Source organism: Salmo salar, chromosome ssa27 (assembly GCF_905237065.1).
Source record: "Salmo salar chromosome ssa27, Ssal_v3.1, whole genome shotgun sequence".
Taxonomy (NCBI): domain Eukaryota; kingdom Metazoa; phylum Chordata; class Actinopteri; order Salmoniformes; family Salmonidae; genus Salmo; species Salmo salar.
In genome coordinates, this window is record NC_059468.1 from 25,926,100 (window position 1) to 25,998,188 (window position 72,089).

The 72,089-nt window shown below is 43.8% G+C and overlaps 2 protein-coding genes across 4 annotated transcripts; one reads left to right on the forward strand and one right to left on the reverse strand.

Moving 5' to 3' along the window:
- Positions 1-652: 652 nt before the first annotated feature.
- Positions 653-13,963, reverse strand: LOC106588825 (zinc finger protein OZF). Its single transcript, XM_014178285.2, has 2 exons — positions 13,679-13,963; positions 653-3,925 (listed from the first exon to the last, which is right to left on the reverse strand). The coding sequence occupies exons 1-2, from the start codon at positions 13,851-13,853 to the stop codon at positions 2,610-2,612; spliced, it is 1,491 nt and encodes a 496-aa protein (XP_014033760.1). The 5' UTR covers positions 13,854-13,963; the 3' UTR covers positions 653-2,609.
- On the forward strand, positions 13,813-19,709 carry tppc3 (Trafficking protein particle complex subunit 3). 3 transcript variants are annotated; one of them, NM_001141439.1, is given in 6 exon segments: positions 13,992-14,157; positions 14,825-14,922; positions 16,065-16,164; positions 17,948-18,130; positions 18,785-18,922; positions 19,021-19,706. In NM_001141439.1, coding segments are annotated over 5 exon segments (543 nt in total). In that variant the 5' UTR covers positions 13,992-14,115; the 3' UTR covers positions 18,905-18,922; positions 19,021-19,706.
- Positions 19,710-72,089: the final 52,380 nt, after the last annotated feature.

Genomic DNA, 72,089 nt, shown 5'->3' on the forward strand with positions numbered 1-72,089 from the left:
TAATGCAACAAATTGGATGCTAACCGCTGTTAAACCTCAGAAGAAGAAGACACCATAGATCAGAGATGGGCAACTCCAGTCATTGGATGCCGGAGTGGTGTCACACTTTCCTCCATCCCTAGCTGATTAAACTAATTGTATTCTAAGCTGAAGACCATGATTAGTTGATTATTGGAGTCAGATGTGTTAGCTGGGACAAAAGTGTGACACTAGTCAGGCTCCCGAGGACTGGAGTTGCCCATTCCTGATGTAGATGCTGAAAGTAAACAGCAGCATAGTAGGTCAATTTCCTCAACAATAGCGTTTAAGCGCAACTTCTCCTCTGTTTTGGTCCCGTGCACATACTGTGTGAAAGTGAAGTTGTGCATCTCACTCACCCCAATATCTGCAGTGCTGCTCATGGCAACATTTCACTGAGTCTACCTTCAAAATGTTTTTGTGTCTGTGCATACTCCTATCTAATGGACTGTAAAAAAAATAACCGTACATCATATCTCAATAAAAGTTTCATTGTACTCTGTAGCACCCATATAATATGAAAACATTTACATCCCCCTGAACCCCTTTTTTTAATATAGAGAATGTACAGGGACAGTTTTGTAAGTAAAAAATGTGTTATCCTTCACAAAAATGAAAATAGTGTGCTCTCATGGGAATATATATAGAAGGCCTTTATTTAATAGTAAAAAGCAGATTAGTATTCACAACTCTGACTGAAGGCATAGCCTGACAGAGAGCATCTACTACATTGTTTTAAAGATTCTATTGTACAGTATGTTCTAAAGCACCACCAACCAAAAGACATTGTCTATTTTAAACGTAAAGGAGCAGTTCTCTTTTTTAGAACCAAATCTCTATTTTTGATGTTAATGGCATGTTATAGAAGGGTCCAGGCACCTTTTTTGTGATTTCACATGTTTGAGAAACTTACACTAAACAGCAAATCACTTCCCCGTTGTGTAGTATGGGGGCCATGAAAAAACATGAACAAAGGCTCCAAAACCCCCCAAATATGTCATTTTATTAATGGCAATGCTCTCAGTATAGTGATGCAGGTCTTTAGATATCATGACATTCAGAACTTTATCCACAACATTTTGTTGTGACTCCAGCAATACCTCTGTCCATTCTACATGTAACTGCCAAAATAAAGGAAAGTCTTGAGTAAACAAGAGATACAAAGTATATAGGGAGGAGGTGAGGGCCCTGGGAGAGTGGTGCCAGGAAAATAACCTCTCACTCGACGTCAACAAAACAAAGGAGCTGATTGTGGACTTCAGGAAACAGCAGACGGAGCACGCCCCTATCCACATCGACGGGACCGCAATGGAGAAGGTGGAAAGCTTCAAGTTCCTCGGCGTACACATCACTGATGTTCTGAAATGGTCCACCCACAAAGACAGTGTGGTGAAGGCGCAACAGCGCTTCTTCAACCTCAGGAGCCTGAAGAAATTTGGCTTGGCACCTAAAACCCTCACAAACTTTTACAGATGCACAATTGAGAGCATCCCGTCGGGCTGTATCAACGCCTGGTAAGGCAACTGCACCGCCCACAACCGCAGGGCTCACCAGAGGGTGGTGTGCTCTGCCCAACGCATCACCGGGGGCAAACTACCTGCCCTCCAGGACACCTACAGCACCCAATGTCACAGGAAGGCCAAAAAGATCTTCAAAGACGTCAACCACCTGAGCCACGGCCTGTTCACCTCGCTATCATCCAGAAGGCGAGGTCAGTACAGGTGCATCAAAGCTGGGACCGATATAAGCCATTCTTCAGTCCATCACTAGCCGGCTCCCACCCGGTTACGCAAGCCTTCACCTTAGAGCAGCAGCCTCTATCTACAGACTTGGAATCACTGGCCCCTTCAATAATGGAACACTTGTCATTTAAATAATGTTTACATACTGCTTTACTCTCTCATATGTATACTGTATTCTATTCTATTTTAGTCAATGCCATTCCGACATTGCTTGAGCTAATATTTATGCATTTTTAAATTCCACGATTTAACTTTTAGACGTATGTATTGTTGTGAATCATTTTTAGATATTACTGCACTGTTGGAGCTAGGAGCACAATCATTTTGCTACACCCGCAATAACATCTGCTAAATGTGTATGTGACCAGTAAAATTTGATTTGATATTGAAAGCATGGGGTGCTTCCACACAGGAAGTTCCAGACACTTGTAGAATCTATGCCAAGGAGCATAGAAGCTGTTCTGGTGGCTCGTGGTGGGCCAATGCCATATTAAGATGCTTTATGTTGGTTTTTCCTTTATTTTGGCAGTTATGTAGCAGCAGGCTACACAGAAAATGGAACAGCTGGATGAGGGAAATTACTTGCGCAAGGTTATATAACATTGTGGATAAAGTTCGAAATGAACTAAAAGTACACGTTTGGGTGTTTTTGGAGCCTTTGTTCCTGCTTTTTTAGGGACTGCATACTACACGAGGATGAGGAAGTGATTTGCCGTTTGTGTTAAGTTTCTCAAAAACATGCAAAATCACAAAAAGGTGTCTGTACTCTTCAAGAACATGCTATTTACATCAAAAATAGAGATTTGGTTGTAAAAAAGTTAACTTGTCCTTTAAGTAATCTTCTGAGAATCAGGCACTTTCATGAAATTTGTGACGATTCCTCAGGTGACTTTTAAGTAGTGGATTATTTCTAAAGCATCTGCCACAGAATTTGCACCGATACGGTTTCTCTCCAGAGTGAGTGGTCAGGTGTTGTGTCAGGTTGCCTGGGGTGGCAAAGCAATGTCCACATACAGTGCACTTGAAAGGTCTCTCTCCTGTGTGAACCGCTGTGTGTCTGGTCAGTTCTTCCTTACGCTTGAAGCTTTTGGGACACTGCTTGCAACCATGTGGTTTCTCACCTCTGTGAGTCCACATATGCGTTTCCAGTTGTGTCTTCTGGTCAAAGTCTTGCCCACAGTCCTTACACCGATATGATTTCTCCCCTGTGTGGAACTTCATATGTGCTTTCAAGTATCCATTACAAGTGAAACTTTCTCCACATTCTTTGCACTGAAATGGTTTCTCCCCAGTGTGCAGTCTCATATGCAATTTCATATATCCCTTAGTTTTGAAGCATTTCCCACATTCTTTGCATTGATACTGTTTCTCCCCTGTGTGAGACACCATGTGGGTTCTCAGATTAGCATCACTAGGGAAGCATTTGCCACAAACATTACAAGTACGTGTTGCTTTTATGTGGGTTTGCAGGTGATCTGTCAGACTTGCCATGGACTCAAAGACTTCTTCACACACACCGCACATTTTCGTATGCTTTGTGTGTACATTTTTCACATGGTTAACTAAAGGACCAATGTACACAAATGTACTTCCACACAATTTGCAACAATAAGGGGAAGTATTTGTGATTGCCCTGCCTCCAGCAACGGTATGGAAGCTTAGTTCTTTCTTTGCCCATTTTCTGGATGATTCCAGTGGCTTTGACCCTGACGGTTGTCCCCCACTCTCAACCTCGTTGTCACTTCCGCTGTTTTCACTCTGAGCTGCAGAACAGCCTAGATATCCTTCTGATAGGGACTGAGAGGCACTGGTTGCTTCCGATACTGTGTAGTCCTCTCCATCAGGCTCAGTTTTGATCTCTTTAGGAATGAGGATGCATAACACATCATCCTCTTTGCTTTCGAAAGTGTGGCTTGAGAAATCCATTTGATAGGGCGGATAAGGTGGGTTACTGTCTCTTTCCTCAAAGACAGTGAATATGGAGTCGTTGGTATCAGTTTCAAGCTGCTCTTCCTCCTGATTTGTACCGATTTCCTCTTGTTCATCTTTAATCTGTGTGGATTCTGGGTCCTTCTGCCCCAGATTGGGGCCCCACTTCTGCTCACCGTGCTGCCGCTCAGGGGGTTTCTCCTCTTCAGAGACTGGGAGCGTGAGCTGCTGGGGGTCTAGAAAAAAAAGTGGGGAAAGGGATAAATATGTGATCAATACACATTAGTATTTTATTTATTTACTTTTTACCACTTTTCTCCCCAATTTCGTGATATCCAAATTGGTAGCTACAGTCTTGTCCCATCGCTGCAACTCCCGTACGGATTCAGGAGAGGCGAAGGTCAAGAGCCATGCTTCCTCCGAAACACGACACTGCCAAGCCGTACAGCTTCTTGACACACTGCATGTGCCCGGCCCGCCACAAGAGTCGCTACTGCGCGATGGGACAAAGACATCCCGGCCGGACGATGCAGGGCCAATCGCCTCATGGGTCTCCTGGTTGTGGCCGGCTGCGACACAGCAGGGGATCGAACCCGGTTCTGTAGTTATGCCTCAAGCACTGCAATGCAGTGCCTTAGACCGCTGTGCCACTCAGGAGGCCTGATCAATACATATTTGACCAATTTTTATTTAAATAACATAGGCCTATCCAGTGTTGTAGTACTCAAGTCCAGAACACGATTTTCATGACTCAATTCGGACTTGAACAGTAGTGACTTTGTTGTCAGAAATTCTCTCTCCCTTGCATTATTCAACATGCTAGCTACAACAGCAAATGTCAAATAGCTACTTTATTTGCTGCTAGCCTTACCAATGTGCAAGACAGTAAAAGACAGTTCAATGTCCACGCACCAGTCCGTCTAAATCTGAACCAATCATAGACATCTGTGTTTCACAAGTTGACAGCACAGTACAACAGAGTACAATACAGTAGAGCACAGAGTACAGTAAAGTAGAGTATAATAGAGTACAATGTACTCTACTGAATTAAACTCTACTTTACTGTACTCTACTGGGCTGTACTGAACTGTGCTGCTGAAACGTGTGAAACGCATCTGAATGAATCAGACGTCTAGGCTTTGGTCTGATCCGGACCGACCAAATGTGTACTTGTTTAGGGTGGAGCTCATTAGAATAATACCCAGTTTTCTTCGTTTTTTAAAAACATTTTGGTCATTCAGCAGACGCTCTTATCCAGAGCGACTTAGTCAGTGCATTAAACTAAGGTAGATAAACAACATATCACAGTCATAGCAAGAAAAAAATGTATTTAACTGTTACTAAGAATGTTATTGTAGTTGAAGTGGTCTGTTGGTTTATTCTGTAGGTTGGATTCCTTTGAACATCATAGCGGCCATACTGCAGTCTTCAGTTTGGTCAGTTTTGCTATTTTAAGTGGAATTAAAAAAAACTATGTTGAATGTGAAATAATGCTTTCTTCATTGACATGTATACACCTCATTTTCTAATATTGCTATGGGAACAGCCAAACAAAGGAAGTGATGGATTCGACTTCCGCTTTACTTCCCTAAACTTGCCAGGGTAAATTATTTGAAAAAGAGTTAATTTACAGAGTATTAAAGCCAAGTAAACAAATATAAGTATAATTTTACTTCATTCAAGTTCGCTAACGTTAGCTAGACTTACCAGTAGGCTAGTTCTGTTGTGATAATAATGTAAGTTGTGTTGTGTCAGAGTTAAGGCCCGGGCCATCCACCAAGCCAATAACTATAACGATAAACTAACTATAGGCTACATAACTATAAAACGCTGGTGAGCAGCCACACTACACCTGTCAATCAACTGATCAAGGCACCCTACTGCACATTTACTATTAATAAGGTGGTAACAAGACCATTCATGAGGTCTCTATCGCACAAATACCTGTTCAGACCATTCTGTGATTTCAGGGTGTGTTCCTTGTCATAGTAACAACTGAAAATAATACTTCAATGTTAATGTAGGCCTAATGAAAATAATATAGTTACTTGTATTTAAATGTAGCAATTCAACAACAAATGCCGTTTAGCCTGTGCATCTTTTACAGCATGCCATTGTGGTTTGCAAGGGATTTCCATTTTGATCATGGTTGTCAATTCCTGTGGGTCTTATTTTTCACTGTGCTTATCTCTGTATGTCCTGTGCAACTATTTGTCATATTTCCAGCAATTAACAAAAGCAAGCATGCTTCTTTCCCCGAATAGGCTATTAGACCTAGTATTAAAAAGTCTCTAAATAAATGTCCTGTTGCTTTTGTAGCCTATAGCTTTTCCTGGGATTTCACCAGAAGAGGAATGGCCTTTTGCGGAGAGGCATGTGTAGCCTATAGTCTGTTGCGCATGGGAACAGCTGGAAGAGAGAGACTTGTGATGTGTAGTATGAAGCTAAATATTAGCTAGATATTAGGTATTTATTAGCTAAATATTAGGGTTATAGGCCAAATATTTACCTGACTAAGTGCAAGAAAAATAAATGAACAGATTTTGAAATGGCAGATCTGTAGTCCGTTCCCCCAGGTTGCGCTCTGTGGTCCCCAGGCATGCAAAGCTCCACTATTGATTAGGCCTAGCTTTTTAGAAAAAAAAAATATTATACCTGGGCTACAACAACAGTGCAATGAAGAATTTATTATTGTTATCAAATTAGTCATTATTGTCCATAGGATGTAAACTTCAATGATGTACCATAAAGTATGAAAATGTATGCACTCACTACATACCTACCTACCGTAAGTCGCTCTGGATAAGAGCATCTGTGAAATGACTCAAATGTAAAAAAAATATATATAATAATAATGTAGGCTAATTTGAATAACTGCTCACTCAAACCTAGTGTTTTGTTTCATGCTGAAATAACTGCATAGGCCAACAGCCTAGGCCTGATTATGCAACCATTTGGAGCAGTGTGGGTCTATTCCAGTGGAGGCTGCTGAGGGGAGGACGGTTCATAGTAATGGCTGGAATGGAGTCAATGGAATGGTATCAACCACCATATGTTTGATACCATTCCATGGACTCCATTCCAGCCATTATTATGAGCCTTCCTCCACTCAGAAGCCTCCACTGGTCTATTCTCAACAGTTTAGAAGGTCCAGAAAGGTACATTAGCAGGCCACTCATATGGTGTAGGCCGTTCTGATGGTGCCGGAGGGGATGCCTGCTGTTTTACTGGCTCTTAACAAACCATGCTATTTTGTTTGTTTTTTCACGTTGTTCGTAACTTATTTTGTACACAATGTTGCTGCTACCGTCTCTTATGACCGAAAAGAGCTTCTGGACATCAGAACAGCAATTACTCACCTCAAATTGGACGAAGAGTTTTTTTTTAATGAGTCGGACGGGAAGGATATACTCCAAACACCCGAACAGGCACACATCCCTGTCATTCGCTTGAGAAACTGATATTTCGAGGAAAGAGATAGCTAATCTGCCTTTTCCCTCCGTACTGCTAGCTAATGTTCAATCACTGGGAAAAAAATGGGACGAACTGAAAGCACGTATATCCTACCAACAGGACATTAAAAACTGTAATATCCTATGTTTCACCGAGTCGTGGCTGAACGACAACATGAATAACATACAGCTGGCGTGTTATACACTATCAGCAGGATAGAACAGCAGCCTCTGGTAAGACACGGGGGGGCTATGCATATTAGCTGTCTACATACTAGAGGTCGACCGATTATGATTTTTCAACGTCGATACCGATTATTGGAGGACCAAAAAAGCAGATGCCGATTAATCAGCCTATTTATTTATTCATTTATTTGTAATAATGACAATTACAACAATACTGAATGAACACGAATTTTTACTTAATATAATACATCAATAAAATAAATTTAGCCTCAAATAAATAATGAAACATGTTCAATTTGGTTTAAATAATGCAAAAACAAAGTGTTGGAGAAGAAAGTAAAAGTGCAATATGTGCCATGTAAAAAAAGCTAACGTTTAAGTTCCTTGCTCAGAACATGAGAACATATGAAAGCTGGTGGTTCCTTTTAACATGAGTCTTCAATATTCCCAGGTAAGAAGTTTTAGATTGTAGTTATTATAGGAATTATAGGACTATTTCTCTCTATACCATTTGTATTTGATATACCTTTGACTATTGGATGTTCTTATAGGCACTTCAGTATTGCCAGTGTAACAGTATAGCTTCCGTCCCTCTCCTCGCCCCTACCTGGGCTCGAACTAGGGACACAGACAACAGCCACCCTCGAAGCATCGTTACCCATGGCTCCACAAAAGCCGCGGCCCTTGCAGAGCAAGGGGAACAACTACTTCAAGGTCTCAGAGCGAGTGACGTCACCGATTGAAACGCTATTAGCGCGCACCCCGCTAACTAGCTAGCCATTTCACATCGGTTACACTAGCCTAATCTCGGGAGTTGATAGGCTTCAAGTCATAAACAGCTCAATGCTTGAAGCACAGCGAAGAGCTGCTGGTAAATGCACGAAAGTGCTGTTTGAATGAATGCTTACGAGCCTGCTGCTGCCTACCACCGCTCAGTCAGACTGTCTATCAAATCATAGACTTAATTATAATATAATAACACACAGAAATATGAGCCTTAGGTCATTAATATGGTCAAATCCGAAAACTATCATTTCGAAAACAAAACGTTTATTCTTTCAGTGAAATACGGAACCGTTACGTATTTTGTCTAACGGGTGGCATCCCTAAGTCTAAATATTGCTGTTACACTGCACAACCTTCAATGTTATGTCATAATTATGTACAATTCTGGCAAATGAATTACGGTCTTTGTTAGGAAGAAATGGTCTTCACACAGTTCGCAACGAGCCAGGCGGCCCAAACTGCTGCATATACCCTGACACTGCTTGTACGGAACGCAAGAGAAGTGACACAATTTCCCTAGTTAAAATAAATTAATGTTAGCAGGCAATATTAACTAACTATGCAGGTTTAAAAATATATACTTGTGTATTGATTTTAAAGAAAGGCATTGATGTTTATGGTTAGGTACACATTGGTGCAACGACAGTTCTTTTTTCGCGAATGCGCTTGTTAAATCACCACCAGTTTGGTGAAGTAGGCTGTGATTCGATGAGAAATTAACAGGCACCGCATCGATTATATGCAACGCAGGACAAGCTAGATAAACTAGTAATATTATCAACCATGTGTAGTTAACCTGTTAGGGCTAGGGGGCAGTATTGACACGGCTGGATAAAAAAACATACCCGATTTAATCTGGTTACCACTCCTACCCAGTAACTAGAATATGCATATACTTATTACATATGGATAGAAAACACCCTAAATTTTCTAAAACTGTTTGAATGGTGTCTGTGAGTATAACAGAACTCATTTGGCAGGCAAAACCCTGAGACATTTTCTGACAGGAAGTGGATACCTGATGTGTTGTATTGCCTTTAAACCTATCCCATTGAAAAACACAGGGGCTGAGGAATATTTTGGCACTTCCTATTGCTTCCACTAGATGTCACCAGCCTTTACAAAGTGTTTTGAGTCTTCTGGAGGGAGATCTGACCGAACAAGAGCCATGGAACGATGATGTCCCATTAGACACCTGGCGCGCGAGTTCATGTTGGGTACCCTCGTTCCAATACGTTATAAAAGAGTATGCATTCGTCCACCTTGAATATTATTCATGTTCTGGTTAAAAAGGCCCTAATGATTTATGCTATACAACGTTTGACATGTTTGAACGAACGTAAATATATTTTTTCCCCTCGTTCATGACGAGAAGTCCGGCTGGCTTAGATCATGTGCTAACAAGACGGAGATTTTTGGACATAAATGATGAGCTTTTTTGAACAAAACTACATTCGTTATGGACCTGTGATACCTGGAAGTGACATCTGATGAAGAGAATCAAAGGTAATGGATTATTTACATAGTATTTTCAATTTTAGATCTCCCCAACATGACGTCTAGTCTGTATCGCAACGCGTATTTTTCTGGGCGCAGTGCTCAGATTATTGCAAAGTGTGATTTCCCAGTAAGGTTATTTTTAAATCTGGCAAGTTGATTGCGTTCAAGAGATGTAAATCTATAATTCTTTAAATGACAATATAATATTTTACCAATGTTTTCTAATTTTAATTATTTAATTTGTGACGCTGACTTGACTGCCGGTTATTGGAGGGAAACGATTTCCTCAACATCAATGCCATAGTAAAACGCTGTTTTTGGATATAAATATGAACTTGATAGAACTAAAAATGCATGCATTGTCTAACATAATGTCCTAGGAGTGTCATCTGATGGAGATTGTAAAAGGTTAGTGCATCATTTTAGCTGGTTTTATGGTTTTGGTGACCCTGTCTTTGACTTGACAAAACATTACACACAACTCTTGTAAATGTACTGTCCTAACATACTCTAAATTTATGCTTTCGCCGTAAAACCTTTTTGAAATCGTAAAACGTGGTTAGATTAAGGAGATGTTTATCTTTCAAAGGGTGTAAAATAGTTGTATGTTTGAAAAATTTGAATTTTGACATTTATTTGGATTCAAATTTGCCGCTCTTGAAATGCACCTGCTGTTGATGGAGTGCACCACGGGTGGCACGCTAGCGTCCCACCTAGCCCAAAGAGGTTAACTAGTGATTATGTTAAGATTTTTATAAGATAAGTTTAATGCTAGCTAGCAACTTACCTTGGCTTCTTGCTGCACTCGCGTAACAGGTAGTCAGCCTGCCATGCAGTCTCCTCGTAGAGTGCAATGTAATCGGCCACAATCGGTGTCCAAAAATGCCGATTACCGATTGTTATGACAGCATGGAAATTGGCCCTAATTAAATCGGCCATTCCGATTAATCGGTCGACCTCTACTACATACTACAACAGACCGATGCTGGCACTAAAACCACACTCAATGAGCTGTATAAGGCCATAAGCAAACAGGAAAACGCTCATCCAGAGGCGGTGCTCCTAGTGGCCGGGGACTTTAATGCAGGGAAACTTAAATCAGTTTTACCTAATTTCTATCAGCATATTAAATGTGCAACCAGAGGGAAAAAAAACAACCTCTGGACCACCATTACTCCACACACAGAGACGAGTACAAAGCTCTCCCTCGCCCTCCATTTGGCAAATCTGACCAGAATTCTATCCTCCTGATTCCTGCCTACAAGCAGAAATTAAAGCAGGAAGCACCAGTGACTCGCTCAATACGAAAGTGGTTAGATGACGAGGATGCTACACTACAGGACTGTTTTGCTAGCACAGACTGCAATATGTTCCGGGATTCCTCCGATGGCATTGAGGAGTCACTGGCTACATCAATAAGTGAATCGATGACGTCGTCCCCACAGAGACTGTATGTACATACCCCAACCAGAAGTCATGGATTACAGGCAATATTCGCACTGAGCTAAAGGGTAGAGCTGCCGCTTTCAAGGAGCGGGACGCTTATAAAAAATCCCGCTAAGGTAACCTGCCTAAATGACTATTTATTATTTTATTTAACTAGGCAAGTCAGTTAAGAACAAATTCTTATTTACAATGACGGCCTAAGAACAGTGGTTTAACTGCCTTGTTCAGGGGTAGAACGTCAGATTCTTACCATGTCAGCTCGGGGATAAGATTTAGCAACCTTTTAGTTACTGGACCAACACTCTAACCACTAGGCTACCTGCCTGACTACTGACCCGTAGCACTCACGTCTGTAGCCATGTAATGGTTTGAAAGGCTGGTCATGGCTCACATCAACACCATTATCCCAGAAACTCTAGACCCACTCCAATTTGCATACCGCACCAACAGATCCACAGATGATGCAATCTCTATTGTACAGCACACTGCCCTTTCACACCTGGACAAAAGGAACACCTATGTGAGAATGCTATTCATTGACTACAGCTCAGCGTTCAACACCATAGTGCCCTCAAAGCTCATCACTAAGCTAAGGACCCTGGGACTAAACACCTCCCTCTGCAACTGGATCCTGAACTTCCTGACGGGCCGCCCACAGGTGGTAAGGGTAGGTAACAACACATCCGCCACGCTGATCGTCAACACAGGGGCCCCTCAGGGATGCATGCTCAGTCCCCTCCTGTACTCCCTGTTCACTCATGACTGCACGGCCAGGCACGACTCCAACACCATCATTAAGTTTGCAGATGACACAACAGTGGTAGTCCTGATCACCAACAACGACGAGACAGCCTATAGGGAGGTCAGAGACCTGGTGCAAGGACAACAACCTCTCCCTCAACGTGATCAAGACAAAGGAGATGATTGTGGACTACAGGAAAAGGAGGATCAAGCACGCCCTCATTCTCATCGACAGGGCTGCAGGTTGAGAGCTTCAAGTTCCTTGGTGTCCACATCACCAACAAACTAACATGGTCCAAGCACACCAAGACAGTCGTGAAGAGGGCACGACAAAACCTATTCCCCCTCAGGAAACTAAAAGATTTGGCATGGGTCCTGAGATCCTCAAAAGTTTCTACAGCTGCAACATTGAGAGCATCCTGACTGGTTGCATCACTGCCTGGTACGGCAATTGCTCTGCCTCTGACCGCAAGGCACTACAGAGGGTAGTGCGTACAGCCCAGTACATCACTGGGGCTAAGCTGCCTGCCATCCAGGACCTCTACACAAGGCAGTGTCAGAGGAAGGCCCTAAAAATTGTCAAAGACCCCAGCCACCCCAGTCATAGACTGTTCTCTCTACTACCGCATGGCAAGCGGTACCGGAGTGCCAAGTCTAGGACAAAAAGGCTCCTCAACAGTTTTTACCCCAAAGCCATAAGACTCCTGAACAGGTAATCAAATGGCTACCCGGACTATTTGCATTGTGTGCCCCCCAACCCCACTTTTACGCTGCTGCTACTCTCTGTTCATCATATATGCATAGTCACTTTAACCATATCTACATGTACATACTACCTCAATCAGCCTGACTAACCAGTGTCTGCATGTAGCCTTGCTCCTTTTATAGCCTCGCTACTGTATATATACTGTCTTTTTATTTCTTTACTTACCCATTGTTCACCTAATACCTTTTTTTGCACTATTGGTTAGAGCCTGTGAGTAAGCATTTCACTGTAAAGTCTACACCTGTTGTATTCGGCGCAAGTGACAAATAAACTTTGATTTAATCTTGCCTGCCTGATTGGGCAACCATTTGGATAAGTTATGGGGTTTTTCTAGGCAGTTTAGTCTACAAGGTCCAGCACATTAGCAGGACAGTAATATTATGTATTTTGTCATGATGTATCAGCTTACAGAAACATGCTAATGCAGATATTTCTAGCGGCGCGCATACTAATTATGATTATGCGCTAGCACAGATAAAGTTGTATAAATAGTTTCCATGTTTGGCTTCAGTGTTTTAAAAGCGTTAGAATTTTTTTTTGTGGATATAAGTGAATGCATGTACATTTAAAATGTGGCTATAGAAACAATTATCAAAAAAACAAGTATTTTCAACATCTGTAAGATACATATTTTCAACGTCTGTAAAATATGTATTTTCAACGTCTTTAAAATATGTGTTTTCAACGTCCGTAAATTACGCATTTTCAACGTCCGTAAATTAAGTCTTTCTCCAGGAAAATATGTGTTTTCAACATCCGGAAAATACATATTTTCAACTGTAATTCATAACAAAATGTTTACCTATTTCGGTGTATGGAAAATACGTATAAAATAAGCATTTCCAACATCATTTTGCTCACTGGGAAGGGACTCGATAATTAAAGGCCCTGGACTTGGTTGATAAGGTCTTGGGACTCGACTCGTTTACTACATTACTGGGCCTATCCATAGTCCTTTGAAACTCATGCAATAAAATGTGTTTTGTTTACAGTTGGATAAATCCCCAAATACTGCTGATTGAAGTTAGCGAATTCAAGTACAACTGAGTAAGCAGTGGGTCTTTACATCAGTAACTAACTACCCGATTCGTTTGATGTAAATCGAAACAAACCTGTTCTATGCAGTTTGAAATCCAGCAGACGTCGAAGACGTTCGTTCTCCTCCTTTGAACGAGAGATTTCTTCCTGGTATTCTGTTATTGTTCTCTCTACCACCCCGGCTATCTCCACAGCCACCGCTGTTAGCCGTTCGGTAATATACACATTGAACAATGCCAGTTTAGACATTTTGAGAGGTATGAACGTCGAGATTTCTTTGTGTTTTGCTAGCTACTTATTTTTTCACCAGAGTTAGAAAATGTATTCCAGATGATGATAATGGTGCTGCTATTTCCCATAATCCTACACTGCTTCCGGTTCCAATTTGTGTTCAGGAAGTTGGGTGTTTGACAGCTGATACAGAAAATAGATCACGGGGACGCTTTCAAAGAAACAAATAAATAAAGGATAAATACCCAGTCATCTTTACAAGCCTGTAACCCAATACACTATGTCAAGGCAATCCAACCGAACCACAGACAGCAAAAAGATGGTAAGGAGTCGCGTTCTGCTTAGCATTCGGCTACTCAATTAATGCTAGGTAGTTAGTAAACAAGCTAACGCTTGGTGGCTAATTTAGACGACAAGCTGCCTTTTATTAACCTCCAAAAAACGGTTTATTATGTTGATCTGATAATGCGTGTTTTGATAAGGTATTAAGGACATATTAGCTTAGCTGTAGTGCAATTTAGATATTAAGTGTGAAATCAACGAATGACAAATACAGGAAGCTACCCTGCTAACTAGTTAGCTAGTATTTCATTAGCTAGCTAGTGAGATGGCAGACACGCTCAGTCACTGCAAGTTAGCTAACTACCAAAATGACAGTAAGTGTTAAAAAAAAGACTATTCAGGCGTAACTACCTTTTGCATTTGCTAAGCATATTAACTATTACCCTGGCATGGATGGCAATTGGCAAGTCATAATATGCCGTATGATATTGGTACTTGTCTTTATGGTAGGTACCTGAACCAAGTCTACATAATTTAGTCAGGCTGGATTAATTTATGGAAGTGCTGCATCTGCAATACAATAAATGATTCACTGTCTTTGAATCAATAAAAGATGTCTGTTGTTTTGAGGTTGTTACACCAGGGGGTGCTGACAGTTAGGTTTTTATTTCTCCCTTTCTTTTCCTGTCTCTCTTCCTCTCTTGTAGAACGCAGAGCTGTTCACACTGACATACGGGGCCCTGGTAACCCAGCTGTGTAAGGACTATGAGAACGACGAGGAGGTCAACAAACAGCTGGATAAGATGTGAGTCTCTTCTTAATAAACTTTCTGCTTAGTCCTCTCACTTATACGTGATCAAGGAAAGGAAACAAGGAGAATAATTGAGGTGTGTGTGTGTGTGTGAGATGTGCACTGTTTTGCTCTTAACCTGTAAATTCTGCCACTCCTCTGTGTTTCATTTTCAGTTTATCCTTTACGCTGCAAATGGACAAAGTGGTGCTACTGCTTTCGGCCTCTGTTTCCCATCAACCTACACCACACTGGCAAATTTTCCATCCCTCTAAAACTTGTCACCAGTAGACTAGTGATTTAATGTGTGTGTGAGATGTAACAGGTGGTCCGTAACCAGGGCAGTAATCACCTTTCACACATCCATGTTAGGAGTCTTCTTCGCTTTCTAAACGTCTCCTGGAATTCACTGGCTCCATCCCCTTCTCTTTTGAGGAACAGAATTTGAAAGGGGGAAAGGGTGGTGTACCCATTGTGAATAATTTGGTGCTGTCAAGTAAAGGTCTATGCTGGCTTAGAAACCTTGAAGGTGTAGTTAACTTTTCCAAAGTAAAAAAATGGCAAAGTAATCTTTTAAGTCTGAGAGGCTGAGAGATGGGGCTTGTGTGATATGGCCTGTGAAGGTATTCTGCTCTTGGCTTAACTAATATACCTACTGTAGCATGGTCTGCCCCAAATATGGTTAATTCGGGTGATGATCTCATCTGACTCCTTTAGGGTCTAGATGCTTCTCTATTGCTCTCTATATTCCCCCCCCCTTTCTTTCAGCTCTGTGTTGAGGTCTGACTAAGCCAGTGTACATGTCTAAAATCTTTACAGGAGATGTGGAATTTCTGCTCTGAAGTGGTCACTTTAATAATGTTTACATATTTTTGCTTTACTCATCTCATGTGTGTGTATATACTGTATTTTAGTTTATTCCACTCTGACATTGCTCATCCTAATATTTATATATTCCTTAATTCCATTATTTTACCTTTAGGTTGTTTGAATTGTTATATATTACTGCACTGTTGGAGCTAGAAACAAACATTTCGCTTCACCCGCAATAACATCTGCTAAACATGTGTATGTGACAAATACATTTTGATTTGTCTAGCATTTAGCACTCATTCTCCTTTACTCACTCTTTTCCCACTCTTTTGTTTTTTTTCCAGGGGATACAATATCGGAGTGCGTCTCATCGAGGACTTCTTGGCACGCTCCAGCGTTGGGAGGTGTCAGGATTTCCGAGAAACGGCCGATGTCATTGCTAAGGTAGTGGGGACGTCCCGGAGCCAATCAGAGCGTGTCCTTGGAACGCTCCCAGAAAGGAGAGGAGAGGGGGAAGAGTGAGATGAAGAGAGAAAGGACAGGGAGAGAAAGAAAGAGGGGGACAAGGAAGAAGAGCGAGAGAGATTGAGATCTGGGAGAGGGAGAGAGCTGGTAAAAAGAGGGAGGGAGAGAAAGAGGTTGACTGTGAGTTAGAGAGTGAGAGTCGGCGTCTGGAATTTGTACTCCAACCTGCAGTAGTCTGCATAGTTTCTGAGCTTTCATAGCTCCTCTCTACTGCTTTTCATTTCTCTGCACTCACACAGGTAGGGAAGCATCCCAGCTATTTCACCGCAAAGCCAACTAGCCCCAGCCCCGTGTGTGTGTGTGAGCTCATGTTCCCCACTGCTTCTTGTCTTTGTTATACGGTAGTCTGGGCCGCACGGTCAACCAACACCTAGGGTGAAACACAACCCTTCGGCCAAATATATTAGTTCACACTGAAGGGATGGCACCACACACACACACACACACACACACACACACACACACACACACACACACACACACGCTTGTGCCTGTGACTATGTGGTCAGACAGTAGTCTGCTGTACGTTACATTGGTAAACTGTTGAACAGCAGGCCCAATACCAAACCACTGCAGACTTTGTTAAGCACAAAACCACTTCTCCTATCTTGTGGTTGAAATGAACCATGTAGAGCACTCTGTCTGTTCTAACAGTTCTGCTAAGTTGTTTTACAGGTGTAATCTTGCATTGTAGGCCTATGGTTCAGTTATATGGAAGGCAGTAGTATGGAATATTGGTCTAGATGATGATCTGTAAGCCGAGATAATCAGCAACCTAGCTATCAGTGACCAGACATGTTCATGGAGACACTCAGCAACTTAGCACTCTGGGCCCGGTTTCCCGATAGCAATGCAACTTAGGCTTAGAAGGGTTTTAACAATGCATCGTTCCTACCATGGCCGAAGATCCAAAATACTGACCACGGATCAGCTCGTAGAGAGATACAGCTTATAGCTGCAAATATTGAGGCGGCTTATTTTAATGATTATGTAGCCTATAGTCATCTCGGTTTTCATTTGAATCATCTTTTTATCCTTCGCTTGTTCAATATCAAAGACATTGGCAACTTTGTATTTGTAGTCAACTTCGTTACAAAGTTATCGGCGGTCACAGAGAAACAGATAAACAGCTTGATTCTATGTTTAGCAGAGATCTTCTGTGTTATAAAGTGGTGTGGAAGGGCAATAAAAGCATCTAACAATGCACTTAGCTGTTCTACGAGTGGTCTGAGGCAGTCGGTAAATAAAGACTGTTTTCAAGTGCAACTTTACTAACGATCGTTTTGATGTAACGATGCTCCCACAAAGGTTCTAACGAGGAACTTAACCTTAAGATTATTTTGGGACACCAGTCCCTGGATGACGGAGCTAGAGACCAGTTGAAAATGTTCCCAGTTAATTCAGATTTCAGCGACGCGACTGCACAACAGGGCAGCTCTTGCTAGCAAGCTTTGATATTGGCTAACAACTAGTGACTTGATCGCTGATTATCTTGACAAGGGGGAGTTCCTGGTAAGGAAAGATTTTACACACCCTGGCCTGTTCAACCCTCTCTCAATATAAAACATGATAATGTCTAAGTGTCGGCATTCAGTGATTAATCTTGTATGAGAGTGATGGTCTCTGTTCCATTATGAATACAGTACATGTAACACCATTGTAACATTAACAGCATCGTGTGATTGTATGTGTATTCCAACAGGTGGCGTTTAAGATGTACCTTGGCATCACCCCCAGTGTGACCAACTGGAGCCCGGCGGGAGACGAGTTCTCCCTCATCCTGGAGAGTAACCCCCTAGTGGACTTTGTAGAGCTGCCTGACAACCACACTTCCTTGGTCTACTCCAACCTGCTGTGTGGGGTGCTCCGAGGAGCTTTGGAGATGGTAAGGAAGGAAGGAGGGAGGGTGTGTGTGTGTCTGTGGTGTGTACGCCAACCTGCTGTGTGGGGTGCACCGAGGAGCTTTGGAGATGGTAAGGAGGGAGGGGGTGTGTGTGTGTGTATTGTGTGTACTCCAACCTTCTGTGTGGGGTACTCTGAGGAGCTTTGGAGATGATAAGAAGGGAGTGTGTGTGTGTATGGTGTGTACTCCAACCTGCTGTGTGGGGTGCTCCGAGGAGCTCTGGAGATGGTAAAGATAGAGCGAGCTTCTTTAGGCTTTTTCACACTATTGAGACAAGCCGAGCCTAACAAAGCTGCACTGTGCTGGTCTGGTTACGTATTCACCATAGAACTGTGCTGAAAAGGACCATGTGAAATTAAAATATCAGAGCATTGTAGTGTGAACATTTTATTTGTGTGATTTATGTTATGTTCATGTCTCATGAGAATAGTTCTCTATTTCCCCTTTCATTTTTAATATCTCCTCTCTCTCCCCAAGGTGCAGATGGCAGTGGATGTGAAGTTTTCTAATATCTCCTCTCTCCCCAAGGTGCAGATGGCAGTGGATGTGAAGTTTTCTAATATCTCCTCTCCTAAAAGGTGCAGATGGCAGTGGATGTGAAGTTTTCTAATATCTCCTCTCTCTTCCTCCTATAAGGTGCAGATGGCAGTGGATGTGAAGTTTTCTCAGGACACTCTGAGAGGAGACAATGTCACAGAGATCCGCATGAAGTTCATCAAGAGGATGGAAGAGAACCTACCGGCTGGGGATGAGTGAGAGAAACACACAGTGAGAGAGAGAAACCTCCACCTCTCCTCTTGCTCTCCAATCATCCATCCTGAATCTGATGTCACTCAGGGGGGTACGGAGAGAGAGAGAGAGAGAGAGGGAGGGAGAGAAAGAGGTATTGGGTAACCCTTCACTGAGAGACTAAAAGAATGGAGACAAGGAAATTAAGTCCTTGGGCGTGTCTCAAATGTATTCTATCTTCCTCTCCTTGTCTCCTTCCCTTCATCTGCACTGGTGTAAAGATAATGGATAGATAGATGGGAGTTAAACTCAGGGAAGGAGAGGACTTGGCCTTTGAGATGCACCGTTTGGTTTATGGAAGGACTTCTGCTGAACTATGATCCTTCACCTTTAATGTCTGCTCATATGACCCCTGACCTTTCCCCTTTAATCTCTGCTCCTGGGATGAGGAACTCCTTGGCCACTTCATCACATATGTTAATTTCTGAGAAAAACGTTGTCCCTTAGATATTGTCTAGTGAAAGTAGTCAGGAAAAGCTCCTGGCCTGTTACAAATGGAAATGTTTTTGATTTTAAATTCTGTTAATTTAATCAATTTCGCATCAATTTATATCACTGAATGGAATGGGATGGTTTCACTACCAAGTGATGTAATGGTTTCACTACCAAGTCAATTGTGTTGTACACGGTGGACCAGATTTTGACATGTTTTGTTTTGACATGTAGTCTTTTTTTTAATATAAGATCATTGAGGTTCTGTTAATGTCTGTGTATAAGATCTTTAATTGTTGTGTCATCTAAGCATTAAATAAATAAAAAAGATACAGCCACATGTATGGCAATGTTCATTTAAGTAGGCTGATACGTCAATCTGTTGAGTTTATTTATGACATATTACAGCTAAAGCTGGTAGAAAACACATGTTGGATGTGTGTGTCCATGAGGGTACATAGTAGGACCTGTGTTCCATGTTAACCTGTTGCAGGTCTCTTCACACACGTAATGAAGTGTCACACCCTTCCCCAGTGCACTGAGGCAGTTATTCCTCTGGAGCTGCTTAGTCCAGTCAAACAACAATTACACAGACCTAAAGGCTCAGATGTTTGTTCAGGCTTCATGGAAACAGTCAGGATGTGTGTGTGTGTGTGTGTGTGTGTCTGACAGCCATGTTTTAGGAACAGCCACTTTATAACAGGCTGTCTGGAACAGGGGTGTGTGTGTGAGTGAGTGGGTGGGGTGTTTGGACTGGGCTAGCAGGACAAGTTGTCATTAAAGACCAGAGGTCCATTCTGCCCGTAACTGACATCATCCAGGAGTCACCAACACAATCGCTTGTTGAGGCAAACCGCTCACCTCGTCAATCACAACAGAGCACACAGGGCTGGCTATACACACACACACACACACAAACGTATTGTTCTGTGGTGTTCCTACAGACAGTAACCACCAGAGGTCGCTGTGGGCATTGCATTCTCCAACACTCACTCCAAAAACATTTCCCTCTGCAGGTCACTCTCATTTTAAGAGTATGATGAAGTTTCCCCTTAGACACTGATCTAAGATCAATTTCTGTTAACCCCTTTAATGGTAAAGCTTATGATTTGTGGTGGGTTAGATGATCCTAGATCTTTGCCTAAAGGCAGCTTTTACCTATAGCTTTGATTCAGGTATTTTTGTTATTGAACGATAGGGATGAGGTTTGAATATGTAGGTTGCTCTGCACATAATGAGTATTAAATGTATGATAACAGTAAAACAACCTCCCCACAGACAGAAAGACCGATATTTCTTCTACAATATTCCAAAATACTGTAGATAGTTCAAAATAGGTTTGATACAATCAATGTGTGCTTTCCAACCTCCAGGGAAGGGGCAGTCCTTCATTACTAACTAAATAAATCCTATATCCACTCTCCCGCCTGGAATCGGAGACGTTAGAGAGGATAAACAGTGGAAAGTGGACACACTGTGAGGACTGTCAGTGTGAAGTAAGCCCCTCGTCCTCTAAAGAGCTCTTGCTCCAGTTTACACCCACATATATATACATTTTGTAGGTCTATAATGTGTATATTGGATGGCGAGCAGGGAGGAAATGGTTTTGTGCAGACGTTCCATGTAAATCATTTGGCAGAATTAGAGCCGTGTACCAGGGGGATTTACAGCTGGGATACTGTGGACTGTTGCTGTGAGAAAACCTGTATCACTCTTCCACATGCTCCCAGGAATTTAGGAGCGTGTACACACACACACACACACACACACACACACACACACACACACACACACACACACACACACACACACACACACACACACACACACACACACACACACACACACACACACACACACACACACACACACACACACACACACACACACACACACACACACACACACACACACGCAAGACACAGGAGCGTGTGCACAGACATGCACTCAGGACACAGGAGCGTACACACTGTCCTCACTCTCTGACCCGAGCAACAATCGGATGTGTTACATCACTTTATCTTTGGTCGTTAGGGTCTGTGAAGCTCAGGGTAAGAGCTGTGTATCCCCCCCCTGTCTCTCTGTCTGTATGTCTTATGCTTGTTAAACAGCACAGAGAAACACATGCAGGAGCGAGAGAGCCTCCCCATCATTCATATCCCACACACACAATTTGTTCACGTGTTACACACTTAATTCTTCACGTAGCTCACTATATTTTTTCAATAAACTTTACTAGGACAGCCCTGGACAAACAACTAGAAAATGTTGCAGACCTGAGACGATGCACCCCGATCTGCTTTAAACTGGCTAAACACTTCCATAGGGTCTTTATGGGAAACACATGGAGAACAACATGCTGTGACAGAAAAGGCCTAGCTAGCACATGGATGTCCCTGTGCTGGCCTATATTATTGAATATCCCATCCTTCCTCCACCACCTCTCTACCCCTCCATTCTATGTCTATCACGCCTTGTCTATCCCACCCTGTCTATACCGCCCTGTCTATCCTGCCCTATCTATTCCATCCTGTCTATCCTACCCTGTCTATACCGCCCTGTCTATCCTGCCCTATCTATTCCATCCTGTCTATCCCACCCTGTCTATCCCGTCCTGTCTATCCCGCCCTGTCGATCCCACCCTGTCTATCCTGCCCTGTCTATCCCACCCTGTCTATTCATCCTGTCTATCCCTCCCTGTCTATCCCGTCCTGTCTATCCTGCCCTGTCTGTCCCGCCCTGTCTATTCCGTCCTGTCTGTTCCGCCCTGTCAATCCCAGCCTGTCTATTCATCCTGTCTATCCCGCCCTGTCTATCACGCCCTGTCTATCCCACCCTGTCTATCCCGCCCTGTCTATCCCGTCCTCTCTATCCCGCCCTGTCTATCCCGCCCTGTCTATCCCATCCTGTCTATCCCGTCCTCTCTATCCCACCCTGTCTATCCCACCCTGTCTATCCCGCCCTGTCTATCCCGCCCTGTCTATCCCGTCCTGTCTATCCCATCCTGTCTATCCCGCCCTGTCGATCCCGCCCTGTCTATCCCGCCCTGTCTATCCCGCCCTGTCTATCCCGTCCTGTCTATTCCATCCTGTCTATCCCGCCCTGTCTATCCCGCCCTGTCTATCCCGCCCTGTCTATCCCGTCCTGTCTATCCCATCCTGTCTATCTCATCCTGTGTATCCCGCCCTGTCTATCTCGCCCTGTCTGTCCCGCCCTGTCTATCCCGTCCTGTCTATCCCACCATGTCTATCCCACTCTATCTATTTCATCCTGTCTATCCCGCCCTGTCGATCCCGCCCTGTTGATCCCGCCCTGTCTATCCCGCCCTGTCTATCCCGCCCTGTCTATCCCGTCCTGTCTATCCCATCCTGTCTATCTCATCCTGTGTATCCCGCCCTGTCTATCCCGCCCTGTCTATCTCGCCCTGTCTGTCCCGCCCTGTCTATCCCGTCCTGTCTATCCCACCATGTCTATCCCACTCTATCTATTTCATCCTGTCTATCACACCCTGTCTATCCTGCCTTGTCTATCCCACCCAGTCTATTCATCCTGTCTATACCACCCTGTCTATGTCACCCCGTCTATGCCACCCTGTCTATCCCATACTGTTATCCCACCCTGTCTATCCCGCCCTGTCTATCCCACCCTGTTTATTCATCCTGTCTATCCCACCCTGTCTATCTTGCCCTGTCTATCCCGCCCTGTCTATCCCGCCTTGTCTATCCTACCCTGTCTATCCTATCCTGTCTATCCCATCCTGTCTATCCGTCTAGAGATGGAGAAACATTATTTTAAAAGATCCCAGCTTTGGGAATATCGGAACACTGGGAATATCAGACAAGCTCTGGGAACGCTGCAGATGCTTGCATGACGAAAAGTGTTCTCTCATTCTCTCAAGTGAGGTAGGCTTGAAGCATCCCTGGTTTTCCTGACTTTTCCGCAGCGTGTCTCGTGTCTGGACAGTGGAGAGAGGTGGGAGATGACAAGTGTATGGACAGTATTCCGGAAGACGCTCTGTGTGTTTCAGGGAAGGAGAGGATGCACTAAGACAGGGAACAGCTTGTTTCCGTAAGGAATCCCAGACCCGGAATTTCAGACAGTTGGCAGGGAAGTGGAGGGAAGAGGCATGTCTGATGTCATCGTCTGAATTGACTGTTAGAGTACATAGGCAGAGGCCGACTGTCCAAATAGCAGTTCAGGCAAATTACAGATGGCCTTGGCCATCTTTAAGCCAGTAGGCCGGTCTAAATTGGGGGTTTTCCACACAATTATTGTTATTTGGCTAATAACTGGGCCTCAAGGAAACAAATGGGCCAGTGTGTTAGAAATGCCCAGGCCGATTTCTGGTCCCTGTCTGTCCCTGTACATTGGGGACATGATTTAAAAGAAGAATCGCCCCCTCTACATGGCTTTCTTTGTACACCAACTTCCTGCAGAGCTTTGCTAATAAACAGTGAGAGAGTTGCTCATCTCAACCACATGGTACAGAATTCACACCTTTATTTCTGTGAGAAATAAATCATTGCTGAGACTGTTTTCCAGTTTTCTTTGTCATATTTACTTATTAATATGTTATGAACAAGCGTTGCTTATTCGTACGCCTGTAGCTATGTTCTAAAAACCACAGAAATCTACACAGTTCCACCTGCAAGGCATTTTGGGAGATGAATCATCATCTTACTGTGGTGACTAAGGGTACGACCAGTCGGCTAGAGAGAGATTTTGTGTCTAAAAATGACCAATTGAGCCAATGGTTGGGAGACATTTGTTGACGGAGATGATTGTCCAGCAAAAAACACCAAATATGCTGACATTTGTGCAAATTTATTTTTGATGGAAAAAAGCAGATAATGATGAATGCATGTTTGATTTCCTCTGTATTCATGTGTCTCAGTGTTGGCCACAGTCTGATACAGACCCACTCCAAACCCACAGGCCTCAAAGCCTGGTGGACCTAATGTAGGGCCCTGAGTTTGTTCTGGTCAGGTCACACGATTAGGAACAACTCATTAGTGTTCAGTGTTTGAAGGGTATTTTGTGTGCTTCCAAAATGGCATCCTTTTTCGTATAGGGAATAGAGTGCACAGAGATCCTATTAAATTACACATTTTTAATGTTCTAATATGTAATTATATCATATGGTTCCATTTGAGAAGCTGCCTTTTTGTCTCCATATGTTAGAATAAAGAATATCGAAACTATGGATCTTATATGAAAAAGTATCACAAGCTATCATGCAGTGTCTGACTGTATCTAGTATGCGTCAGAGGTAAGATAAGGAGTGAGCTCCGGTACAGCCATGGTTTGGCTAGAGCTGCAGAGGCCAACCCGTCTGATACGTTGTTTCTATTTTTCCTCTTTCTCTTTCTTCCCAGCTTTTTGGATGCTCGCTGCTTAGCTTCCATCCCTCTGGTTCCAATTTCCTCCCAATCTTTTGTTCTTCCCCTTTCAATAGGACTGTATGAAAAGAAGAGAGCTTTCCTTTTGATGATCATACAGGTTTAAACCCATTATTTCTTTACCACTCTTATCCCTTTATTTCTCTATATATTTTATCCTCTCTCTCTCTCTCTCTCTCTCTCTCTCTCTCTCTTTCTCTCTCTCTCTCTCTCTCTCTCTCTCTCTCTCTCTCTCTCCTCTGACCTGTACGCTGATCTAGGTTGAGTTTATGTAACACAGGCAGAACTTTCCAACTTGGCACAGATTGCATGAAAACATTTAGGAAAGAAAGAGAGAGAGAAAGAGAAAGAGCAAGAGAGATAGATAAAGAGAGAGAGCGAATGAGAGAAAAGTGTCATGTTTAATTTTACACCAGTTGGCCTTGGGGCGAATGTACGGTACCTCACCTAAGACTTCATAATTCCAGGGTTTTGCCTCCAAAACGCACATATGTAAGCATACATTTATATCAATCATCCAGGCGATAACGAATATTGTAATTCCTATTGAAACGCAGGAATGCGAGAGAGAGTCCTGGATTGCCCTGGCCTCAAATCAAACCAGGCTTCCCTGAGAGAGAGAGACAGAGAGAGAGAGAGAGACAGAGAGAGAGAGAGAGAGAGAGAGAGAGAGAGAGAGAGAGAGAGAGAGAGAGAGAGAGAGAGAGAGAGAGAGAGAGAGAGAGAGAGAGAGAGAGAGAGAGAGAGAGAGAGAGAGAGAGCACAAGGCTGCCTGGAGGCTGGAGCTCAGCTGAACAGGACGGGATATCACGGCTCACAACTGCCAAACATGGATCGACACACCGTGTGCGTGAGTATCTAAGTGTATGTGTGAGTGTATGTCTGTTTGTGTGTGTATGTGTGTGTGAGTGAGTGTGTGTGTGTGTAGGTGTGTGTGTTTGTTTGTAATTAGGGGTGGAGTTAGTGTCTGTGTGTGTGGGGATCGCGTGGGGTGGGTTGGGGGTGTTAAGGTGCCATCGGCCTAACATCGACGCAACATGATTGTTTGCGAGCCTCAACACCACAGAAACCTACTTAGCTCAAGCAAGATAGGGAAGGCATTGTAGATCAGGGAATCGTCATATTGAAGTAGACTGCTAGTATCTGTGAGCATTCTCCATTCCAAATGGCACCCTATCCCCTATATAGTGCACTACTTTTGACCAGACCCTATACAGTGCACTACTTTTGACCAGAGCCCATAAAAGTAGTGCACTATGTTGGGAATAGGGTGCCATTTGGGACACAAACTAGATCTGTAAGTATGACTTTCCACATAAAACACCTCAAGCTGTCCAGCTGGAGAATGGAGGGAGACAGGGATATAACGGGTGAGCTGGGGATTTGAACAATCCTGAATGTGGGAGACATGTGTGACTGGAGACATAGAGGCCTCAATCTCTATTTTGTGTGTGTATGTGTGTTTGTGCGTGTGTGTTGATGTGTGTGTATGGGCTCTACTCCAGGCCATTGTGGGTTAGTGAGAGTCCATAAGCAATCATGATGCACTGTATCACAGTAACTCCCTTCACATATGAAAGGGGGTCCCTATTATGGAGTTGTTAAAGCTGCAAAGCTGGTTATATGGATGTGTAAAGAACTTCAATAAAAATACTTTCAAGTACTACTTAAGTCGTTTTTTGGGGTATTTGTACTTTACTATTTATATTTTTGACAACTTTTAATTTTACTTCACTACATTCCTAAATAAAATTATGTGCTTTCTCACTCCATACGTTTGCCCTGAAACCCAGAAGTACTCGTTACATTTTGAATGCTTAGCAGGACAGGAAAATGGTCCAATTCACACACAAGAGAACATCCCTGTCATCCCTACTGCCTCTGATCTGGAGGACTCACTTGCTTAGTTTGTAAATGATGTCTTGGTGTTGGAGCATGCCCCTGGCTATCCGTAAATTAAACAAAACAAGAAAATGAGAAATGCTTAAATATAAGGAATTTTAAATGATTTATAATTGTACTTTTACTTTTAATACTTTAGTATATTTGTCACATCGGTTGAAAGGAGAGGACCAAGGTGCAGTGTGGTGAGCGTACATATTATTAGAAAAGACGCCAAACAAAACAATAAACACTACCCAACAAACCGTGACGCTAAAGGCTATGTGCCATAAACAAAGTCAACTTCCCACAACACAAGGACGGAAAAGGGCTACCTAAGTATGGTTCCCAATCAGAGACAACGATAGACAGCTGTCCCTGATTGAGAACCATACCCGGCCAAAACATAGAAAATAAAGAACATAGAAAAAGGAACATAGAATGCCCACTCTAGTCACACCCTGGCCTAGCCAAAATAGAGAATAAAAAACCTCTCTATGGCCAGGGCGTGACAATATTTTAGCAATTACATTTACTTTTAATACTTAAGTATATTTAAAACCAAATACTATTAGACTTTTACTCAAGAAGGATTTTACTGGGTGACTTTCACTTTTACTTCAGCCGTTTTCTGTTAAGGTATCTTTACTTTTACTCAAGTATGACAGCTGGGTACTTTTTCCACCACTGCACATACATACACACACCTGTTCGAACCAACATGATCTGACGTTTTGGCCAATTTAACTTAAATTGCCGACTTTTGTCCACGTCAAATTTCGAAGTTGCTCCAAATGTCAAGTTACTGTAAGGAAGTGAAAACTGAAGTGGTAATGGAACACCAGTGGTCTGTTAGAGGTACTGGAACACCAGTGGTCTGTTAGAGGTACTGGAACACCAGTGGTCTGTTAGAGGTACTGGAACACCAGTGGTCTGTTAGAGGTACTGGAACACCAGTGGTCTGTTAGAGGTACTGGAACACCAGTGGTCTGTTCGAGGTACTGGAACACCAGTGGTCTGTTAGAGGTACTGGAACACCAGTGGTCTGTTAGAGGTATTGGAACACCAGTGGTCTGTTAGAGGTACTGGAACACCAGTGGTCTGTTCGAGGTACTGGAACACCAGTGGTCTGTTCGAGGTACTGGAACACCAGTGGTCTGTTAGAGGTACTGGAACACCAATGGTATGTTAGAGGTACTGGAACACCAGTGGTCTGTTAGAGGTACTGGAATACCAGTGGTCTGTTAGAGGTACTGGAACACCAGTGGTCTGTTAGAGGTACTGGAACACATGTGGTCTGTTAGAGGTACTGGAACACCAGTGGTCTGTTAGAGGTACTGGAACACCAGTGGTCTGTTAGAGGCTTCCTGGTGGTGCTAACCTAATGAGAGCCCAGGAACAACTGAATAACACAAATGTTGCAATAACAACAACTTCTGATTTCACCACCCCATTAACAAGAGAGGGAAATAGACTGTTCAGAACCAGAGGAGGAAAATAGTTTGCAGTGTGTGTGTGTGTGTGTGTGTGAGAGAGAGATAGAGTGTGTTGTTGTGTTGCTGATAACAGACTTATTTGTTCATCTGTGCATGTTGGTGTTTTTTTTTGTGTTCTCTGTTTGTACACACACTTTGTTTTTGCATAGAAACGTTTAGAAACATCTTCCTCACCTTTTGTTATTGATATGTCAAGTGCCGTGAAATACATTTGTTGTAACAAATGTGCTATATAAATAAAGTTTGGTTTGATTTGATGACTGAGGTTGAGTACTGTATGTGAGTAAGTAAAATCAAATCAAATCACATTTTATTTGTCACATGGGCCAAATACAACAGGTCGTAGACCTTACAGTGAAATGCTTACTTACAAGCCCTTAACAAACAATGCAGTTTTAAGAAAAATAAGTGTTAAGAAAGTATTTACTAAAATAAACTAAAGTAAAAAAAAAGATTTAAGAAAATAAGAAAATATAAAAATAACTAATAATTAAAGAGCAGCAGTAAAATAACAGTAGCGAGGCTATATATAGGGGGTACCGGTACAGAGTCAATGTGTGGGGTACAGGTTAGACGAGGTAATTGAGGTTATATGTACATGTAAGTAGAGGTAAAGTGACTATGCATAGATTATAAACAGCAGCAGTGTAAAAATAGTCCGGGTAGCCACTTAATTAGCTGTTTAGTCTTATGGCTTGGAGGTAGAAACTGTTAACTGTGCCTTGTGGTCGGAGGCCGAGTAGTTGCCATACCAGGTGGTGATGCAACCAGTCAGGATGCTCTCGATGGTGCAGCTGTAGAACTTTTTGAGGATCTGAGGACCCATGCCATTTCAGTCTCCTGAGAGGGAATAGGCTTTGTCGTGCCCTCTTCACGACTGTCTTGGTGTGTTTGGACCAGGATAGTTTGTGGTTGATGTGGACACCAAGGAACTTGAAGCTCTCAACCTGCTCCACTACAGGCCCGTCGATGAGAATGGGGGCGTGCTTGGCCCTCCTTTTTCTGTAGTCCTTTGTCTTGATCACGTTGAGGGAGAGAGTGTGTGTGTGTGTCTTCAGTGTTATGAAGAGTATGTGTATGCCTAACTATACGTGTGTGTTCAATGTTCCTATATGTGTTCACATTTGCAAGACTCCTCTGTGTTATTCATTTCCTGCTCCTGTCATTCAACATAGGAATAAGGAAAGCATTGTACTGAAAATCTGCTACATTTGTATTGCTCTGCACATTGGAAGAAGTGTGTGTGTGTGTGACGTGTGCGTGCGTTTCTCTCTGGCTTTGGCATATGTGTGTGTACACACATGGATGTGTGCGTCTGTTTTTTATGCATGTGCAGCAGAATAGGTGCAGAAAGCCATATCCACAGACTTCATAAAGCGCTGGGCCTTTTTCCTATTAACCATCCTGGTTGGGCATGCTGCTGTTCAGATCCACATCTCACCCAGACTACCTGTGTACCAGCCCTGTCACTGGACTGAGGGAGGAGGGAGAGAGAAATGGAAAGAGAGAGAGACCGAGAGAGAGAGAGAGAGAGAGAGAGAGAGAGAGAGAGAGAGAGAGAGAGAGAGAGAAAGAGAAAAAGAAAGCGAAATACAAATACTGACTGACTGACAGACAGGCAGGCAGGCAGGCAGACAGGCAGGCAGGCAGGCAGGCAGGCAGGCAGGCAGGCAGGCAGGCAGGCAGGCAGGCAGGCAGGCAGGCAGGCAGACCAGACACAAGGAGAGCAGCCCTGGTTCCATGAATCAGGTTACGGCCCAAGCCTGCTTGGCGCAGAGTTGGATGGTGGCCAGGCCTCTCGTGCTGAGGGTCATGGTGTCTGGTCCTCTGACTGTCGTCAGTCACAAATACGTCTGGGCTTTATTGGCTAGAGAGAGGTTGGGCTGCTGTTCCTCTCTCTCTCTGTCTTTCTCTCTCTCTCTCTCTGTCTTTCTCTTTCTCTTTCTCTCTGTCTTTCTCTCTCTCTCTCTGTCTTTCTCTCTCTTTCTCTCTCTGTCTTTCTCTCTCTCTCTCTCTCTGTCTTTCTCTTTCTCTTCTCTCTCTCTCTCTCTCTCTCTCTCTCTCTCTCTCGCTCTCTCTCTGACCTTTTATTTGGAATCTCCTGATTCTGAAGCATATAGGGCTAGAAGGGCCTAGTATCTGCTATATAATCAGAGAGAGAAGCATATAGGGCTAGAAGGGCCTAGTATCTACTATATAATCAGAGAGAGAAGCAGATAGGGCTAGAAGGGTCTAGTATCTACTATATAATCAGAGAGAGAAGCATATAGGGCTAGAAGGGCCTAGTATCTACTATATAATCAGAGAGAGAAGCAGATAGGGCTAGAAGGGTCTAGTATCTACTATATAATCAGAGAGAGAAGCATATAGGGCTAGAAGGGCCTAGTATCTACTATATAATCAGAGAGAGAAGCATGTAGGGCTAGAAGGGCTTAGAATCAATGAAGCTGAGTCCAGATGTGTTCGGAAGACAAGATCGTGACCTAAAATTACATTTACATTGCATTTACGTCATTTAGCAGGCGCTCTTATCCAGAAATTGGTGCATTCACCTTATGATATCCAGTGGAACAACCACTTTCCAATAGTACATCTATATCTTATTTTTTTATTTTTTTTGGGGGGGTAGTGGAGATGGGGGGTTAGAAGGATTACTTCATCCTATCCCAGGTATTCCTTAAAGAGGTGGGGTTTCAGGTGTCTCCGGAAGGTGGTGATTGACTCCGCTGTCCTGGCGTCGTGAGGGAGCTTGTTCCACCATTGGGGTGCCAGAGCAGCGAGCAGTTTTGACTGGGCTGAGCGGGAACTGTGCTTCCGCAGAGGTAGGGAGGCGAGCAGGCCAGAGGTGGATGAACGCAGTGCCCTTCTTTGGGTGTAGGGACTGATCAGAGCCTGAAGGTACGGAGGTGCCATTCCCCTCACAGCTCCGTAGGCAAGCACCATGGTCTTGTATCAGATGCGAGCTTCAACTGGAAGCCAGTGGAGTGTGTGGAGGAGCGGGATGACATGAGAGAACTTGGGAAGGTTGAACAACAGACGGGCTGCGGCGTTCTGGATGAGTTGTAGGGGTTTAATGGCACAGGCAGGGAGCCCCGCCAGCAGCGAGTTGCAGTAATCCAGACGGGAGATGACAAGTGCCTAGATTAGGACCTGTGCCGCTTCCTGTGTAAGGCAGGGTCGTACTCTGCAAATGTTGTAGAGCATGAACCTACAGGATCGGGTCACCGCCTTGATGTTAGCGGAGAACGACAGGGTGTTGTCCAGGGTCACGCCAAGGCTCTTAGCACTCTGGGAGGAGGACACAATGGAGTTGTCAACCATGATGGCGAGATCATGGAACGGGCAGTCCTTCCCCGGGAGGAAGAGCAGCTCCGTCTTGCCGAGGTTCAGCTTGAGGTGGTGATCCATCATCCACACTGTTATGTCTGCCAGACATGCAGAGATGCGATTCACCACCTGGTTATCAGAAGGGGGAAAGGAGAAGATTAATTGTGTGTCGTCTGCGTAGCAATGATAGGAGAGACCATGTGAGGATATGACAGAGCCAAGTGAAGTTTGGAGCAACTTCAAAATTTGTCCTTTGGAGAAGCGTGGAGAAAAGTCGGAATCTGAAGTTAAATTGCTCAAACTGTAAGATCTTGTTGGTTCCAACACGTATGTGTGTGTGTGTTTTAGGGTGTGCGTGAATGCGTGTGTGTGTGCGTGTGTGTGTGCATGTGTGTGTATTAATTGAGAACCAATCACGAGGAACTATTTACACACACACATCCAAATTCTAATATCTGAAACAAATTTGGCATCTGCAACAAAGAATGTGCAAATAACTTTTGATAGCTTTAATGAATAGCAACTCATTTCATGAGAATCTTTTTTTCACTTCCTTTTTGTAATATTGTTTACAGAACCTTGATAAAAAAAACATTAGAAATTTAAATTTACAATGAGCATCACCAGGCAAGTAAGGTGATGGAGTAACACATGAGGCCCAGGGGGAGGCACCCTCCCCTGGGTGATGCCTTCACCCCTGACCCCCTACTCTGGAGCTCTGGAGGGGTGGGTAGGTCGGCGGTCTCCCAATCAAGGACTCAAAGACTGCACTGTTCAGCAACAGAACCCCCCATTCACACCCTGCCATGGTGTGAGATGGTCTGGTGCTGGTTTACAATATGTGGTTCGAAAAACATGCCCAGTCACCTTGTCACAAGCTGCCTCATACACACACATGCACACACACACACACACACACACACACACACACACACACACACACACACACACACACACACACACACACACACACACACACACACACACATTCACGCACACCCTCAAACACACACACACACACATACGTGTTGGAACCAACAAGATCTTACAGTTTGAGCAATTTAACTTCAGATTCCGACTTTTCTCCACGCTTCTCCAAAGGACAAATTTTGAAGTTGCTCCAAACTTCAAAATGTGAGGTGTTTTGGACACCCTGGGTTGCTCCTCTCGCTGCTGCTGCTGATGCTTCGCAGCTGGTTAATTTTAGGCATTCAATTCTAGATGGTTAAGTTAAGAGTTAAGGTTTGGGATAGGGTTAAAGCCAAAAAACGAAAGAATGAGTGCCTATCTGTCACGTCCTGACCAGTATAAGGGGTTATTTGTTATTGTAGTTTGGTCAGGGCGTGGCAGGGGTGTGTTTGTTTTGTGTTGTCGGGGGGTTTTGGGTATTGTTCTATGTTTTGTATTTCTATGTTCTTTCTATGTTGTGTATTTCTTTGTGTTGGCCTGGTATGGCTCTCAATCAGGAACAGCTGTACATCGTTGTTGCTGATTGGGAGCCATACTTAGGTAGCCCTTTTTCCACCTCTCTTTTGTGGGAAGTTGTTTTTGCACTGCTGTGTATAGCCTGCAAAACTGTTTAGCTGTCGTTCATTCGTTTTCTTGTTTTTGTGTAGTGCTCAAATAAAGTTAATATGAGCATTCACGTACCCGCTGCATTTTGGTCTACTCACTACGACGGCCGTGACAGAACTTCCCACCACAAACGGACCAAGCAGCGGGGTAAGGAGCTGGAGAGGAGCTATCTGGAGTTGTGAACTTGGGAGGAGATCCTAGCCGGAGAGGGACCATGGAGGAAGGCTGGAGAGGACCGGGAGTGTTATGCTGGAACACGGCTGGCATGGAAGCCCAGCCAAACTACCTGTGTGCCCCCCAAAAACATTTTGGGGGGCACACAGGTAGTTTGGCTGGGCCAGGGTTGAGCCCTAAGCCAACTCCCCGTGCTTACCGGAGGCAGCGTGGTACTGGTCAGGCCCCGTGCTATGGGGTGATGTGCACGGCGTCGAGGCTGAGCATCAACAGGCCGGTGTGCTCGGTGCCACGTCCCGCATTTGCCTGGGGGAAGCGGGCACCCAGCCAGTACGGGTGGTGTCAGTCCTGCGCTCGAGACCGCCAGTACGCCTCCACGGCCCAGTGTATCCTGTTCCCGCTCCCCGCACTAGCCCTGAGGTGCGTGTCTCCAGTCTGGCGCCTCCAAAGCCAGCACCACGCACCAGGCCTCCAGTGCGTCAGCCCAGTCCAGTATGTCCTGTTCCCGCTCCTTGCACTAGCCTTGGGGTGCGTGTCTCCAGTCTGGTACCTCCAGTACTAGCCCCACGCACCAGGCCTCCAGTGCGTCAGCCCAGTCCAGTTCGTCCTGCTCCTGCTCCTGCTCCTCGCACTAGCCCTGTGGTGCGTGAAAATAGTCTGGCGCCTCCAAAGCCAGCCCCACGCATCAGGCCTTCAGTGCGCCGTCCCCGTCCAGAGCTTCCGACGACAGTACCCCGTCCAGAGCTTCCGGCGACAGTACCCCGTCCAGAGCTTCCGGCGACAGTTCCCCGTCCAGAGCTTCCGGCGACAGTTCCCCGTCTAGAGCTTCCGGCGACAGTTCCCCGTCCAGAGCTTCCGGCGACAGTTCCCCGTCCAGAGCGTCCAGTGACAGTTCCCCGTCCAGAGCTTCCGGCGACAGTTCCCCGTCCAGAGCTTCCGGCGACAGTTCCCCGTCCAGAGCTTCCGGCGACAGTTCCCCGTCCAGAGCTTCCGGCGACAGTTCCCCGTCCAGAGCTTCCGGCGACAGTTCCCCGTCTAGAGCTTCCGGCGACAGTTCCCTGTTCAGTGCGTCCGGCGACGTCCTACAGTCCGGAGCCTGCAAAGATGGCCCACAGTCCGGAGCCGCCAGAGACGGCCCACAGTCCGGAGCCGACAGAGACGGCCCACAGTCCGGAGCCGACAGAGACGGCCCACAGTCCGGAGCCGACAGAGACGGCCCACAGTCCCAAGCCGACAGAGAAGGCCCACAGTCCGGAGCCGACAGAGACGGCCCACAGTCCGGAGCCAACAGAGACACCCTACAGTCCAGAACTGGCACAGCCAGATTTGCCCATCAGCTCGAGGTCTCCAGCGACACGCATCAGGCCGTGGTCTCCAGCGACGTGCATCAGGCCGTGGTCTCCAGCGACGCGCCTCAGCCCGAGGTCTCCAGCGGGGGTGGACAGGTTGGGTTGGGGACTAAGGCCGGAGCCTGAGCCACCTCCGTGGTAGGATGATTGGGGAGGGGGGGTGCTGCACAAGAACTGTCGGTGACGGTGGCCACCCTCCCTTCCCTCCCCTGTAGTTTTGGGGATTTGTTTTGTTGTGGGTTATTGTTTTGTTAGTTTTTGTTTCAGGTGGATCCGGGGTCTGCACCTTTGGGGGGGGGGGGGGTACTGTCATGTCCTGACCAGTATAAGGGGTTATTTGTTATTGTAGTTTGGTCAGGGCGTGGCAGGGGTGTGTTTGTTTTGTGTTGTCGGGGTTTTTGGGGTATTGTTCTATGTTTTGTATTTCTATGTTCTTTCTATGTTGTGTATTTCTTTGTGTTGGCCTGGTATGGCTCTCAATCAGGAACAGCTGTACATCGTTGTTGCTGATTGGGAGCCATACTTAGGTAGCCCTTTTTCCACCTGTCTTTTGTGGGAAGTTGTTTTTGCACTGCTGTGTATAGCCTGCAAAACTGTTTAGCTGACGTTCATTTGTTTTGTTTTTGTGTAGTGTTCAAATAAAGTTAATATGAGCATTCACGTACCCGCTGCATTTTGGTCTACTCACTACGACGGCCGTGATACTATCAGATTGAACACGCGACCCTTAGAGCTGGAGCTCGCGTCTCACGCCCCTCCACCACCCCCGTCCACAAGCCCCTAACATAACCCAAGCCCCTAACATAACCAAAGCCCCTAACATAACCCAAGCCCCTAACATAACCCAAGCCCCTAACATAACCCAAGTCTAATTGATGGTATTAGCGCTCACCGTTGCTCCTGGTTGCCGGTTTTGCAGGCATCTCCCGGCGACCTGGATACCTGGATGGACGTCCGATTTCGAAGTGGATCTTGAGCGACCTGGCTGGTTGAAACACAGCAGCTACCTTTGACACGTTGCTATGTCACCCGGGTGGGGCGGCCGCCAGGCCCCCAGGGCAGTCTGGGTAGTGGTGACATCATGTTCTGGCCTTGCCCCCAGGCGATGGAGTGCTGTGTCACGAGGTGTTTCGTTTTCCAGGGCTAACCAAATGAGCAATACCACAAGCTCAGGGAAAACATGCGCTTCAGTGGGGCGCCTTTTCACAGCTAACTGAGAATGGTGCAGAACAATAACGGCAGCAGAACATGTTCCTTACAGGGGGAGAATTAAAGCAAGACCCCGTCAATCAACGTTTCAGCTCGCCACGGCCCAGCACCCCTCAACCATCACACATACTCGCACTCGCATACACACACAAACACACGCACACACACACACACACACACACACACACACACACACACACACACACACACACACACACACACACACACACACACACACACACACACACACACACACACACACACACACACACACACACTCCCCAACAACAACACAAACTAGCACTCAACTTCTTTAATCAGACCTATGCAGATCTACTCAGGGTCAAAACATGCAGGAGTTGGTACTCCATACAAACTATTACTTTATTCACCAGCATCTTCAGATATTTCTATTTAAAAACTACCATACCTTCACACAATACTCAGCTGAGACACACCCACGCACACATGCACATGCACACACACAGATAGTGGAACATCTGTCTCATAAACCCAGGGGTTGACAGACTGATGAGGTGGAGGAATAGGAAGAGCAGGAAAAAGGAGGTGCAGGCAGGTACACAGATGAGTAACCGGGTGGTAGCTGGCTAGTAACAGTGACTAAGTTCAGGGCAGGGTACTGAGTGGAGGCCGGCTAGTGATGGCTACTTAACAGTCTGATGGCCTGGAGATAGAAGCTGTTTCTCAGTCTACCTGTCTCAGCTTTGATGCACCTGCACTAACCTCGCCTTCTGGATGATATTTGGTGAACGGGCCGTGGCTCAGGTGGCTGAGGTCCTTGATGGTCTTCTTGGCCTTCCTGTGACACCTGGTGCTGTAGATTTGTTCTTAGCTGACTTGCCTAGTTAAATAAAGGTGCTGTAGATGTCCTGAAGGGCAGTCAGTTTGCTCCCTGTGATGCGTTGGGCTGAACACACCACCCTCTGTGGTTGCAGACGGTACAGTTGCCATACCAGGCGGTGATACAGCCCGACAGGATGCTCTCAATGGTGCATCTGTAAAAGTTTGGGAGGGTCTTAGGGGCCAAGCCGAAGTTCTTCAGCCTGCTGAGGTTGAAGAGGAGCTGTTGCGCCTTCTTCACCAAACTGTCTGTTTTGGGTGGACCATTTCAGATTGTCAGTGATGTGTATGCCTAGGAACTTGAAGCGTTTCACCTTCTCCACTGCAGGCCCGTCGATATGGATCATTTAGACTGATGAGATGTGGGAAAAGGTCATTTAGAAACAAGGGAGGAGCCCTCTTTTACATCATTATTTTAACCATCATTGTCTCATTACAGAGAGACATGGTTGATGTTTGAGATGTGTGTATGAGAGAGAGAGCGAGAGTGAGAGAGAGAGAGAGAGAGAGAGAGAGAGTGAGAGAGACCGAGAGAAAGATGATGAGAGAGAGATTGAGAGATTTTGAGAGAGATTTTGAGAGAGAGATGATGAGAGAGAAAGAGAGAGAGAGAGAGAGAGAGAGAGAGAGAGAGAGAGAGGGAGAGAAAGAGAGAGAGCGAGAGAGAGAGAGAGGGAGAGAGAGAGAGAGAGAGAGAGAGAGAGTGAGAGAGAGAGAGAGAGAGAGAGAGAGGGAGAGAAAGAGAGAGAGAGAGCGAGAGAGAGAGAGGGAGAAAAGAGAGAGAGAGAGAGAGAGAGAGAGAGAGAGAGAGAGAGTGAGAGAGAGAGAGAGAGAGAGAGAGAGAGAGAGAGAGAGAGAGAGAGAGAGAGAGAGAGAGATAGATAGATAGATAGATGATGATGATGAGACAGAGGTAAAATATGTGTTAACGTTAACGGATTCAGTATGTGAAGACAGAAGTGGAGTACTTCATACCACCACTCTGACCAATCAGCCATACATAATATCATCACTCTGACCAATCAGCCATACATAATATCATCACTCTGACCAATCAGCCATACACCATATCATCACTCTGACCAATCAGCCATACTTCATACCACCACTCTGACCAATCAGCCATACACCATATCATCATTCTGACCAATCAGCCATACTTCATACCACCACTCTGACCAATCTGCCATACACCATATCATCACTCTGACCAATCAGCCATACATCATACCATCACTCTGACCAATCAGCCATACATCATACCATCACTCTGACCAATCAGCCATACATCATACCACCACTCTGACCAATCAGCCATACATCATACCATCACTCTGACCAATCAGCCATACATCATACCACCACTCTGACCAATCAGCCATACTTCATACCACCACTCTGACCAATCTGCCATACACCATATCATCACTCTGACCAATCAGCCATACATCATACCACCACTCTGACCAATCAGCCATACATCATACCATCACTCTGACCAATCAGCCATACATCATACCACCACTCTGACCAATCAGCCATACTTCATACCACCACTCTGACCAATCAGCCATACATCATACCACCACTCTGACCAATCAGCCATACATCATACCATCACTTTGACCAAACCATGTGCCATAAAGGGCAATCAGGCATTTCATCCCCTGCTACAACATCCATGACATACCACTTCCGCTGTCCTCCTGAGTTCACAACACACACACACATACGCACACGCACACACGTGCACACACACACGCACACATGCTCCTTTCTCCATTCAGTGAATTATGATGTCACTTCCTGAGTGGTCTGGACATCCTATTTAAACCTAAAACATTTCATGTTCCCCAGGTTACAGCCACAAAGGACAATCCTAACCTCTGTGAGTGTGTTTGTGTGTGTAAGGGATTGTGTTACAATGCTAAGAACAGTTTATGTTTCTTGTAATAACTTCACTTCAAACTTCACCTTACTAACTTCACCTTACTATGCCCTACTGCCCCCACAGAACTCTCTCGTTAGACAAACTGAGGATAGCGGGGACATTTTGATAGGGCCTGTTCAGAAATCTGTTGGACACACACACGCACACACGCACACCAAAAACATAAAAATACCAAAATAATGATGTAAAACATAAATACACCAACGGCTACTGAGAATGATAGTATTATACTTATAGAGGTGAAATATTGCTTCTGGAGTAAAGTAACGGCTTCTAAACGGCTTGTACTGGCTGTTGTCCAGAGACACACACACACACACACACACACACAGACACAGACACACACACACACACACACACACACACCAGGAAGTACATACTGAAAATTCCAAAATACCCAACAGTTTATGTAAAACATAAATATACCAACAGCTACTGTTAGAATGATAGTATTATACTTCTAGAGGTGAAATATTGCTTCTGGAGGAAAGTAACAGCTTCTAAACGACTTGTACTGGCTGTTGTCCAACAGAGCAAAGTTCAGCCAGCCTCTTTGTCTCAGAACACTGGGATGGTCGGAACATTTCCCCTCTGACATTTCCAGTCGGGGAGCTCCGGGATTTAGTTGAGGGTGTCGAGCTACTGTAACGCCGAAAGATGAGGTCATACAGGAAAAGGAAGTTGAGGGCAGAGTGCACCTGGCTGTGTTGCCTTTCTGTCAGTTGGGTCTGACTCTGAGATGAGGAAATATTGGTTTTCTTTAGTTTCTCTGCTGGCTCTTCCGTTCTGTCTGTTTCTGTCTCTCTCTCATCCTCTCTCTATCTCCCCCTCTCTCTCTCACTTTCTCTCTCTCTCTCTCTCTCTCTCTCTCTCTCTCTCTCTCTCACAATCTCTCTCTCTCTCTCTCTCTCTCTCTCTCTCTCTCTCTCTCTCTCACTTTCTCTCTTTCTCTCCCTCTCGCTCCCTCTCCCCCCTCTATCTCCCTCTCTCTCCCCCTGTCTCTCTCTTTCTCCCTCTCCCTCCCTCTCTCTCCCTCTCTCTCTCTCCAGAAGCAGCATTGTGTGCATTCCAAATGGCACCCTTTTCCCTATGTAATGCACTTCCTCTCTCCCCCTCCCTTTTCCCCATGTAATGCACTTCCTCTCTCTCTCCCCCCTCTCTCCCTTTTCCCTATGTAATGCACTTCCTCTCTCTCCCCCCTCTCTCCCTTTTCCCTATGTAATGCACCGATAAGATGTAGAAATTCTTTCACTGAATGAGCTGCTATCATACCTCTGTATTTTGGGCAACCTATCACAGCGCTCCATTGGATAACAACCGTCTCTAACCAAGCTTGTGTCTGAAGTCCTCGGACAAGCTCTTGTTTCAAACGCATGGAAGCCAATGAGAGCTATGGCAAAAACTGAGTGCACCGATATATCATAATTTTGTTGGATTGTTTGTTAGCTGGTTAGCTAGCTCTCAGTGTCATTTGCCACCATTGAAAACATTGCTTATGCTAAAGCTAGCTAGCCAATGGTTTTCTCCAGTGGTTTGAATGGGGAATTTGACTTCCCAGTAAAATATTGTCAGAGTTTCCAACAGTTACCAAAGTGGCGTGGCTTAGAGTAAGATCAATTGTCTTTAGACTTCACGAAGCAATTATAAGGTCAGTGGTCTGAGATAATTGTATTCTATGATCCTCCTCTGGATGAGTGAGCACAAACAAAGACTTCCAGCAGAGCAGGGAAAAATGGTAATCCGCCTCTCCGCTGAAGTGAGCCTCTCTGGTGCTGAAATGTGAGAAGGAGACCATGCTAGGAAACGTGACTCTGGGGGTTAGAGGATCACAAGGATTGGGAGGGAGAAAGACAGATGGGATGTGACATCTAGGGTGCCATGGCTGTTTCCTTATGGGTAGAAAACTAATCATGTCCCAAATGCATTTTGGTACCTGTCCTAGTGGTCAGACTTGGGTCTTGGACCATAGTACTGGGTATTGGGACAACATGGTATTTGGTATTTTGGTATTTGGTATTTTATTAGGATCTCCATTAGCTGTTGCAAAAGCAGCATCTACTCTAACTGGGGTCCACACAAAACATGAAACATAATACAGAATGACATAATACAGAACATCATTAGACAAGAACAGCTCAAGGACAGAACTACATACATTTTTAAAAAGGCACACGTAGCCTACATATCAATGCACACACACAAACTATCTAGGTCAAATAGGGGAGAGGCATTGTGCCGCGAGGTGTTGCTTTATCTGTTTTTTGAAACCAGGTTTGCTGTTTATTTGAGTTGGATATGAGATGGAAGGAAGTTCCATGCAATAAGGGCTCTATATAATACTGCATGTTTTCTTGAATTTGTTCTGGACTTGGGGACTATGAAAAGACCACTAGTGGCATGTCTGGTGGGATAAGTGTGTGTGTCAGAGCTGTGTGTAAGTTGACTATGCAAACAATTTGGGATTTTCAACACAGTAATGCGTTGGGAACTTTTAGTTGTTCCGCTGGGAAGTTTTAGTTGTCACTATCTGGTCATGTAAGAATGGAAAAAAGTCCACCACTTTCTAGTTTATAAGACGGAAGCATTGAGAGGCATGGCCTTACCCCTCCTTTACTGTAACAAACCAATCACTCATAAACACAAGAGGAATAGAAGGTGGAGGAGGAGGAGGAGAGGGATGAGGAGAAGGAGGGAGAAGGAGAGTGTGTGTGTTTGTGTTTGTGTGTGAGAGAGTGAGCGAGCTAGATAGAGATAGAGAGAGATAGAGAGGGAAAGAGGAAGGAGGGAGAAGGAGAGTGTGTGTGTGTCTGAGAGAGCGAGATAGAGCGAGAGATAGATAGATAGAGAGAGATAGAGAGAGATAGAGAGGGAACAGAGGAAGGAGGGAGAAGGAGAGAGTGTGTGTGTGTGTGTGTCTGAGAGAGAGATAGAGAGAGATTGAGAGAGAGATAGAGAGGGAAAGAGGAAGGAGGGAGGGAAACAGACTCTCAACAGCACTGTTTACTCTTACTGTGTTTGGGTTTAGGATAATAAGTGTTACAATGTATAAACTCAGCTGTTCGGACAATTTCAACCTACAATGGAAAGAGGACAGAGAGAATGGGGGGATGAGGGATGTGTGTGTGTGGAACCCTAATTACACAGAAACCACAGGAAAACCCTGGCTGCATTAGTTCATTCTCTAGTTATCTTTTCCAACCTACTGTGGCCTCTCTCTTTCTGACAATCTCTCTCTCTCTTCCTGTTTCTGACAATCTCTCTCTCTTCTTGTTTCTGACAATCTCTCTCTCTCTTCCTGTTTCTGACAATCTCTCTCTCTCTCTCGTTCTCCCTCTCTCCTTCTCTCTATTTCTCAACTCTCTCTCTCTTTCTCTCTTAATTTCTCTCAATCCTATTTCCCAGACTAGTATGCTTGCACATTTCAATTGACATGAAGCGAGGGACGAGAGAGAGGAGAGGATGGAGGCATGAGGCAAAAATAATAAAAAAGCACACAAGGAGGTTAGCGAGAGCCATTTCTTTCTTTCACACCATGTGGTACCATAAGATATTCATTTTCTCTTGGTTTCTCTACCTCCCCTTTGGTTTTCTTTGCCATCAGTGTCAGTGAACTGAGGAATGTATTCCAGGTCAGAATAACAGCCTACAGTATCCTGTCTCCATTCAAATCAGTGTCCCTTCAACTAAGTGTACAGAGTGCCACTGAACAAACGTCATGACTGGGCAGTAACTGAATTACCGTTGCCTACTATGCTTTCTCTGTAGGTGGTTGGTTCCTAAGTTTGCTCTTAAGCATTTTGTAGAATGAAATGTTATTTTATACATATCAGATTATTAGACACATATCCACAGACTTGTCTCAGACCTGGCTATAGGCAGTTACATAGTAAGGCAACCGGATCCACAACACTATGAGTCACGAGCCAGCACAAATTATTAATTGAAATAGATAATTGATAATTATTAACCAATCAAGAAGGGAGCTGCAATGAAACCGATCTCCCCCTCCTTTTCTCCCTCCTTTTCTCTCCCGTCCCCCCCTCTCCTCCCACCCTCAGCCAGGGTCTCTAGTAAGCCTGAAAGGATTGTTTAGCAGTGCACAATGCGTCTGAGTTAAGACCTTATCATCATAAAAACAACACTGCGGTTGTATTTGTAAATGCTAAGCATTCTGGCACACTTGTGTTGCATCCCAAACAGCACTATGTTCACTATATAGTGCACTACTTTTGACCAGGGTCCATAGGGCTCTGGTGAAAACTAGTGCACTTTGTAGGGTATAGGGTGCCATTTGGGATTTCAGAATTCATTCATTCCATGTGGGAGCAATTCTACAGCCTAGTCATTCCATGTGGGAGCAATTCTGCAGCCTGGTCATTCCATGTGGGAGCAATTCTGCAGCCTGGTCATTCCATGTGGGAGCAATTCTGCAGCCTGGTCATTCCATGTGGGAGCAATTCTGCAGCCTGGTCATTCCATGTGGGAGCAATTCTGCAGCCTGGTCATTCCATGTGGGAGCAATTCTACAGCCTAGTCATTCCATGTGGGAGCAATTCTAGTGTCAACAGTGCAGTGAAGTGCTTGTGTTCTAGTGTCAACAGTGCAGTGAAGTGCTTGTGTTCTAGTGTCAACAGTGCAGTGAAGTGCTTGTGTTCTAGTGTCAACAGTGCAGTGAAGTGCTTGTGTTCTAGTGTCAACAGTGCAGTGAAGTGCTTGTGTTCTAGTGTCAACAGTGCAGTGAAGTGCTTGTGTTCTAGTGTCAACAGTGCAGTGAAATGCTTGTGTTCTAGTGTCAACAGTGCAGTGAAGTGCTTGTGTTCTAGTGTCAACAGTGCAGTGAAGTGCTTGTGTTCTAGTGTCAACAGTGCAGTGAAGTGCTTGTGTTCTAGTGTCAACAGTGCAGTGAAGTGCTTGTGTTCTAGTGTCAACAGTGCAGTGAAATGCTTGTGTTCTAGTGTCAACAGTGCAGTGAAGTGCTTGTGTTCTAGTGTCAACAGTGCAGTGAAGTGCTTGTGTTCTAGTGTCAACAGTGCAGTGAAGTGCTTGTGTTGTAGTGTCAACAGTGCAGTGAAGTGCTTGTGTTCTAGTGTCAACAGTGCAGTGAAGTGCTTGTGTTCTAGTGTCAACAGTGCAGTGAAGTGCTTGTGTTCTAGTGTCAACAGTGCGCTTAAAAAGAACAATAGACACGTAATACAGAATTAAAAAAAATAAGTTATATAGGCTGAGCCATGGCTAGAATACATTATACACAGTAGATATAAAGTGGGGAAACAGTATGTAACCATTATTAAAGTGACCAGTGTTCAATGACTCTATCTACTGTACATAAGGTAGCAGTCTCTAAGGTGTAGGAGTGTAGGATAGAGTAACGGGTGGTAGCCAGCTAGAACAGTGACTAAGTTTCAGGACAGGGTACTGGGTGGAGGTCAGCTAGAACAGTGACTAAGGTTCAGGGCAGGGTACTGGGTGGAGGTCAGCTAGAACAGTGACTAAGGTTCAGGGCAGGGTACTGGGTGGAGGTCAGCTAGAACAGTGACTAAGGTTCAGGGCAGGGTACTGGGTGGAGGTCAGCTAGAACAGTGACTAAGGTTCAGGACAGGGTACTGGGTGGAGGTCAGCTAGAACAGTGACTAAGGTTCAGGGCAGGGTACTGGGTGGAGGCCAGCTAGAACAGTGACTAAGGTTCAGGACAGGGTACTGGGTGGAGGTCAACTAGAACAGTGACTAAGGTTCAGGGCAGGGTACTGGGTGGTAGCCAGCTAGAACAGTGACTAAGGTTCAGGGCAGGGTACTGGGTGGAGGTCAGCTAGAACAGTGACTAAGGTTCAGGACAGGGTACTGGGTGGAGGTCAGCTAGAACAGTGACTAAGGTTCAGGACAGGGTACTGGGAGGAGGTCAGCTAGAACAGTGACTAAGGTTCAGGACAGGGTACTGGGTGGAGGTCAGCTAGAACAGTGACTAAGTTTCAGGGCAGGGTACTGGGTGGAGGTCAACTAGAACAGTGACTAAGGTTCAGGGCAGGGTACTGGGGGCAGGTCAGCTAGAACAGTGACTAAGGTTCAGGACAGGGTACTGGGTGGAGGTAAACTAGAACAGTGACTAAGGTTCAGGGCAGGGTACTGGGTGGAGGTCAACTAGAACAGTGACTAAGGTTCAGGGCAGGGTACTGGGTGGAGGTCAGCTAGAACAGTGACTAAGGTTCAGGGCAGGGTACTGGGTGGAGGTCAGCTAGAACAGTGACTAAGGTTCAGGGCAGGGTACTGGGTGGAGGTCAACTAGAACAGTGACTAAGGTTCAGGACAGGGTACTGGGTGGAGGCCAGCTATTGGGGACTATTTAACAGTCTGATGGCCTGGAGATAGAAGCTGTTTCTCAGTTTCTCTTCCCAGCTTTGATGCACCTGGACTGTCTCTGTCTTCTAAATGTTAGTGGTGGGTATCCTGCCTCAGTGGGTGCGGTCCAAACACTTAAAAGACACACCCTATCCCCTCGGCCCTCAAATTAAGTGGACACTTCTGATGACGTATCATGATGTCTGGCGAGTATATACTTGCAGGGCAAAGGGTAAGGGAGGAAGGAATTATTTTTAAATGGGCCACCCTTGGCCAGAAATTCATCACTCATTCATCTCGCGATGATTATGTTTTCAGCCACCGGTAACTTGTGGGTGCTTTATATGTGCTACAGTCAATTATGAGTGCATGTCTACTAAATATATAATTTTTTAATATACGCCTAATGTATGATATATAGCAAATTCATTAGCTATCTAACGTTAGCCTGCCTAGCTGGAACTTCTGAAGAAGGAACATTTTTTATTTCTACAATTTCCAAAAGTTAACTAAACAAAAACATAATTACTTTTTACGTAGTAGCAACATTTCTAACTTATTTGCATTCGTTTTTACTTACACTTGTATGTTGACTTCTCCATTGATGTTGTTTTTACGTTTTCGCTGACTTTTCTTAGCGGATGTACAATCGTCGCAAATTGAATTATAGGGAGTTTCAGGAATTGAATTATGGGGAGTTTCAGGAATTGGATTATGGGGAGTTTCAGGAGTTTCAGAACCGGAGTGAACATAATTGTACACACACAAAGCCGACTAAAAACGAGGGCTGAGGGGCGTATGTTGCAAACTTCCCTTGCTTGGCTAATCATTTGGACCACCCTCCAAGATGGCGACAGGGATTGCCCCAAGGGCATAAGGCGAGGGTAAGTGGACGAGGGTGTGTCTTTTAAGTGTTTGGACCGCAGCCAGGGACTCTCAATCTGTGGTGCGACGAGGTTCATGTCCCCACTCCCCCCTCGTTTGGGTTTTTATGGTCCTAGAGCCTTTGTGTTCCTGGTGGGAGTCTGGTCAGACATGGGTTCCTAACCTTAACTCACCCTACATGCTGTGGCTGTACAAACACCCACCATTGTTCGAAGGCGAGGTGCAGACCCAGATTACACACAGAGAATAGTGCTAGCAGGGGCTGTTGTGTTATTCTTTGAGTAGCTATTTTCAAAGGGATGTTTGCTTTTTCAGGTGCTATACATGTTTTTGGGGAAGCGATCCATCCAACACAGTAAAGTTCTTTCCACACCTAAAGCTGTCTCTCTTGTTTGTGTTTTTTGCACACTGGATAAGTGGATACTTATAAGTGCATATATTTAGAATCAAGACATGGCAACTATTTTAGTGCGACAAACCCAAGCCACTACATACTCTATATCACTACAGACTAAATACATGTATGTGTAGGAAAGCCCAGTCCTTCGTGCTTCATCCTAAATATCTGTGTCAGTTGAGGGCACACTTTCTTGTTCGGTGGGGACGTCACCAAAGTAACCCTGGGAAAATATTTAGCCAGGTGCTGAGCGTAGGTCAGGAGACATTTATACGCTCCAGTGCTTTATGGAACCCATGTCCCTCCTCTGCAGGAGAGAAAAACAGAGAGAGTGATAGAGAGAGACAGAGACAGACAGAGAGAGAGAGAGAGAGAAATACAGTGAGAGATAAATACCAGTGTGTCTGACAATGGTTGTTAAATTCAGTACCACACATCTATTATATATCAACTTTGATAATCTGGTATTCCCAAACAATTTGTAAAATAGATAATCACATTTGGATCGTAAGACCTTCAATGCCACAGTAAAGCAAATCTAAAGAGCGCTCCTAAATTCCTGCCCTTGGAATGTGTTTGGAGACATATGCTTTATATATGTGGCCTGGCCCAGGCCCATGTCCTGCTTTATTTGGTTAACCAGACACTCACTGGCGTGTAACATAGTTGTGGTTGAAATTTGGGGAGGCTTTTTCACTGTCCAGGCCCTACCCCACCACACCCCACCTGCTTATGTCCGTGGCATGGCATGGAGTGTGTGTCAGTGTGTGTGTAAGATCATTAATGTCCTTTACACTCTCTCTCTCTCTTTCTCTATGTGTGTGTGTGTCAAATAAACCATTCAGCTTACTTACAAGCTCTTCCTCAACAATGCAGAGTTCAATATCAAAGAAGAAGAGCTTGTAAGGAAGAATTTTGTTGGATGATTTATACCTATTATATTCTGTGCATGTGACAAAAAAACATTGATTTGTGTGTGTGTGTGTGTGTGTGTGTGTGTGTGTGTGTGTGTGTGTGTGTGTGTGTGTGTGTGTGTGTGTGTATGGTACTGGCTATACTCCAACACACCTGTATGTATTATGCACTGTTATGTTTAGTTTGGAGTGGACAGAGAGAGAACAAAATAAAGAGACAAAGAGATAGGGGGATGTTGGGTGTAAGATAGATAGAAAGAAAGAAAGAAAGAAAGAGAGAGAGAGAGAGAGAGAGAGAGAGAGAGAGAGAGAGAGAGAGAGAGAGAGAGAGGCAATGTAAACATACTTTCCCCATGCTAATAAAGCCCTTAAATTGAAATTGAAATTGAATTGAATTGAGAGAGTGAAAGAGAGAGCGAGAGTGAAAGAGAGAGAGAGAAAGAAAGAGCGAAAGAGAGAGAGAGAGAGAGTGAGAGAGAGTGAGAGAGAGAGGGAGAGAAAGAGAGAGAGAGAGCGAGCGAGAGAAAGAGAGAGAAAGAAAGAAAAAGAAAGAGAGAGAGAGAAAGAGAATGAAAGAAAGAGTGAGAGAGAGAGAGAGAGAGAGAAAGAGAGAGAGAGAGAGAGAGAGAGATAGAAAGTCTCTGGGTCCTGGTCAAAAGTGGCACTATATAGAGAATAGTGTCCCATTTGGACCACCCATTTCTCCCACCATTCCTCCCTCCATTCCTCCACCCATTCCTCCCTCCATTCCTGTATTCCCTGCTTTTTTCCATCACAACAAAAGTCCTTCTCTCCCTCGGAGCAGAGAGAGGTAGCTGTCCTGTCTAGGTTTGTCCTTGGGAAAACCACACTGTATTTTTGAAACAACACACTCACCTAAGATGTGTCTTTCTTTCTTTCCCCCTTTCTTCCTTTCTTTCTTTTTCTTGTTTTTCTTTGGCTTTCCCCCAGCTTCCCTTTTTTGCGAACTTGCAAACATGTCAGAGGTAATTCACGGTGATAGCTGCCTTTTGAACAAATGTTTCCAATGTAATCTTAACCCAGACTTCAATGGCAAATCTGCCTAATCATGATGTTTGCTCAGGTGGCCACAAATTCTTTCTTTCCCTGGATGCTTGGCAACAACCTGTTTAAATATATGCACAATCCTTTGTTTACAACGAAGTGTAATATTTAACCCCTTATTCAGTCTATCATCACAGACCTGTAGGAACAGATGGAAGGCATCCTGTCAAACTCTCACTCAATACTGGAGGGTGTGTGTGTGTGTGTGTGTCTGTGTATCGTTCTGTCTGTCTGTTTACCTGTCAGTCTGTGACACATACACAGAAAAACAATAGTTAATGGAAAACTGTTCCTCCACCAATAATATCAAAACCAGAAAGACCACTGCATGCTGCCAATTCCACAACGCCAAAACAAATCAAAATATATCCTGTAGGTGTGTCAGTGCATCTTGATCAAATCAGATATTGACACACGCTGGAATTCGCTGCAAGGTGATTGTGCTAATGATTAGTGTGTGTAGTGTCAAGGCAGAACATGTGATAATAATAACGTGATAATAATGACGTGTTAACATGTGTTAATGAGGATTGCATGGCAGGGAGCATGCCTTCTCATCCTTCCTTCACACATATGAACTCAATCACAGCAGTCTGCCCCGCAAATAGCCTCCCCACTGCACACAGACGTCATTTCAACATCTAGTTTTGATTTACATCTGGTTGAGTTGTCAACTAACTTCAATTTTAACGTGAAATCAATCAAAAATGCCACCATGTCACTGGATTTAGGTTAAACATTAAAAATACAAAATTCACTTAAGTTTATGATTTTCAAATTCAGTCAGTTTTCCATGTTGATTCAACGTCATCACATTGAATTCTTTGGTTGAAATGACGTGGAAACCAGTGATTCGACCAGTTTTTGCCCAGTGGGTCGCTCTCCCTCTTCCAAATGAATTACAGCAGTCTGCCCGATGGACAGCCTCGTTCTTCCTCTTCCCAATGAGAAATGAGAAATATTATAACTGGAGGACTATGGGGAATCAGAAACTGTGCCGCTGGGAAACAAACACACACACACACACACACACACACACACACACACACACACACACACACACACACACACACACACACACACACACACACACACACACACACACACACACACACACACACACACACACACACACACACACACATAGGGTTATTCCATTCTCATCTGGAGCCTCTCTCTGGCCGCAGATGTTCCCTCTCATGGTGATCTGGGGATTTGGGGAGCGTTTTGAAGGGCTGAGGTGGATAGCGCACTCCAAAGTCCCCCAGATTTCAGTGGCGGGTTCTAAAATGGTATTTACCCTACCTGCTGAACTCTATTCAGATGCTGACTTGGCAGCTGAGCTTGGCGTTTAGAAAGGGAGCATGTGGATGAAGGAGAAGTGGATGGGTGAGAGGAACATCTGTGATCCAAAACCGACACATTTAAAAGTTACTGCTGACCTGCAACTTTACCTATTTGGTTCGCACCTACGTAAGCACACACAGGGATGCTCATGGGTAACGCTGGTTCTGTGCCTTTATGATGTGAACCGTCATCCATAAAAATGGGTATTAAACAGGTCTACCTTTGGCTTTGATTTGGAGAAGTCTCTAGGTAGGTGACATCAGTGCAAGAAATGCTAGCCAACACTGCCAATGGCACACAGACACTCAAGCACACAAATGCAGATGCACGCAAATGCACACGCATGCAGGCACACACACACACACACACACACACACACACACACACACACACACACACACACACACACACACACACACACACACACACACGTGAAACAGAGATGGTGAGATAAAGCGTCAAGTATGACCCCTCAGTTGCCTTGTTGCAACATTCTGTCCAAGGGAATATTAATGTGTCTATGAATATCTTTGCATGATTTTCTCGTTACAGACAGGTTTAGTGCCGCAGCCCTGTTGGCTTTGAAGCTGGAAGTCTGTCTGGAAATGTTTTTAATGTAGAACTATCACATTGGCAAAGGGTTTCCAATACACATGTTTCCTATTCACTAATGGGAAAGACGCTGAATGGGCTATATTTACATATTGTCTTGTGATAGCCGATCATATTCGTAAGGTACATTGGGTTTCACAAAGCTAAGCAGAGATGGAAGAATGTTCCCAATAAAAGCTGAATGGATATGTGTTTGCCCAGCAATGTGCACACCAGTCTCCCTTTTCTTCTATTACATACCATTCAAAGTTTATTTTCTTTTATTTTCTTTATGCTGATTAAAAAAAAAAGATTCCTAAGCACAAAGCGTGACATGGGGGCAGACATTTCCCTCGTTATGTAATGCTAACAGACATGTTAAATGTTGTTATACTGTATGCAACGGGTTGCTTCAGGGCGGTGGATGGGTGAAATATGCAGCATGATGTTTCTACTATTATGACTAAATGTACTGGCTGGTAAAAGTTGTGCCCTGACTGAAGGATGATAGAACTCATAGATGTATCCAAAACAAACTGGTCACGCACAATAACAACACAAACACTTAGATCTGAGGGCCTAAGAAGACTCTTTCATGGTGCATAATTCCATGTGAAGTCTTCGCAAACATCCCCTGACACGGTTATGAAGCTGAGACAATACACTGTACTGTAGTATCAAAAACAGACTTAACATGCACTGTAATAATGATTGTAGCCTAAAAACATTAGGAACAACAGACTTAGGCCTATAGGTCCGGGACAAAAGTAGTGCATTAGATAGGGAATAGTGTGCCATACAGGATACAGACAATGTACGGGAATATACAGCTGTTTGTGAATCTCACTGGATGTCTTTCTCTGAGTCTCCTTATAGATGAAATCAATTCAAAGCTTCACATTCAGCTTGTGACTCTCTCCCTCAGACTTTGACTAATAAAATATTTTTTCCACTGCTTTCCTCCCCCTTCTTACAATACACAATCACAACACAACCCGGCCGCATGGTAAAACCATTTACCATTTCTGCCGCCGACTGCACAGTTTGATTTTAATCAGAGTGTATGGGGGTGCTTTTTGTAGGGGTTTGGGGTTGCACGGTCTGCGGTAAATTTGGGCTCTTTTTGATATGAATTCTAAACACGCAGGACATTAATGAGTCGATAATTTCCACTGTTTACATGAAAAGACTGTTGGACTTGTTGCCACACGGCTGTGGCTGTTGGTCCACCCTGCCAAATCTGCTTTCCACTGGAGAGACAGGTCCTTTCCAATACCTAATTATTATGGCCTTCCTTGACTTTTTATTTTTATTTTTAGTTCTGACTGTAGAGACTGATAGCAGGGTAAAATCACACCGTGGTCTTACTGTTAAGATTTGGACTTTGAGAGTCCCTGCAATGTCTCACATAGTAGGAGACATTGAATGCATAGCATGAGTTAGCGTTATAAAGAAAGTGGCAAAAGAGGGTTCTCAAGTAGCCAAGATACAAAGAAAATAGATAGTGGAGAAACCATGGATTTACAAGTACACATTTTTGACAGTACTCATGGCAAACAAGAAAAGTGTAGAGTGGTACTGTAAGTTAGGAGTGTGCTTCATAACTCACCACTCTCCAATATGTTTTCATTTTTATCCTGAGAACCCACTCTGGAAACGTACGTCCCGAGCCAGGAGCATTTTGAAAACAAACAACTCCGACTGAATCTTTGAAAACAAGGATAAAAACATGTTTGAGTTTTGGATGTGTGGGCGATATTGACTGAATGGAAAACTGTACGCTTTTACGCACATGCTTGTGGTGGTTTGTGATGGATCTAGTGTAACTTCTGTGAGGTCCTGGCTGTTCCTATTGAGGGAATTCCTAATAGAAACACATTGCTTGCATCCCAAATGGCACCACAGGGCTCTGGTCAAAAGTAGTGCACTATATAGGGAATAGGGTGCCATTTGGGACACAATGAAGGCTTTTTTTTTCTGTCATGGTATTCTCAAGTTCCTCTTTGTCACAATTATGATTGGTCCCAGTTACAAACAACAATTGATGATATCTCTATCAGGCAACATTCTTCACCAGAGTATGTCGATTAACATGGTGCTCCACCCCACACAACATGTCATAGAATTCCCATTATGTCGATGTGAAATCATGGAATAAATGAACTAATGTATACTATTGCATACATCATCCACATAATGAGCATAGTCTAATCACTGTGGCCTACACAATAGTAGTGAGCAATACATTATCTGTGCAGTCCAATCTATCTCCTTTGGTTAGTGGTCTGGCTGGAACTTAATCAAATATACATTGTATTGATGATGATTCTATTCACTACATTGCTATGCTCCTACCATACAATAAGACTACATTACAAATCTCCCTTAGCGATAGAACACTTTATGCCTTCTAATGTCTTACTGGAATGTAGTGGATCTCCCTTTGTTTCTGTAGTTCTCGAATTTTCCACCGAGCTGACATAGAACTGTGGCTTGTGGGTGTGTCCCATATTTCACCATATAACCTATATAGTGCGCTACTTTCGACTTAGAGTCCTGTGGTCCTGGTCAAACGAAATGATCTACATCAGAATAGGGTGCCATTCAGGACGCAGGCTGCATCTCTGGCCATGGCTCGCTCAGTGTGTGACTTCCTATAAAGCATGAGGATAGGATTCATTGAGGTTTCAAATAGGAAACAGACTAGTGCAGTGTCTTCCAGGGGTGATTGCATCTGTGGGATTGTGGGGTCCATCCAAATGTGGTGTCTTTGTCTTTGCTTGACTCATTACTCAACCTTGAGGGGGAGGAGTCAATGTCGGAATGTGCCAACATTGTGGCAGTCTTGGCACTTAGTTGTTATGGGAACAATGCTCTATGAGGCTGGCATTTTCCATTGAATGGAAGGAGTTGGTATTTTGCAGGTCGTGTCATGCCAAAGCATTCCAATGTAACTAGCATTACTGAATTGAAACCATGGGGGCTTTAAACATGGATAGAAAATGTTGCTAACATTGCTACAAGGCTGAACTTATTTACTAGGCTATATGTACTTTCTATTGGTATGCCAAACAACAGACCAGGGTATTGCATAGAACTGGCATTAGTTCCAATAGTAGCCTAATCTATTTGAGTCTTTGACTCCACAGTACTGAACAGCACAGTGGTTTCACACATTTTCTTCACAATTAATTTCTCGACATGCTACTGTAGCAAGTCGTTAGCGATTCACAAAATGGCAACATTTCTACCTACAATGTTTTGGGTTCACCCTGGCTTTTAGTGGGAGGACCTCCTGTTCATAATGAGGTCACTAGGGAAACTAGGCCTCTGGGAATGTATGTCCTCCACACTGGAAACAAGAAGTAGATAACTTCCTGTCTGTCTGTCAGTCTCTATGGTGCTGATGGGTTCATATTGGTCCTGCGGCCCATCCTTCCTCTCTTTGACTCTGGTTTTGCATTTGTTTATATCAAAAACAGACCTGGAGAGCCCACATCCAGTCTGGCCCCAATTGTAAAGACAGTCCAACACAGAGAGAATGGAAATGTGAAAATGGCTGCCACTGGCTAGCTAAACCCATTCAGGATGATATGAATGGGATAGGTGGTAAACTGAATGGGTGTAAACAGATGGGATTATCATAGTATATGACACTTTAACCAAGACTGTGATCTCCGCAAACATCTGGAAAATTACCTTAAAAAGGCTCATTGTCGTCAGTGCAGCGCACATGATGCCTTTTGTGTTTGTGCTGTACGTCTGTGAGTTTGCCTGGAACCAATAACCCCAGTCAAACACGGTCAGGGCTGTTAACAATGTGGACATAGGCGCAAGTGTTAATGACCTTTAAAAGTCAAGTATAACGCGCTTATTGACAATATGCCTTTGATTGAATCCCGGCCATTGGGTTTCATTGAAGAAAATGGGTTTTGCAGCATCTATAGAGCACACTAGAAGTTTTTCCTCAGCACGTGACTTAACAGCCCAGTATGACTCTGGGCCTTAGTTATAGCCTGTGAAAAGGACTAACATTCAACGTAAATACTTTTAAAAATGAGAAAATTGCATTTTACATTAACATTAATAAAATGTTAATCTCTTGTTCTGTTTTTCTGCTGTGTCCAGTTGTCTTGTTGTTGCTAACTACACTGCTAATGAATGACCAAACCCCTCAAGGAATGACTAAACAGTATTTCTCCAAGTCCGACAGATGTACCTTCAGCATCACAGTGGATGAGAAGGAATTCCCAGTGGTGAGAAAGAAGGCGGGGTTTTGTATACACATAGTTTACATGAGAGAAGCAGAAGAGAAAATCCTTTCTCTACAGTTGGGCATTGAGTTTTTAAGCGAGCGTGAGGATGTTTGTGTTTAATAAATTAACCCTGTGTGATGTTTGTTTACTGATGTTACACGCTCCTGTGGATTCAATAAGTCCATGCCCCTCCACCTCCAACCACACCTTGTCATTGTTCTTTCTCACCACTCCAGAAAGCTTCTCATTTTGGTGGGTTTTCATGGCACGGGGTTCTTAATTTGAACCATATGTTTGGCTTCCTACATGTCTTCCACTGCTTACCACCCCCTCAGTCTTTCTATCTTCATTCCTATCTTCCTCTCACCCTGTCTTCTTCTCACCCTGTCTTCTTCTCACCCTGTCTTCCTCTCACCCTGTCTTCCTCTCACCCTGTCTTCTTCTCACCCTGTCTTATTCCCACCCTGTCTTCTTCTCACCCTGTCTTCCTCTCACCCTGTCTTCCTCTCACCCTGTCTTCCCCTCACCCTGTCTTCCCCTCACCCTGTCTTCCCCTCACCCTATCTTCCTCTCACCCTGTCTTCCTCTCACCCTGTCTTCCCTTCACCCTGTCTTCTTCTCACCCTGTCTTCTTCTCACCCTGTCTTCCTCTCACCCTGTCTTCCCCTCACCCTGTCTTCCCCTCACCCTGTCTTCCTCTCACCCTATCTTCCTTTGCATCCAGCTGTTTTTTCTACTTTACTCTCTTTCTTTTGTTTCTCTAGTTCTTTCCTTTGTCGGTCATACTGTAGGTTTAGACTTTACTCCCTAAACCTTTACCAGTTGTAGTTAACTGTGTGTGTGAGTGTGTGTGTGTGTTTTGTCCATCTGCCCTGCTCAGCACATCTGGGCTGCAGCTGAAAACTCTCCTCCAGGCGACGTCTGCTGTTGAGGTTTCAACATGGTGAGTATGTGGGTCCACATACAGTATCTATGCATTTGTGTATCTAGTATCTACACTGTATGTGTGTGTGCGTGCCTCTCTGTGTGTGTGTCTGTGTGTGTGTGCGCACACCACTGTGTATGTGTGTGTATGACTGTGTGTGTGTGTGTTTGTGTGCATACGTCCTTGCCCTGTAGACAATGCCACCCTTCCCCCTTCATAAACCCAGTTTACTCCCCTGGACTCTCCAGAGCTAATATTTTATCAGGTAACCAAACACAGGCAAGAACACTGAACTCAACAATGCCGACAATGTCTCTTTATTTTTCTCCCAGTTGTTCAGTAGATGTGCCTGCAGACACAGAGGAGCATTTGTAGAGAGACGCCGGTCTCCCACTGCGGCCATTGGACTGCTATGTGAGCTGGATCTATTGGCAGACACTGCGGTATAAGGGTGTTTGAGCTATGGGACTGTCTCTGTAGATGGATGGTCAGAAAAACATGGCTGTGCCTTTTATCGACTCGATACTCGATACTGGTACCCCGTGTATATAGCGAGGTTATCGTTACACATTGTGTATTTATTCCTCATGTTATTATTTGGCCTTCCCTGTAGCTCCGTTGGTAGAGCATGGTGTTTGCAACGCCAGGGTTGTGGGTTCAATTCCCACGGGGGGCCAGCACAGAAAAAAATGTATGAAATGTATGTATTCACTACTGTAAGTCGCTCTGGATAAGAGCGTCTGCTAAATGACTAAAATGTTAAAAAAAATTAAAAAAAAAAAAAATGTATTTGTCTATTATTTCTCTCTGCATTGTTGGGAAGGGCCCGTAAGTAAGCATTTCACTGTCAGTCTACACCTGTTGTTTATGAAGCATGTGACAAATACAATGTGATTTCATTTATCTATTTCATTTATCTATGCTTTATTTGCGTAGTACTTCATACAAGGTTATTGAGATTTTGAGTAAACCCAACAGGCAAAATCTGCCGTGTTACATCATAATTACAGTGCCTTCAGAAAGTATTCACACCCCTTGACTTTTTCCACATTTTGTTGTGTTAGAAAGTGGGATTAAAATGGATTCAATTGTCATTTTTTGTCAACGATCTACACAGAATACTCTGTAATGTTAAAGTGGAAGAAGAAATCAAACATTTGTAAAGAATTCATGAAAAATTAAACACTAATTTATCTTACTTAGATATGTATTCAACCCCTTGAGTCAATACATGTTAGAATCACCTTTGGCAGTGATTACAGCTGTCAGTATTTATGGGTAAGTCTCTAACAGCTTTCCACACCTGGATTGTGCAACATTTGCCCATTACTCTTTCCAAAATTCTTCAAGCTCTCTCAAACTGGTTGTTGTGAAAAACTCCCCAGTCCTTAATGATTACAAGCATACCTATAACATGATGCAGCCACCACTATGCTTGGAAATATGGAGAGTGGTACTCAGTAATGTATTGGATTGGATTTGCCCCAAACATAACACTTTGTATTCAGGACAAAAATGTTTATTGCTTTGCCACATTTTTTTACAGTATTACTTTAGTGCCTAGTTGCAAACAGGATGCATGTTTTGGAATATTTCTATTCTGTACAGGCTTCCTTCTTTTCACTCTGTCAGTAAGGTTAGTATTGTGGAGTAACTACAATGTTGTTGAGCCATCCACAGTTTTCTCCTATCCCAGCCAACTCTGTAACTGTCACCATTGGCCTCATGGTTTTCTTCCTCTCCGGCAACTGAGTTGGAAGGAAGTATGTATCTTTATAGTGACTGGATGTATTGATACACCATCCAAAGTGTAATTAATAACTTCACCATGCTCAAAGGGATATTCAGTGTCAGCTTTTTTTTACCCATCTACCAATAGGTGCTCTTCTTTGCGAGGCATTGGAATACCTCCCTGGTCTTTGTAGTTGTATCTGTGTTTGAAATACACTGCTCGACTGAGGGACCTTACAGATAATTGTATGTGGGAGGTACAGAGATGAGGTAGTCATTCAAAAAATAACCGCCTAGAGTTGACTGACCCACCGATGCGCCAATCTAAGTTACATAGCAAAAAAATCCCCAGCAAAATCCGTCAATTTAAGCTAGTGTCGCACTTCCGCATCTGCGGTGAAAGGTGTCAGAGCTAGAGCGATGTTTGTCAGACCATGAGACATCCTGAAAATCGGTCTTCTCACGTAAACGTTTTTTTTTATATCTCCATCTAGGAGATATAAAAAAAACTCAGGAAATATTTGTTTTTGTTTTTACACATTTAAAAATGTTTTGGGTGTAGCCACAAAACTATCTTCATACTTCATATCATTTTTTAAAACCGGTACCGGTTACCTTCAGACTCAAACCGTTGGACGCAACAGATGTTTACGTGAGAAGACACATCAAAACCGTGTTTCTTACGATTTACATTTTGACTGTGCTTTTTGCCATTTATGAATGTGTTATTCAATGTGTTTCTATGGGCTTTAGTAGTAGCGGCCAAAATCAATATTTTATCAAAACATAAAAAAATTTAAAAAATGATAGCTAAAGGGTTCCTAAAATTCTAAATCAAATAGCTAAATGATCTATAGTACGACTATTAAAACAATTCCATATGTTGTCTTTCTACGGAGAAAAAAAAAATGTATGAAATTAAATGTATGCATTCACTACTGTAAGTTGCTCTGGATAAGAGCGTCTGCTAAATGACTAAAATGTAAATGTAAATGTAAATGTCTTAGCACTGTCTTAGACTAAATAATTCAACTCTATTATTTCACATAGATTGAGTCCATGTAATTTATTATGTGACTTGTTAAGCAAATCTTTACCCCCTGAACTTATTTAGGCTTGCCATAACAAAGGGGTTGGATACTTACTGACTCAAGATAATCATTTTTAATTAATTTGTAAAAAATTCTGAAAAACATAATTCCACTTTGACATTATGGGGTATTGTGTGTAGGCCAGTGACAAAAAAAATCTAAATGTAATTAATGTTCAATTCAGGCTGTAACACAACAAAATATGTTTATGGGCGAGTATAAATCGGGCACGTTTTCATGTTTTACATGACATGCAATGTTTCCAAAATGTAATCTAAGATGTTTTTCCTCAATCCACCATTTTGCACACCCGTGGTAAAGCAAACTGTGAAGGAATGGACGTTGTGAAATGTAGAAGGCGAAACATCCACACACACACACGCACACACGCACGCACGCACACACGCACGCACACAGACACACACACACAAGCCTACACACACACATATACACACAGAAACGAGAAACAAAGATGGGAAAAAGCTACATATTTCCTGAAGTTATCCCCCAAGTCCTCTCCACTGTGTCAAATGATTAATGGGGCTGAAATGCACTGCTTTGGTATAATAGAGATTGTTGGGTTTCTAGCTATATACACTTCAATTGAGATTAATGGCAAACACTGCATAATGAGGTTGAAGAGTCTGACCTGTGATATGTGTTTGGATGTGAACAATAATTTGACAGGAAACTAAGGAATTGTATTTGTTTGACTCTGATTTGGTCAACTTCACTGATTGGAATACATGCCCTGTTCCATAATTATTGGCACCATTGATAAAGATGAGGAAAAACAAAAAACAGTATATTCTCAGTATAAAACACTGAGAAATATTGTATGCAACAACAAAAAAATATGGGGAAATGATATTATTTTATACTAATAAAATTGCTAAGAGAAAAATATAAAAGTAATAATAGTAATCATTTTTAAAATAAAATTATTGGCACCCCTGTTTTCAATACTCTAGCACCCTCCCCTTGCGAGGATAACGGCACTAACCCTTTTTCTCAAATGTTTTATGAGATTGGAGAACACATTGTGAGGGATCTTAGACCATTCCTCCAAACAGAATCTTTTCAGATTCTTGATATCCTTCGTCTGTGCTTATGGACTGCCCTCTTCAATTCAAACCACAGGTTTTCAATGAGGTTCAAGTCCAGAGACTGAGATGGCCATTGCAAAATTTTTATTTTGTGGTCAAATAACTACATGCTCTCACAGTCTCACGTCAGAATTAGATGTTCATCCATGTTTCTCAAATGTAAAATGTTGTATTTGTCAAATTTCAAAATGTTTAAGGTTAAGTTGAACTATAATTTTTTAAGGTTCGAGTTACGCTTAGGCATTAACTCCAAAATCTTAAGATTAGACATTAACTCTGAGTGGTTAAGGTAAGAGTTAAGGTTTGGGACAGGCTCAAATCTAAAATATAAAAAACAACTTTCTATCACTGGATTTGAATGTGCAACCTTTGGAATCAGAGGCAGTTGATTATGTCCATCTGTCATCCCCATCTACAATGCCCTAGCAAAACCGAAACTGAAGGTAACATTGCTCACTGTTGCCCCTAGTGACATCCTCAGACATGGATGGACATCAAATACTGACTTGTATTACTCCTCAGACATGGATGGACATCAAATACTGACTTGTATTACTCCTCAGACATGGATGGACATCAAATACTGACTTTTATTACTCCTCAGACATGGATGGACATCAAATACTGACTTGTATTACTCCTCAGACATGGATGGACGTCGAATACTGACTTGTATTACTCCTCAGACATGGATGGACGTCGAATACTGACTTGTATTACTCCTCAGACATGGATGGACATCAAATACTGACTTGTATTACTCCTCAGACATGGATGGACGTCGAATACTGACTTGTATTACTCCTCAGACATGGATGGACGTCGAATACTGACTTGTATTACTCCTCAGACATGGATGGACGTCGAATACTGACTTGTATTACTCCTCAGACATGGATGGATGTCGAATACTGACTTGTATTACTCCTCAGACATGGATGGACATCAAATACTGACTTGTATTACTCCTCAGACATGGATGGACGTCGAATACTGACTTGTATTACTCCTCAGACATGGATGGACGTCGAATACTGACTTGTATTACTCCTCAGACATGGATGGACGTCGAATACTGACTTGTATTACTCCTCAGACATGGATGGATGTCGAATACTGACTTGTATTACTCCTCAGACATGGATGGACGTCGAATACGGACTTGTATTACTCCTCAGACATGGATGGACATCGAATACGGACTTGTATTACTCCTCAGACATGGATGGACATCGAATACGGACTTGTATTACTCCTCAGACATGGATGGACGTCGAATACTGACTTGTATTACTCCTCAGACATGGATGGATGTAGAATACTGACTTGTATTACTCCTCAGACATGGATGGACATCGAATACGGACTTGTATTACTCCTCAGACATGGATGGACATCGAATACGGACTTGTATTACTCCTCAGACATGGATGGATGTAGAATACTGACTTCTATTACGAGTGACCTCTCTGCAATTAACCATTTCTTTGTGGATTTTGATTAGTGCTTGTGCTTATTGTCTTGCTGGAAGATCCACTTGCGGCCAAGTTTCAACCTCCTGGCAGAGGCAACCAGGTTTTTGGCTAAAATGTCTTGGTATTTGGTAAAGGTTGACATTAACAATGGCTCCAGGACCAGCAGAAGCAAAATAACCCCATAACATCAAAGATCCACCACCATATTTTGCCATAGGTATGGGCTCCCGAGTTGCGCAGCGGTCTAAGGCACTGCATCCCAGTGCTAGAGGTGCCACTACAGACCCTGGTTTGATTCCAGGCTGTATCACAACCAACCGTGATTGGGAGTCCCATAGGGCGTCGCACAATTGGCCCAGTGTCGTCCGGGTAAGGTTTGCCTGGGGTAGGCCGTCATTGTAAATAAGAATTGTCTAGTTAAATAAAGATAAATAAATGAGGTACTTTTCTGCATATGCTACTGTTTTTCAACAGCAAACACATCACTGGTGCGCGTGGCAAAGTGCTCTATTTTCATGTAATCTCACCATAGCACCGGCTCCAATCCAAGTGCCAATGCCGTCTATCAAACTCCAGGCAGTGGTATGGTCAGATTAAATGAAAATAGAGATCTTTGGCCACGTACACCAGCGGTGGGTTTGCAGTAACTTCTTTGTTGTTGTAATATCCTAAACGGACGTGGCAGTTTCACCATTACGGATTCCAGCTTCATGATTTGCCTTACATCAGTCCAGTATTTTGCAATCTTCCAAATGTGACATGGATATCTGAGGAATCACATACCAACCATTGGAATTTTGAATATCAATTGACCCCTAAATTATTTTGATATACAGTAGGTCTTATTGTTTTTTTTATAGCCTGTAGTATGGGTCTTGACCCCTGTTAGGAGGTCAAGTAGTTGGACTTAGTCCTGACCGTGCCTTAGTTTATTACTACAATAACACACAAACGCATGTACGCACGCACACACACACACACTGACAGACAGATATACACATATGACCCTACCAGTCACTAGACCACCTATCAGGCAGCTATATAAATCAGGTTAAACTTTCTCATGTGCTGGCTACACAGGAAGACACACAAACACAGCCCTGTTGAAACATGGGAACGGATAACTACAAAAAACAAGAACATTTTATGAGAAAAAAGGGATGATTGAAAAAATAACAGAAAGAAAATTCTTAGGGGCCAGATAAATCACCAATGTTTCTGACCACACTGCCATAGTTGACTGCAGCTGACCGCAACCTGTTTGTATTTACGGGGAATCAGAACTGCTTTATGAGTGAGACGTGAACAGAGAGCGAGGGTTACCATGGGAGCAGACTTTACAATCAGAGGTCGTGCGACGGAGGCCTCAGACGACTCTATCATCATGGAGCTCTGTTTTGATTATTTGTGTGTGTGTTTGTGTTGAATGGGCAGACAGTCTGTGGAACCATTTAACGTGCTGACAGTTGTGCTTGTTGTTTTTTTATTTCATCATCAGATAGTCGACTCATTGTTTTTTTTTTCTTTTGCAGAATGTAGAAAATATTTTGGATGGTTTTGGTTGGTTTTCACTGCACCAATCTTACCAATGAGGAAAGGGAATCTTTGTTTTTAATGCATCTTTGTTATCTTAAGCAAAACACATTGTGATAAGTAGAGTGCTTGGTAGTGATGTCTTTCTATAGCGTAAAAAAGACGCACAACCAGAGAGTCATTTTACTGTACTTAGTGTAAACCATAATCCCCATGTCAACACTGACGATGCACCGCTAATTTCTATCAAACATATAAAACTAACTTCAGAGAGGTTCATTTGGTCATGAACTCTCCTCACTCTATCATGCTACCAAATGATGTCTCTCAACTCTTTTGACTTTGCATCTGCAACAGCCAGAAAAACGTTTGACATCCAATAATTGACTCTTTCATACTAAAATGTCACAGTCAAATGTTATCACACTCAAATGTGTGTGCATGTGTGTGCATGGGCGTGAGTGTGTATGTGTGTGAGAAAGTGCAAGTGCACAATGCGTGGGTGAGAAAGTGCAAGTGCACAATGCGTGGGTGGTATGTGTGTGAGAAAGTGCAAGTGCACAATGCGTGGGTGGTATTTGTGTGCTGATGTGTGTGGGGGTCTGGGTGACCACCTCTCATTCGCACCATCGCAGCAGAAGGATTTCCTCAGATTGTCTCCTCGCCCACCGAGGGAAACAGGAAAGAGGAAGTGCTTGTTGCCATGGTGCAGTGGGAACGTTCCTGTCTGACAATGTTCAAGGCGCAATGTTGCTGTCTGGACCTTCTGCCTAATGCTCTCAAATCAATGTGTGTGTGTATGTGCGTGTGCGTGTGTGTGAGTGTTTATACAATGGGTGGGTCTAATCCTGGACACCGATTGGTTCAAACCTCATTCCAGCCGGTGTCTATTCCACAAGTTACCACCGGCTAAAGCTATGATGTAGAAATGCCTATTTACTCTGTTCCATCTCATTGCGTAATCCACTGTCTCATCAACCCAGCCAGACAATTGAATAAACTTTAGTTTACATTTTTTTTAACGTTTTATTATTAACCCATATACCACCCTCCCTCTTCAGAGGACAAATATCTTAGTTTTTTTTTTTACAGCTTTTCTGATACATACATATATACATTTTACAAATACATTTTACATACACATTTTGCATACACATTTTACATACATGGTACGTACTTCTATATAAAGCAGTCACATAACTATAATACATTACCAAACATAAACTCTTTTATCCCAACACTCAACCACTCTCAGCCCATCCCACCTATCACCATAGACCACCCTCGTTTGGTTTCCATGTGCCATATATTTTTCAATTGTGCTGTGATGTTTTACATACTTTTTTTTACCTTTCTAATCGTATAGTATCCATAGATTGTGAACTAAAGGTGAAAACCTTTCCTACGAGTATTATTATATTATTTATTGACTGACTATGGCTTTCCAAATCGCCCAACACTGCTATTTTTTAAGTTAATCTTAAGTGCATATTGTGATTTTTTAACCATTCTTGAACCTGTGACCAGAAACAAGCTGCATAGATCATTTATTTTGGTATTGCCCCTATTGATTCTGTCTCTTCACAGCAAAATCTACAGAGCTGAGATTGTTGTATGCCCCATATATAAAGCATTCTGTTGGTGGCAAGAATTATATATAATAATTTAAATTGAAAAACTCTAAGTGTTGAATCAAGTGTTGTTTTTTGTACCAGTTCATAAACCATATGCCATGGAATTGGTACATCAAAAAGCTCCTCCCATTTATTTTGCAACCTGTATGGCGCAGCTGTCAACATTTTTGTTATCAGATGAAACTGGTATATTTTTCTATTTATGCCAGTTCCTTTCAGCCAATTTGTGTATTTAATATATGACAGGCAAACAAGTTCCCTACCTTCTTCCTTTTCCACTTGCCTCCTCCATTTTTGTGGTAATGCTACAATCAGTGGTTGTAAATTTGGATTGAGCAGGTATTACTATATATTTTTGATAGTTGTTTCGATTCATAATATCATTAATAAATATAATAAAAAACAATTTTTAAATCCATAAAGATAGTTTTTTTAATCATCAATATATTTGTGTTTAACCATAACATTTGTTGTAATATTTGTTCTATCTTTTCTGGAGGATAAAACTGAAATTGTAATTTAATAAACTTGATCTCCACTGTAAAAATCATCTAGACATTTTCTCACATTTGTTTTAAACTAGCAATTGGTTTTCAGTAGCAGAGATTTGTAATAACCTTGCTGTCTGTCACTCTGACATTTGCAATATTGTTTCAATATTGAAATTCGATCTCCAGCTGTCCCATAGTAATGAATGTGTCACGGTTGTGTGTAGAAACGGACCAAGGCACAGCGTGAGTATCGTTCCACATCTTTTATTTGAATGTGAAACTTAGCGAGACAAACAATAAACTAATAACAAACAATAAACTAATAACAAACAACAAACCGTGACGACAGAGGTGCAACATGCACTAACTCAAAATAATCTCCCAAAATCACAGGTAGGAAAAACAACTACTTAAATATGATCCCCAATTAGAGACAACGATGACCAGCTGCCTCTAATTGGGGATCATACAAAAACCCCAACATAGAAAAAAGAAACTAGAACCAAACAACATAGAACTAAATAAACTAGATAAACCCCCCCCCCAGTCATGCCCTGACCTACTCTACTATAGAAAATAAGAGCTCTCTATGGTCAGGACGTGACAGAATGTGTAGGGGTTGGGAGTTGGGACGAGACAGACAGGCAGGCAGCTTTTCTCAGCCAGTCAAAATCATGAATCAGCATAATTTTTGTGGATATTTACAAAGAAATGTCAATAGAAAACAGGTAAAATGAAACAAAATGCAGCTAGTTTGCTGTCTTTACAGCTTCAGTTTGAAGTGATTGTGTTAGCTCTGTTGTTGGCTAGCTCCTCTGAACAACAGTGTCCTGATGAGAGAGCACATTTTCTATTTAAGGTGAAATCGCGCATCGTTAGCTCATTCTTATGAATGTATCCAAATAAACAAACGCAAATGTAGCTATTTTGCTGTTATTCTGTCTGCACTGTTTGACATGACTGTTAGCCGTAGTTGGCTAGCTAGCAAGCAAAGGATAAGAAGGTTGCCAGCCAGTATGGCAATAGCACCATAGACTGGGTCGCGTCTATAGATTCAGACAAAAATAATTAACGACTGGATAGCGTCTCTGCAACCAACCGATAGAACGACCACCCGGCTAGGGTTTTTGTGTCAGGACTATATCTCGTGGAAGGATTAAATAGTATGAATAAATTCATCAAAAGAAAGTTTTAAATGAAAAATTGTCAATCATATTATTTCAATATGTTGGTAACCCATTGTATAAATGTGATAATGCCCTCAAAGCTGGTGTTTGGAGGATATTTTGGCACGGGTGTTGTTAGGCCAGATATGAAGTCTCGGCATTATCCCTTAAGTGTGTGTGTGTGTGTGTGTTAGGAGTGTGAACAATTAAACGTTAAAACTTTGAAACAAAATTGGAATCTTAACGTTAAGAAAAATCCCTCAGTAGCTGTAGAGAAAAACGAACTTCCCCAGTCACTATTTTGGCTCTAATCACCCAACCTAAAAAGAAAGATAAGGATCCATTGTCATGCGGATCCTTCCACTCAGTATCACTTTAGAATGTGAATTACAAAATCATTGGTAATGGATTTTCGCATAGAAGCAGTAATACAAAAGTTGATTCACTAAGATCAAACAGGGTTTATACGGAACAGGATGTCTTTAGACAATCTCCACCGTTTTTTTCAATATATAATATAATTTAGCTATTTTGCTATTTGCCTCATGATTCCTGCATACTTTGTTGACAACAAACTTTCTTTACCCAACCGTGGGACAGACTATGTTTGTTCCCATACTCGGGACTCTGACTCTCTATTGGTTACACAGGCTTTTGGCCTCCCATCCTATTCTAACCACCTCTCGCCGGCTTCGAATTCATGTTAGCTGATGAAACTGCTGTACAATATGATCTTGTTGCCATCTGATGCACATTCAAATGTCACAAATCAGCACTGCAGAGCTCTCCCTGTCCTCTGCCGTGCCTTGATTGTATTAATGTTGATGATATCTGGAAACGTGCATGTAAACCCTGGCCCATATACAGTGAGGGAAAAAAGCATTTGATCCCCTGCTGATTTTGTACGTTTGCCCACTGACAAAGAAATTATCAGTCTATAATTTTAATGGTAGGTTTATTTGAACAGTGAGAGACAGAATAACAACAAAAACATCCAGAAAAACGCATGTCAAAAATGTTATAAATTGATTTGCATTTTAATGAGGGAAATAAGTATTTGACCCCCTCTCAATCAGAAAGATTTCTGGCTCCCAGGTGTCTTTTATACAGGTAACAAGCTGAGATTAGGAGCACACTCTTAAAGGAGTGCTCCTAATCTCAGCTTGTTACCTGTATAACAGACACCTGTCCACAGAAGCAACAAATCAATCAGATTCCAAACTCTCCACCATGGCCAAGACCAAAGAGCTCTCCAAGGATGTCAGGGACAAGATTGTAGACCTACACAAGGATGGAATGGGCTACAAGACCATCGCCAAGCAGCTTGGTGAGAAGGTGACAACAGTTGGTGCGATTATTTGCAAATGGAAGAAACACAAAAGAACTGTCAATCTCCCTCGGCCTGGGGCTCCATGCAAGATCTCACCTCGTGGAGTTGCAATGATCATGAGAACGGTGAGGAATCAGCCCAGAACTACACAGGAGGATCTTGTCAATGATCTCAAGGCAGCTGGGACCATAGTCACCAAGAAAACAATGAACATGATTCAGAGGACAACTGGGTGAAAGTGTTGTGGTCAGATGAGACCAAAATGGAGCTCTTTGGCATCAACTCAACTCGCCGTATTTGGAGGAGGAGGAATGCTGCCTATGACCCCAAGAACACCATCCCCACCGTCAAACATGGAGGTGGAAACATCATGCTTTGGGGTGTTTTCCTGCTAAGGGGACTGGACAACTTCACCGCATCAAAGGGACGATGGACGGGGCTATATACCATCAAATCTTGGGTGAGAACCTCCTTCCCTCAGCCAGGGCATTGAAAATGTGTCGTGGATGGGTATTCCAGCATGACAATGACCCAAAACACATGGCCAAGGCAACAAAGGAGTGGCTCAAGAAGAAGCACATTAAGGTCCTGGAGTGGCTTAGCCAGTCTCCAGACCTTAATCCCATAGAAAATCTGTGGAGGGAGCTGAAGGTTCGACTTGCCAAACGTCAGCCTCGAAACCTTAATGACTTGGAGAAGATCTGCAAAGAGGAGTGTGTAACGGCTGTCTGAAGAGAGAGTAGACCAAGGTGCAGCGGAGTTAGTGTTCATCTTCAGGAATTTATTAACCCCTGGTCGGGCTCCATCCGACATTCAGCGAAAAATCCTATCGCCATTAGCATAACAAAATGTAATATTTTCTTTTTTCAAATATAGGACTATGTTATATTATTTTATAGATACACCACTCCTGAATCGAACCACGTTGTCCGATATCAAAAAGGCTTTACAGCAAAAGCAAAACATTAGATTATGTTAGAGGAGTATATCGTAAAAGTAGCCACATAGCCATTTTCCGACCAACCACATGCATCACAAATAACCAAAAAACAGCTAAATGCAGCACTAACCTTTGACAATCTTCATCAGATGACACTCCTAGGACATCATGTTACACAATACATGCATTCTTTTGTTCGATAAAGTTCATATTTATATATAAAAACAGCATTTTACATCGGCGCGTGACGTTGACTAACTATTTTCCCTCAAATGCATCCGGTGAAACAGCGCTACAATTTAGTAAATTACTATCCGAAAACATTTTTAAAATGTAATATTGTCATTCTAAGATTTATAGATGAATATCTCTTGAAAGCACCTGTAATGCCAAATTTAAAAATAACTTTACTGGGTAATCACACTTTGCGATAAAAGGGGATGCGATACTCAGAAAAATAGGCTACCGTTACAGGTCAGCGCCATCTTGGAACAATCGCATATCATATCTACTCTTGTATACTATTGTCAATAATCCCTTACCTTTGATTATCTTCCTCAGAAAGCACTTCCAGGAATCCCAGGTCCACAACAAATGTTTTTTAGTTGGAAAAAGTTAATCCTTTATGTCCCAATAGCTTGTTCTTGTTAGCGCGTTCTGAAGGCTGCTCCAAAACTTCCGTCGGCTGCAGGACTCTATTTCAATAAAATGCATTTTTTTTAAATGTAGGTTCGTTCAAACATGTCAAACGTTGTATAACATAAATCTTTAGGGCCTTTTTCAACCAGAGCTCCAATAAGATTCAAGGGGGACGATTGCATTGTCTTTCAAAACGTTTCGAAAGGGGAGGGTAGCCAGGGGCGCCGGCGTCATAATGGTGATGGCCCTCCTCATGTGACCACTTTCCACAGCGTCTCATTCAGTCAGTTTTCACAGTAGGAGACTCAAACCACTTTGTAAAGACTGGGGACATCTAGTGGAAGCAATAGGAAGTGCTCAATGAACCATTGCTCACGGTGTGATTAATAGGCAAAGTGATGAAGTTGAGTCAATTCAGAATTCCACATCCCATTACGATCGGTCTCGGGGTTTTAACTGCCATATGAGTTCTGTTATACTCACAGACACCATTCTAACAGTTTTAGAAACTTTAGGGCGTTTTCTATCCACAAGTATTAATTCTATGCATATCCTAGCTTCTGAGTTTGAGTAGGAGGCCGTTTAAAATGGGCAGAATTTTTTTTCAAAAATCGCTGTAGCGCCCCCTATCCTAGGCGACCGTCAAGAAGTTAATGACGAAAGAACACTATACAAAAAACAAGAAAACCGACAGCCAAACAGTACTGTCATGTGCAAACACGAACGAGACAGAAAACAATCACCCATAAAACCCAAAGGAAAAATAGGCTACTTATGTGTGACTCCCAATCAGCAACAACGAACTTCAGCTGTGCCTGATTGGGAGCCACACACGGACCAAAACAAAGAAATACAAAACCATAGAAAAAAGAACATAGAATGCCCACCCAATGTAACACCCTGGCCTAACCAAAAATAAAGAACAAAAACCCCTCTCTATGGCCAGGGCGTTACAGTACCCCCCCAAAGGTGCGGACTCCGGCCGCAAAACCTGACTCTGAAGGGGAGGGTCCGGGTGGGCCTTCTTACGGCGGCGGCTCAGGTGCGGGATGTGGCCTCCGCTCCACCCTCGGCGTTGCCCACTTAGGTGGCACCCCTGACTGCGCCGGAGGACTGGTGGGCGAACCTGACTGCACCCGGCTGGCGGGCGATTCTTCCTGTGCCCGGCTGGCGGGCGGCCCTGGCTGTGCCCGGCTGGCGGGCGTCCCTGGCTGCGCCCAGCTGGAGGGCGACCTTGGCAGCTCTGGCGGCTCCGGACAGGTGGGCAGCTCTGGCGGCCCCGGACAGGCGGGCGGCTCTGGCGGCTCCGGACAGGCGGGCGGCTCTGGCGGCTCCGGACAGGCTGGCGGCTCTGGCGGCTCCGGACTGGCGGCCAGCTCTGGCGGCTCCGGACTGGCGGGCGGCTCTGGCGGCTCCGGACTGGCGGGCAGCTCTGGCGGCTCCGGACTGGCGAGACCCACTGGAGGCCTGGTCCTGGGAGGAGGCACAGGACGGACCAGGATGGGGAGACCCACTGGAGGCCTGGTCCTAGGAGGAGGCACAGGACGGACCAGGATGGGGAGACCCACTGGAGGCCTGGACCAAGGAGGAGGCACAGGATAAACCGGGCTGTGGGGGAGCACTGGAGTTCTGGTACTTAGGCTATTTACCCACACTCCAGGCTGAATGCCCACTTTGGCCTGGCACGGGCGGAGCGCAGGCATTGGGCGAACTGGACCCTCCCAGCGCCCTGGAGACACAGTGCGCAGAGCCGGTGCAGGATAACCGAAAAGGCGCACTGGAGACCAGACACGCTGAGCTGGCACAATCCATCCTGGCTCAATGCCTGCACTCGCATGGCACTTGCGGGGGGCTGGCATATAGCGCACCGGGCTATGCACGTGCACTGGAGATACCGTGCGCTTCACAGCATAACACGGTGCCTTACCAGTACCACACTGCCTGCCGTAAGCACGGGGAGTTGGCCCAGAATTCTTTCCTGGTTCCGCCACACTCCCCGTGTGCCCTCCCCCATTTGGGGCTGCCTCTCGTGCATGTTGCGCTCCCTCGCTTCGTCCCAGCGCCTCTCAGCTATCGCCGCCTCGATCTCCCACTGCCGGCGGCGATACTCCCCAGCCTGAGCCCACGGTCCACCTCCGTTGAGCAATTCCTCCCATCTCCAGGAATCCTGAACGCACCTTTCCATCTCCTTCAAAGTCCATGAGTCCATATTACCCCTCTCCTGGTGCTTCTCCTTCCTCCGCTGCTTGGTTTTTGACATGCGTTTTTCTGGATTTTTTTGTTGTTATTCTGTCTCTCACTATTCAAAAAAACCTACCATTAAAATTATAGACTGATCATTTATTTGTCAGTAGGCAAACGTACAAAATCAGCAGGGGATCAAATGCTTTTTTCCCTCACTGTACCATGTTTTGTTCTGCTACCATGTTGTGTTGCTACCATGTTGTTGTCATGTTGTGTTGCTACCATGCTGTGTTGTCGTGTGTTGCTGCTGATGACACTCAACTACTTTTCTCATTCCCCCCTTCTGACACCCAGGTGACGACACACATCTCTGCGTGTCTGGCAAATTTCTCAACTTGGATGTCGGCACACCACCTCAAGCTCAACCATGACATGATGGAACTGCTCTTCCTCCCAGGGAAGGCCTGCCCGCTCAAAGACCTCTCCATCACGGTTGACAACTCCACAGTGTCGCCCTCCCGGAGTGCAAAGAACCTTGGCGTGACCATGGACAACACCCTGTCATTCTCTGCAAACATCAAAGCATGAGAGATGGTGCCGGAGAGGGTGGCTGCTGTTTTATTAGCTCTTAACGTGCTATTTTGTTTGTTTTTTCGCGTTGTTTGTAACTTGTTTTGTACATAATGTTGCTGCAACCGTCTCTTATGACCGAAAAGAGCTTCTGGACATCAAAACAGTGATTACTCACCTCGATTTGGATTAATATTTTTCTTTAATGAGTCAGATGGGAAGGATGTCCTCCAAGTACCCGAACAGGCCCTCATCCTTGTCATTCGCTGGAGAAAGAAACTGAGATTTTGCGGAAAGAGATTGGCGTGCCTTGTGAGAATCTGCCTTGTGGCTAATCTGCCTTTGCCATCCGTACTGTTAGCCAACGTTCAATCGCTGGAAAATAAAAGGGACGAACTGAAAGCACATTTATCCTACCAATGGGACATTAAAAACTGTAATATCTTATGTTTCTCAGAGTCTTGGCTGAATGACAACATTAATAACATACAGCTGGTGGATTATATACTATCGGCAGGATAGAACAGCAGCTTCTGGTAAGACACGGAGTGGTTTGTAAACAACAGCTTGTGCACGATATCTAAGGAAGTCTCAAGGTTTTGCTCGTCTGAAGTAGAGAATCTCATGATAAGCTGAAGACCACACTATCTACCTAGAGAGTTTTGATCTGTATTTTTTGTAGATGTCTACATATCACCACAGACCGATCCTGAAACTAAAACTGCACTCAATGAGCTGTATACCGCCATAAGAAAACAGGAAAATGTTCATCCAGAGGCGGTGCTCCAAGTGCCCGAGGACTTTAATGCAGGGAAACTTAAATCAGTTTTACCTAATTTCTATTAGCATGACAAATAGGCAATCAGAGGGAAAACACTCTAGACCACCTTTACTA

What these genes read in the sequence shown, in the direction of transcription:
- LOC106588825 (XM_014178285.2), bottom strand. Translation starts at nt 13,853, where the DNA reads ATGTCTAAACTGGCATTGTTCAATGTGTATATTACCGAACGGCTAACA. An exon ending in TTTCAAACTGCATAGAACAG is followed by an intron (nt 3,926 to 13,678) that starts GTTTGTTTCGAT and finishes TTTTTTTTCTAG; the next exon opens with ACCCCCAGCAGCTCACGCTC.
- tppc3 (XM_014178210.2), top strand. Translation starts at nt 14,116, where the DNA reads ATGTCAAGGCAATCCAACCGAACCACAGACAGCAAAAAGATG. An exon ending in CCACAGACAGCAAAAAGATG is followed by an intron (nt 14,158 to 14,824) that starts GTAAGGAGTCGC and finishes CCTCTCTTGTAG; the next exon opens with AACGCAGAGCTGTTCACACT. An exon ending in TCCGAGGAGCTTTGGAGATG is followed by an intron (nt 18,131 to 18,625) that starts GTAAGGAAGGAA and finishes TCTCTCCCCAAG; the next exon opens with GTGCAGATGGCAGTGGATGT.